The sequence below is a fragment of the Chiloscyllium punctatum genome, chromosome 11 (genome assembly GCF_047496795.1).
Source record: "Chiloscyllium punctatum isolate Juve2018m chromosome 11, sChiPun1.3, whole genome shotgun sequence".
Lineage (NCBI taxonomy): Eukaryota > Metazoa > Chordata > Chondrichthyes > Orectolobiformes > Hemiscylliidae > Chiloscyllium > Chiloscyllium punctatum.
In genome coordinates, this window is record NC_092749.1 from 43,683,216 (window position 1) to 43,755,304 (window position 72,089).

Here is a 72,089-nt window from a genome sequence, read left to right on the forward strand (position 1 = left end):
GGTGGGGGTGGGGAGAAAGTAGCATAGAGTACAATGGGTGAGTGGGGGAGGGGATGAAGGTGATAGGTCAGGGAGGAGAGGGTGGAGTGGATAGGTGGAAAAGGAGATAGGCAGGTAGGACAGGTCCGGACAAGTCATGGGGACAGTTACTGAGTTGGAAGTTTAGAACTAGGGTGAGGTGGGGGAAGGGGAAATGAGGAAACTGTTGAAGTCCACATTGATGCCCTGGGGTTGAAGTGTTCCGAGGTGGAAGATGAGGCGTTCTTCCTCCAGGCGTCTGGTGGTGAGGGAGCGGCGGTGGAGGAGGCCCAGGACCTCCATGTCCTCGGCAGAGTGGGAGGGGGAGGTGAAATGTTGGGCCACGGGGCGGTGTGGTTGATTGGTGCGGGTGTCCCGGAGATGTTCCCTAAAGCGCTCTGCTAGGAGGCGCCCAGTCTCCCCAATGTATAGGAGACCGCATCGGGAGCAACGGATACAAGAAATAATATTAGTGGATGTGCAAGTAAAACTTTGATGGATGTGGAAGGCTCCTTTAGGGCCTTGGATAGAGGTGAGGGAGGAGGTGTGGGCGCAGGTTTTACAGTTCCTGCGGTGGCAGGGGAAGGTGCCAGGATGGGAGGGTGGGTTGTAGGGGGGCGTGGACCTGATGAGGTAGTCACGGAGGGAATGGTCTTTGCGGAAGGCGGAAAGGGGTGGGGAGGGAAATATATCCCTGGTGGTGGGGTCTGTTTGGAGGTGTCAGAAATGTCGGCAGATGATTTGGTTTATGTGAAGGTTGGTAGGGTGGAAGGTGAGCACCAGGGGCATATGTCCTTGTTATGGTTGGAGGGGTGGGGTCTGAGGGTGGAGGTGCGGGATGTAGACGAGATGCGTTGGAGGGCATCTTTAACCACGTGGGAAGGGAAATTGCGGTCTCTAAAGAAGGACACCATCTGGTGTGTTCTGTGGTGGAACTGGTCCTTCTGGGAGCAGATCCGGCGGAGGCGGAGGAATTGGGAATACGGGATGGCATTTTTGTAAGAGGTAGGGTGGGAAGAGGTGTAATCCAGGGAGCTGTGGGAGTCAGTGGGTTTGTAAAAAATGTCAGTGTCAAGTCGGTCGCCATTAAGGGAGATGGAGAGGTCCAGGAAGGGGAGGGAGGTGTCAGAGATGGTCCAGGTAAATTTAAGGTCAGGGTGGAATGTGTTGGTGAAGTTAATGAATTGCTCAAACTCCTCGCGGGAGCACGAGGTGGCGCCAATGCAGTCATCAATGTAGCGGAGGAAGAGGTGGGGAGTGGTGCCGGTGTAATTACGGAAGATCAACTGCTCTACGTAGCCCATAAAAAGGCAGGCATAGCTGGGGCCCATACATGTGCCCATGGCTACCCCTTTGGTCTGGAGGAAGTGGGAGGATTCAAAGGAGAAATTGTTAAGGGTGAGGACCAGTTCGGCCAAACGAACAAGAGTGTCGGTGGAAGGATACTGTTGGGGACGTCTGGAGAGGGAAAAACAGAGGGCCTGGAGGCCCTGGTCATGGCGGATGGAGGTGTAGAGGGATTGGATATCCATGGTGAAGATGAGGCGTTGGGGGCCAGGGAAATTGAAGTCTTGGAGGAGGTGGAGGGCGTAGGTGGTGTCTCGAATGTATGTGGGGAGTTCCTGGACTAGGGGGGAAGGACAGTGTCGAGGTAGATAGAGATGAGTTCAGTGGGGCAGGAGCATGCTGAGACAATGAGTCGGCCAGGGTGGTCAGGCTTGTGGATCTTGGGAAGGAGGTAGAACCGGGCAGTGCGGGGTTCCCAGACTATGAGATTGGAAGCTGTGGGTGGGAGATCTCCTGAGGTGATGAGGTTCTGTATGGTCTGGGAGATGATGGTTTGGTGATGGGGGGTGGGGTCATGGCCGAGGGGGCAGTAGGAAGATATGTCCTCGAGTTGACGTTTGGCTTCAGTGGTGTAGAGGTCAGTGCGCCAGACTACCACTGTGCCCCCTTTATCCGCTGGCTTGATGGTGAGGTTGGGATTGGAGCAGAGGGATTGGAGGGCTGTGCATTGCGAGGGTGAGAGGTTGGAGTGGGGGAGGGAGGTAGACAGGTTGAGGCCGTTAATGTCCCAGCGGCAATTGGAAATGAAGAGGTCGAGGGTAGGTAATAGGCCAGCGCCGGGTGTCCAGGTGGATGCAGTGTGTTGGAGGTGGGCAAAGGGGTCCTCGGAAGGTGGGCGGGTGTCCTGATTGTGAAAGTTAGCTCGGAGGCGGAGGCAATGGAAGAATTGTTCAACGTCACGGCGTGTATTAAATTCATTGATGCGTGGACGGAGGGGATGAAGGTGAGTCCTTTGCTGAGGACTAATCGTTTGGGGGGATGGTGAAAACTCGGCAGGGCTGGGAGCTGGGATCTGGTGTGGGTGTAGAGCTGGGAGTGGGGGCAGAACCTGAAACTGGAGTGGGTGGAGTGGGGGTGGAGTCATGAGCAGGGGTAGTGTTCCCCTCGGGGCTCTGGGGGGTGGGGATAGTGACAGTGGAGTCTGTGGGGGGCATGTCAGCAGAATGCAGGTGAGTGGCGCTGGTGAGGGTGGAAGTGGTGGTGACCAGGGCAGTAGGAGTGGCGGAAGTCACTGAGCATGTGGCATCAGCGATGATGTGAAGGGCGGAAGTGATGTCATGTGTGATGCACAAGGAATTGTGAGGGGTGGAAGTGGTTGTGGGAATGGCCATGATGGAGGGCGGAAGTGACATCATCAATCAGTATGGAGGTGGCAGCTGCATCAGCCGCTTGGCTAATGGCGGAATAGATTCCGAGGCCAGGGGAATCTTCTGGAATGTTTGAGGAGTGCTGGTTATGGAGGTGGGTGGATAGAAGTTTGTTGTACTTACAGTTTTTGATGTTTGAGATGGAATTGAAACACTGTTTGTTGAGAGTATGAATTCTCCTGAGGATGTAGTACAGAGTGGGTCGTTTGCAATTCTGAGAGAGTGTGGCCCTCAGCTGAGGCAGGGCTGACTGGAGAGAGGTTAGGTGCCGGCGCATTGCTGCAAGCGTGGAGTGGAGGATCTTGAAGGAGAACTGTTGCTGGTGTTTTTGAATCTGTAATCTGTACTATTTGTCCTGTTCAGGTCCGAACTCTGCTGGTTTAAAGATGGTCTGGAGTCCATGTGGGATGAGTTGGTTACGGAGGCAGGCACTGAGGAAGCAAATGTGGCTGTGGTAGCGAGTTTGTTTCACGACATGGTTGAAGAGCTTCAGGGCAGAGGAAATGACCTGGGAGTTGCAGTGGGAGAGGGACTCCCTAAGATTCTTGTAGAGAGAGGAGGAAAACTTCTTCAAGGCAGGCATCCTTGCAAGAGGATTCGCAGTAGGGTTAAAATCAACAAAGTAAAAACAATGACTGCAGATGCTGGAAACCAGATTCTGGATTAGTGGTGCTGGAAGAGCACAGCAGTTCAGGCAGCATCCAAGGAGCTTCGAAATCGATGTTTCGGGCAAAAGCCCTCCTCTCCATCTCCATTAATAACAATCCAACTTGACACTGACATTTTTTACAAACCCACTGACTCCCACAGCTACCTGGATTACACCTCTTCCCACCCTACCTCTCGTAAAAATGCCATCCCGTTTTCCCAATTCCTCCGCCTCTGTCGGATCTGCTCCCAGGAGGACCAGTTCCACCACAGAACATACCAGATGGCCTCCTTCTTTAGAGACCAGAATTTCCCTTCCCACATGGTTAAAGATGCCCTCCAACGCATCTCGTCTACATTCCGCACCTCCACCCTCAGACCCCACCCCTCCAACCGTAACAAGGACAGAATGCCCCTGGTGCTCACCTTTCACCCTACCAACCTTCACATAAACCAAATCATTCGCCGACATTTCCGACACCTCCAAACAGACCCCACCACCAGGGATATATTTCCCTCCCCACCCCTTTCCGCCTTCCGCAAAGACCATTCCCTCCGTGACTACCTCGTCAGGTCCACGCCCCCATACAACCCACCCTCCCATCCTGGCACCTTCCCCTGCCACCGCAGGAACTGTAAAACCTGCGCCCACCTCCTCCCTCACCTCTATTCAAGGCCCTAACGGAGCCTTCCACATCCATCAAAGTTTTACTTGCACATCCACTAATATCATTTAGTGTATCTGTTGCTCCCGATGCGGTCTCCTCTACATTGGGGAGACTGGGCGCCTCCTAGCAGAGCGCTTTAGGGAACATCTCCGGGACACCAGCACCGATCAACCACACCGCCCCGTGGCCCAACATTTCAACTTCCCCTCCCACTCTGGAAGTCCTGGGCCTCCTTCACCGCCGCTCCCTCACCACCAGACGCCTGGAGGAAGAACGCCTCATCTTCCACCTCGGAACACTTCAACCCCAGAGCATCAATGTAGACTTCAACAGTTTCCTCATTTCCCCTTCCTCCACCTCACCCTAGTTCTAAACTTCCAACTCAGCACTGTCCCCATGACTTGTCCAGACTTGTCCTACCTGCCTATCTCCTTTTCCATCTATCCACTCCACCCTCTCCTCCCTGACCTATCACCTTCATCCCCTCCCCCACTCACCCATTGTACTCTTTGCTACTTTCTCCCCAACCCCACCCTCCTCTAGCTTATCTCTCCATGCTTCAGGCTCTCTGCCTTTATTCCTGATGAAGGGCTTTTGCCTGAAACGTCGATTTCGAAGCTCCTTGGATGCTGCCTGAACTGCTGTGCTCTTACAGCACCACTAATCCAGAATCTGGTTTCCAGCATCTGCAGTCATTGTTTTTATCTTCACCAGTCTAGCATTCCTTCAGCAGTACAGAAAGTGTCCATATGAATTTTGTGTTCAAACTCTAAAGTGAGATTTGAAAGTGGTAGTTAGTGATTCAGAGACAGTGGTGGATCACTGAGCTATGTTTGACATCTTTGACATGTAGGCCAACTGGGCATTTGAGCGAGAGTCTATTTTCCTCCAAATGGCAATTAGTTAACCAGCATGATTCATTGATATTTCTTTCTTCATCAATAATCATTAGATTTACTGAATTCAATTTCATCACTTGCCATAGTAGGATACGTAGCTATGGATCAGGACTCGTGGTGGCTGGGGGAGGCTAGCAGCAGCAATCAGTTTGAAATTGTTGGTAAGTAACAAATGCATGCTCAATGCTAGCTTGAAATTGGAGTTATTTCCATATTGCCAGTAGGCTACTAATGCCTCTATGCAATATTCAGCCATTCACAGCTTTCAAATATGTCCTGGTCAAAGGAAGAGGGCACCTGGTTGATAATGACGAAGAAGACTATAGACTATAGGAAGACATCAATGAATTAGTTGGGTTTGGTGGAACAGAATTCAGTTCAGAGAAGTGTGAGGTAACACATTCGATGAAGGCTAAAAATACAAGGGAATACATGGAGCGGCACAATGGCCTCACAGAGCAAGTGGTCTAGGTTCAATTCGGGCAACTGTCTGTATGGAGTTTGCAAGTTCTACCTGTGCCTGTGTGAGTTTCTTCCGGATACTCCGGTTTCCTCCCACAGTCCAAATATGTGTAGACTAGGTGGATTAGCCACAGGAAATGTGGGTTACGGGGATAGGGTGGGATGCCTTCGATGGGTCGGTCTGGGCTCAGTGGGGCAAATAGCGCCTTTCTGCACTGTAGAGGTTTTATGATAAATGGTAGGATGCTGGAAAGATTAGAGGAACAGAAGGTATATGTCTACAGATCCTTGAAAGATGCTGAACAGTTAGAAAAGGTCGTCAAGAGTCATACGGCATGCTTGGTTTTTTTTAAAATCTGAGGTACATAATTGATATTCCCTCATCAGCCTGATCACAGATGTATAAGAATGGGTAGGTTACACTGCAACTGTGCAAAGCAGCTGAATGATAGTTCTTACACCATAGCTGTCATTGCACTAGAGAGGAGATTTATGAGGACGTTGCCTGGACTGGAGAATTTTGAGCAAAGCTTTAATATCCTCTGCCTGTTTTCTTTGTCACAGAAAAGGCTAAGCAGAGAGTGAATTGGACTATGTAACCTTATGAGGGGTCTGAAAAAATTGATAGGAAGGTCCTATTACCCCTAATTGAGAGGTTCATCATCAGACCCATAGATTTTTGTGAGAATTCAGAGGTTTAGACATGATTTGACTAGGGATTTTTCCACCGGGAAGGTGAAGAAGTCTGGAACTCTCAAATGTAAGAGATGATAAAAGAAGAAATTCATCTACAAGACATAAGTCAGGAATGTGATAGATTCCTTTCCAATTGGCTGGATGACTGAAGCTCCAACACATTCAAGAAGCTTATATGAGGATAAGATGGCTCACTCAATTGGCACCCATCTACCATAAAAAATGTGCACTTCTTTCACCACTGACATAAAGTAGTAGTGTCCAGAGTGGAAGGAGGAGCATTTGGGAAGGTATCAAGCACTTCGAGACTTGCTGCTGGGAAAAAGCAGAAGCCAAGCAAAAGCAATGTAAGAAGCAGACCAGCAAACCGATGCCCCACCCATCCATTCCCACAATCACCTTTTGCCCTAAGTGTGGCAGAGTCTGTGGAAGCCGCATCAGACTGTACAGCTCCCTACCACTCTGAGAGTGGAAGAGAATCATCCTCGTCTGCAAAGGACCGCCAATGATATGATGAGAGCAACGGTCATGTGTGCTATTTAAAAGAGTCACTGCAGCACCCTTGCCAAGGCTCTTTCAGTAGCATCTTTCAAACCCACAACCTCCACCACCGAGACGGACATGGGTAGGAGATGCACAGGAGCACACCATCTGCAAGTGCCCCAGCGACCCAGACACACTCAGACTTGGAACTATATCATTGCAACATTAATGTTGCAAGGTCAAAATCCCAGAACTCCCTCCCTAACAATGCTGTTAGTGTTCCTACACCCCAAGGACTACAGCTGTTCAAGAAGGCAGCTCACCACTGCCTACTTCAGAGCAATTAGAACTGGGCAATAAATGCTGGCCCACCAATTGACACCCACATCCTTTGTGAAATTAAAAAAAACATTTTGAGTTAAAGGTAATCTGGTATCTGAATAAAAAAAACTCAGGCCTCTAATGGTAAATTAAACTTATTTTTGACATTGCTTTTAAAGGTCATACAATGCACAGTCACATTTGTGACATTTGCTCAACATTAACACTACAGCTCTGAAATATAGCCAGTCTCAAACATACATGTTGCAGTTTACAATATGACAAAAACCACAATATAGGTTGCAGAATTTATTTATTTTTGGATGGAATCTCCAGGGTTTAGGAAATTAATCTAAAGAAAGTGGCTGATTAGATATGATTAAATAATCAAATTAAATATGATTATTTAATTTGGTAATTAGATAAGAAATTATTTTTCTGGGATTCTGCAGACAGAGTATGTTTAAACTCTTGGATTCCTATTAAAGATGATTCTAAAGATTAAGTTCAGAATGTCAGATAGTAATTAAAACCTTGAAGTTATCCAGGCTGTCTCCACAGGACTCCTCGGGGCCATAAGGACAGAACCAGCTGTAAGTAGATGTCTGGATCAACGTGAAGCCAGAAATCTCAACTGCTGTGGAGAAATGATGTGTTTGTTTGTCACACTAGGAGGTTGTCATCAGCCCAGTATGAGGCTATCCCTCCCAAGAACAAGAGATGAATCAAATGTTAATGATCACAAAATCAAGCAGCCTTCCAATAAGAGAGTCCATGCAGTTCAAGTTGCTAACTGAGTAAAGCTTTTAACACACATTTTTAGCAACACAATTAACCAACAAAAGGTTGATGTGTTATAAGTGATCAAAGGACCCAATTCTATCAAAGATTGCTGTTACACTGAGCTGTTCTAACAGCTGGTGCCCTGATTTTCAATGTTGTGCTGGTGTCATCATGGTAGATGTTAGAATGGCTCAAACATAGGAGTAATTTTCATTACTTTCATGAAAAAAAAGAACATTGTTCTTATTAAATAATGTTTGTTAAATTCTATAAATTTGGTGTTAAACAAATTGCCAGCACCAGTTTCTGCAAAAAGAATTTTACCTGCACTTTGTGCAAGAACAATTCCTTTTGAAGACATTCCTGGTCACATTCCTATTAGTTAATCTCCTGCTGCAGAGAAAGCAACAAACCATGGGGGGTGGGGGGCGGGGGGGGTGGTGTGGTGGAGGGGGGGCATAGGGAGAGGCTGAAGAAACTGCAACTGACTGAAAGAGTAGATCAGAAATTCCGACAGTTGGATTATCAGTCATGCAGGGTAAGTGAGCATCAGGACCATGCAGAGACCCTAACACCGTTGTCTCTGCAAGAATTGTCCAGAACATATAAAATTCCATTCAAGAAATTATCAGATGTCTGGGACCCTTACAGTAAGTGATATTGGATGGCTCTGACTCACTTCAGCTCACTGGAAAAAGTTACAGGATTAAAAATCCAATCTCACTATTGAGTAATTGATAAACCAAAGACCCATTTTATCACTGACCCACCCAACACCTTTGGGCCCTGCAAAAGTAGCTTCCCCCCAATGTCTGACACCATTTTGCCCCACATGTTTCCCACCCCAACCCTCCCTGACCTTGCTGGGCTCCTGACACCACCTTTTCTCAACCTCCCTTAAACACCCAACCATCTACCCAACATCCTAACCCCCTCACTTAACTGTCAGTCTATTCCCGAACTACTGGATATACCACAGCCCTCACCAACCTCACCAAACAACCCGCACTCATCTTAGATGCTTACCTTTTCTCAATAATTGTCAAAGTGCTTGCAGGACATTTAAACTGAAGAGTACAGCACCTTTACTGCAGTGAAAGTTGAGGGGTTTTCATGAAGCTTCTCTCTGCTGCTGACTGCGACGTTTCCAGGATTGGTCACTGCAGTTTCATAATGGAAGGTTACTGTCCAGGAAATGCAAGGGCGAGACTGAACAAAATGGAAATCAGTGTGGACTTTTTGTGTCTGATTAGGGCGAGAGACAGTGTCTGATTGGAAAATCTCAGCCATATATTCCCTCACCCCGACCTTGGCAATGACGAGATGACAGGCTGAGTGAAGAGGCCAGTCAGTTCCAGAAATCATTCATAAAATTTAAAAATAAGCATATTTTTAAGGCGGCAATGATTCTCTCTCCTCTCCATTAGGAGTGGTGACATTGACAGACAGCATGGCATCTAAGATGGAGTATTGAGTCAGAATGGGAAGTAATGCAGAAAACAGACCCTGCTGGAATCTCCACAGCACACACACACACACACACACACACATACACACTGCACTTGAAACAATAAAAAAACCTTGGGATAAGAATCAGACTTCAGTGTGTAAATGTTTCCAGTGCAAAACAGAGATTATTACATGCTCCTGTGCTCCAGTACATAATCCTACACCAGAGATCACTTCTAAGGGTAGGTTTTCCAAATGTGAACTCCCAGTGGAAGCAGAAGAGTGCAAAATTGATCCCTCACCACGGGGCCCCAGATCAAAAGTACGTGAAAACAGTAAGGGGTGGGCAATAGAGACAGCTGAAGGCAGGGGCAGGGCGGAGGCTGTCAGTGTTGCCCCTCCTACCTTCTCAATACTGGGTTCCCTGATTGGGCATAGAGTGCACCAGTAAATTGTGTTCGGGCTCAAGAGACAATAAGCTCATGATTGACATCCGGCTGAGAATCCAGTATCAGCCCTTTCTGATTTAATTGGTGGAGGTTTTTCTGTCACTAGGGGATGGACACAGGACCCCTCCTATAATTAAGTGGGTCCAGCCGCTATAGTTGCCACTGCCTTGAACTGCATTAAACCCAGCCCTCTATCTCCACTCTCGTGCTTGACAGCCAGCCATCGTGAGGAGATTATGATTCTGCTAGCTGATATGGTTCTCAATCTTATTTGATCATCACTGCTGGAAAGTGTTTGACCTCCTCCCGGAAAAGACTTTGAAAGAAGTTATTTTGATTTCCCCTCAATATGAATGTGGCACCTGGCATGAAAAAAATACGGAACACATGAAAAAATTTGGAATGAGGAATGAAAATATGGAAAATTATACAAAACCACTAAAAGGGGCTATGTTTCCTTAGCCCATTGCTGCCTGTGTAGCATTAAGACATGTACATTGTTCATGACAGGCAGGACTTTAAACACAGTAAACTTAGAATGAAGCATGAAAGATTGAATGGCTTTGACACGTTGCAGTTCCTGATCAAAACATTTGCTGTGCAGATGAAAGCCAGGCTCTTATTCAATACTGACCACAAAAAGGATTTATTCCATTTCTACACCAACAAAACCCTCCAAAATACACCAGTTAAAAAAAAAACACACTCAAATCAAATGAAATAAACTTACAATATGAAGAGAAAGTTCAAATATCTGATGGACACTCAATCCACTCTTGAGATATACTGAGTCGTGATGGAAATTGTTTCAAACGTCCGGTCTTGTATAGCCCTCTGGCTATTAACTCTTGGGTTACTAGGTTTTGCTTTAAGTAGCTAATTTTATTTTAATTTCTGGTCTTTCAAGTCCTTCAGTATTGCAGACACAGCTATATTCCCATGCTGATATTCATTTTAGTTCTTGATTTTTGACAATGCCAGTCCACAACTGGCTGGTAAAATAGGGGAAAGATGACTGACTGTGTGATTTCCCAAATATTTTGTTAATATATGCACATCATAAAGTTATTTTAGGCTTTTCAGCCTTTGCAGTATGAACATACACTATTTTAATCTGAACAGTGCAGCAAGACAACCTGACCACCATTAAAGGGAGAACGTGACCACTTTGAAATTCTCTGACATGGAGTCTACACTGAACGAGGTCTTTCGCAAATTCATAGCTACCATGATGAATGTTTACACCGTGGTTGTAAAGCTCCAGCCTTGTATGGGGAAAACATAAATCAGGCCCATTCAAACCTGAGTTTGTCTCCAAACCTTATTCCCACAATATTTCTTTCTAAGGCACACAGACAATGACGGATCAGGCTTTGTGAGCTGTGATGCAATGCGAGACCACTATGAGCAGAGTGTGAGTTCAGAAGTGAGCTCGTTGTAATATCCAGTCATTTCTTAGAGATAACAGCCCCACTCCCAAAACTGATCTTATGTTCTTTAAACCTCATATTTCTATACCCCCCCACTCTATTTCCCTTCCATACTCCAATGCACCCCTTCCCCATTCATCCTTATATCTCCTTTGCCCTCACCATGTCCCCATTTTCTCCCCATATCCCCCATATATCCTCAAATGCTAACCCCTCCCTCCCACCATTATAGCAATATGTCAGGGTGTATATAAAATAGAGATTGAATAAATAAACTAACCTAATAGGTCTGTCTTTACAACTCACTTCATGTTGAAAAACACTGTCATTATCTAAAACTACTAAAAAAAAATGAAATTCCCTCAGTTTGTCAATCTGTTGTAAAACCGGTTATTCATTTACGATGTCAAAAACAGATAGCCTTTTAATAACCATCAATCATAACGCAAACGCGTTAAGGTTATGTGGTTCAAAACCTTTAGAAATTCACCCAAACTTTCATAATGGGCTCAGCTGTAATGTGCTCACTCCTCAGAAGTACTGACATTAAAAAGGTTAATGGCTTTTTCCTAAGCCAAACACATCCTATCAATCAAAGTTGTCCAGGAGTAAATGGCTGCTTTTTTTCTCTAAAAGGTTTTCTTTTAACTTTAAACTTTCTAGGCATTTAAAACACTTTGGATCATAATATTAGAATACTCAAGCCCTGTTTTCTTCAGTCTTGAATTCATATGAGCATTTTACCCAACAGCAAAAGTGGCCTTTTACATTTCAACACTTAATCAATGCTGTTCAGTGTAATGGTCAGGCAGAGCCCTATAAAGAACTGTTGCAGTTGGAATACATCTACATGATAATACAATACACAATAGTAATATTTGAAGTTGTCAGACCATTTAACGTGAACATATCAAAGTGTTCCTCAGCAACCTTTCCCAGTGAACACACATTCTCCAATGAGATGTGTTTTTAGGGCTTCCAAACTTACACCAGGACCCAAACATAGTTAAAAGGTAAGAAGTTTAAATTACTTACAGGACTTGTGATAAAAGTGTGCAGGACCATGATCCAAAGTCTTTCAGTCAGGTAAAAAGGGCACCCAAATGGGATCGGAAAAACCCTGCAATGTAAATGGATCATTCATGTGCCCATTCCCACATCTATCATCAGAGGAAAATTTGGCTGTGTGAATTCCAGTTCTCAGCAACATGACTGTGTGGATTCACAAACTTGAGAACACCTTCACATAGAACTTCAGTAGTTTCATTACTGTGCGGCTTTCAGCTAATAAAGATCTCTTAACAATTTGCTGCATGATGAAGGAATTACTTTAGCTGCTAGGAAAAGAGCATTCCCATGAATGATCCTTCACCGGTGGTCACCAATGAGTAGCACTGTCATTGAACAGTAATTCTTTCTGCTCAGGAATGCAGCTGTGGTCGAGGCAATGACAATAAAGTGACAAGGGTACAAGGAATGGATGCTGCCTGAACTGCTGTGCTCTTCCAGCACCACTAATCCAGTATTTGATTTTCAGCATCTGCAGTCATTGTTTTTACAAGGAATGGAACCTACACTGATCAGAATCTTACCGTGTCTTGAAAAGGAAGATGTTTTCACAAAATAGATTTACTCATTAATCTTGCTAAATAAAAATGTATATCTGACTTCATGAGGTAATTGTGAATGGAATGTTGGGAGCTGTGACACAGTTCTCTTCCAGCTGTAACCTTGACAGTTCTGGGCTGCAGGACCCTGCATCATTTGAGAGTCTTGACCTGTGCAGGAAGATTCAGCTCTGAGAGACTGGGCCTGGATCTAACTGGCAACATAAGGATAGCATCTCTGCAATGACTCATCTGATCCTTCACCACTTCCTCATTTTTAACCTATACCCTGAACCATTTGACACACAAGAGATTTCACTAAAAGTTTCAGCTGTACAAACAGTTCTGAATAAAAGACGGTTATCAACTTTGAACTGTTGTCAAGCAGGCTCCAAAACATTTCTCTAAGTTCTTATGTGCCGAAGGCCAAAATAGCACAGAAACACTTGGAAGGTTCTTTTTGTATCAGGAGCAACACACTGCGAGAGGGTGGCTAGCAAAGTGTTGGAACTCGTTCGGATGGGTGGCACGATGGATCAGTAGTTAGCACTGCTGCTTCACAGCACCAGGGACCCAGAGCTCAATCCCAGCCTTGGGCCAATGTCTGTGTGGTGTTTGTCCATTCTCCCCGTGTCTGCATGGGTTTCCTCCCACAGTCCAAACATGTGCAGGTTAGGTGAATTGGCCATGCTAAATTGCCCATAGTGTTCAGGGATGTATAAGCTAGGGGCATTAGTTAGGAGAATATGTAGAGCAATAGGGCAGAGGAATGGGTCTGGGTGGGATACTCTTCAGAGGGTTGGTGTGGGCTTGTTGGGCCAAATGGCCTTTTTCCAGTCTATAGGGATTCTATACTGACATTGTTGCAGTTTCTCATTGTCAGTGGGTTACAGACTGTGTTTATTAGCTGGCTTGCTATTGTCATGCCGAAACAAAAGCACACAAGTTATCTTTAGTACAATGGAATGTCGAAGTATGGTTTGATATTATTTACAGCAGGTACATCTACACGACCTACTAAATGACAGGTTGAACCTATGCCCATGGCATCTCCAATGAGCTGCTCCATCTGTGGGTAAGCAAGGGGCATGGGTACACTGCTGACTCATGCTTGCCTTGGTCTGAGATACCTGTGGCACTCCCCTTCGGTGTGCACTTGCTGGCAGCTGTCTTGGCATCTCTGTGGGGGCAGCCTCAGTCACAGTGTGCGATGCCGCAGATGTTTCTGACATCAGAGGAATCATGGAAGCAGATGATGATGGTGTCAAAGCCACATCAGCTCCAGCATGATGCCTTTTCTGACTGGAAGACACCATAAGCTGGGACATAGGTTGGCTATATGGCTGGTTTTCTGATATAGTCCGACACCAGGAGTTCAATTCCTGCACTGGCTGAGAGTACTACGAAGGACTCTCCTTCTCAATCTTTCTGCTTGCCTGAGACATGGTGACCATCAGGTTAAACCACAGTCTCTTGAATGAGAGAGTCACTCTATGGTCTGGCAAGTCCATGGTGTTCCATTATTCTTTGTACCATTTGCACAACTGCCTGATTAATCCTACAGACTGCAGCATGCATTCACTCCATGTTAGTGTACAGTTCCAGGATTTACTCTCGCTTCTGGCTATCCATGCGATTGGCCATTATCTCAATGCAGAAGGTCACACATTCAAAATGCTGAGATGCTGTGGAGATTAACGGACTCCTGTATTCTCATTGCAATGACTCTGCAGTGCCTCCAGTAACTCTGGCAAGAGGGCAACTATCAGATTCTGACTCCCCAGCTAGAGTGACTGCCAATGTTTTACACCTCCACCCTACTGTGCAGGGCTGCACCTGCCCACCGTGATGGGAAAGGGACTGACTACACAACCCCATAGCCTCCTGCTTTGCACATCTCACCCTCCTTCAAGACAGACAGAGGAAATGGAAGAGGAGAGAGGAGGGATCAAAGGATGCAGAGGATTGGATTACTGTCAAAAGCAGGAAGAAGAAACCTCCCAAAGCCACCCAGCGAAGGGGGAAGTGACAGCAACACCTACACGATGAGGATACAGGCAGTTCTACCGACGGTGAGGACGGGCGCAAGGAGGGTCGTCACCAGAGGAAGAGACAGAGCGCCATGGGGAAAAAGGAGGGCAGCACCGCCCAAGCAGGGAAAAATGATCCCTCTGAGGGGATGGGTAAAAGCCTCCCCCCACCCAGTGAGAACCAAGAGGTACCCACCGGCCCACAGCTCCAGGTCACTGGGAGAAGCGATCATGTGACAGCCCCGCTGTCAGATGGAGAACTGGACTATACAGACCCTGGGCCCGACCCGAAGACACCAGAGCGGGCAAATGGCTCCAGTGTGGAGCCGGGCAGCTACCGCAGCCCTGGGAGGGTCCAGCAGTTTGCTGTCACCACGGGGATGCCCACAGCTACCCCAGAGGGGCAAGACCAGCAGCAAATGGACAGTGTCAACCTCGTAAACTGTTAAAATGGGGTTAAACATTGCCAACATCAATGTGCGTAGCATCAAATCGGCTACGCGATGTGTTTCTACGATGGCCTTCCTGGTCAACAATAAAGCTGACGTCCTGTTTCTGCAGGAGTGTGGGATACCACACCTCAGCAGCTTCAGGAGATGGTCGAGCTTGTGGGCCCATGGGCCGTCAGTTTGGTCAGGATAGCCGCGCCTCCAGCCTGGGTATCCTGTTGCGAGGAGGCAACTTCACCATCTCCGAGGTTAAGGAGGTGGTGGGCAGGCGCCTCCTCGTCGCCGATGTCATGTACAGGAATGCTCCCCTGGGACTGATTAATGTGTACTCCCCAGTGGGTAAGTGAACGGTTGGCCGTCCTGCAGCAGCTTCTACTGTCGCTGGCTACGTCCAGGCCGGTCATCTGGCTGGAGGCTTCAACTGTATCATTGATGCAGATGGACGATCCGGCGGTGGGTCCAGAGCCCTGATGGACACGGTAAAAGATGCCAAGCTGCACGACGTCTTCAGCACCCTTGCAGACGGAGCACAGGGTAGGTACACCTGGTCACGGGCAGACGGGTCTATCTGCTCAAGGATAGATTACCTGTTTGTGTCCCGAACGCTCTCGGTCAGATCCACCGACGTCAAGCCGGTGTTCTTCTCTGACCACTGCCTCCTGCTGGCCGACTGTCACCTACAGGACGAGCAGCAGGCTGGTAAGGGAACGTGGAAGCTGACCACAAAGCTGTTGACCCCGGGAAACATTGAGGAGCTCAAGAGGGACTACGCAGGTTGGAGAACCATGAAGCCCCTCTTTGAGTCCCCAGCAGACTGGTGGGAAACAGTAAAAGGGAACATCAAGAGGTTCGTCATCCTCAAAGGTGTCCAGGAGGTGAGAGAGAGGCGAGGAAAACTGTCCCAGCTCCAGGAAAGTATGCAGAACCTGCTCCTGCTGCAGACGATCGGGGTCGATGTCACGGAGGACCTCAAGGAGGTGAAGGGCCAGCAAGCCTCGCTCTTTGCCTCGGAGGCCTCCAAGATAATCTTCCGGTCCAGGGTCCGCTCGGTGGAGCAGGACGAGACGTGCTCACGTTTCTTCTTCCAGAAGGTGCACAAAGAGAGCTCTGTGCTCAGCAGCCTGAAGGAAGAAGATGGCTCGCTAACGTCATCTCAGGCTGACATCATGAGGATCAGTAAATCCTTCTATGCCAGTCTGTAAGACGCAAAGCCGACCAACAGCACGACCTCCCAGTCGTTCCTGTCCTCTATCACGGAGGTCTTAGACAACAGAACACAGGAGAGGTTGGACCAGCCGCTATCTCTGGATGAGCTGACCAAGGCCCTCGAGTCTTTCGAAAAGAATAAAACTCCCGGAAGCGACGGCTTACCGGTCGAGCTCTATTCTGCTCTGTGGGACTTGATTGGCCAGGACCTGCTGGAGGTGTATATCAGTATGCTTCAGGCAAGTACCATGAGTGAATCCATGAGGAAAGGCATCATCACCCTCATCTACAAGCAGAAGGGGGAGAGGGAGGAACTCAAAAATTGGAGACCAATCTCACTGTTGAATGTGGATTACAAAATTCTGTCAAAGGTAATCGCCAACCGGGTCAGGTCTGCTCTGGGGTCGGTGATTCATCCTGACCAAACCTGTGCTGTACCGGGCAGGAAGATCGCTGAGAGTCTCACACTCCTCAGGGATACGATCGCCTACGTGCATGACAGAGGGTTGGACACCTGCCTCATCAGCCTGGACCAGGAGGAAGCCTTTGACAGGATATCACACACGTATATGAGAGATGTTCTCTCCAAAATGGGCTTTGGGGATGGAATCTGCAATTGGATCAGACTGCTCTACACCAACATTGTCAGTGCAGTCTCAATCAATGGGTGGGAATCAGATAGCTTCCCAATCAGATCTGGAGTCAGGCAGGGCTGTCCTCTCTCTCCTGCCTTGTTTGTGTGCTGCTTAGAGCCATTTGCCGAGTGCATCAGGAAGGATGCGAGCCTGAGAGGGGTGACTATTCCTGGCAGCGGGGGCCTGCAGGTTAAGGCCTCCCTGTACATGAATGATGCCGCCGTTTTCTGCTCAGATCTGTTGTCTGTGCACAGACTCATGTGCATATGTGACCAGTTCGAACAGGCCTCGGGGGCCAAGGTAAACCGAGGCAAGAGCGAGGCTACGCTCTTCGGGAACTGGGCCGACCAATCCTCGATCCCCTTCACCATCAGGACTGACCACCTGAAGGTGCTGGGTCTTTGGTTCGGGGGGGCTGGGGCGTGCGCCAAGTCTTGGAAGGAGTGTATCAGCAAAGTGAGGCAGAAACTGGGCAGATGGAAGCTTCGGTCGCTCTCCATCGCGGGAAAAAACTTGGTCATCAGGTGTGAGGCACTGTCATTGCTATTATATGTGGCACAGGTCTGGCCTATTCCCAGAACCTGTGCCGCTGCAGTCACCCGGGCCATCTTCCAATTTATATGGAGGTCAAAGATGGACCAGGTCCGGAGGGACTCACTGTACAAAGATCTGGGCAACGGGGGAAAAAATACACCCAATGCCACCTCACCCTAATGGCCACCTTTGTGTGTGGCTGCATCAAGCTGTGCGTGGATCCCCAGTACGCAAACACCAAGTGTCACTACGTACTGAGGTTCTACCTGTCCCCGGTGTCGCGAAGGATGGGCCAGGCCTTGCTGCCACGGAACGCTCCGAGTAGTTGGACCTTTCCGTATCACCTGTCCTTCGTGGAGAAGTTTATGAAGAAAAACACCTTTGACCACAAGTCCATCAGGAAGTGGTCAGCATGTAGTGTCCTTGAGACCCTTCAGGAAAAGGAGAGGGCGGATCCTTTCGAGTGGTTCCCTGAGCAGACTGTCAAAGCCATTTGGCAGAATGCCTCATCGCCAGAACTTTCTAACAAGCACCAAGACATGGCTTGGCTTGTGGTGAGAAGGGCTCTGCCTGTGAGATCCTTTATGCACGCCCGGACTCTCAGCCGCACCGCACGCTGCCCTCGAAGCGACTGCGGGGGGGAGGAGACTGTCACACACCTCCTTCTGGAATGTGCCTATGCAGAAGAAGTCTGGAGAGGAATGCAGTGGTGTTTGTCGAGGTTCGTCCCGAGCAGCACCGTGACATGGGACTCCGTGCTCTATGGTCTGTTCCCCGGAACGCACACCGAGACGAACATCAGCTGTGCCTGGAGCATCATCAACTCGGTGAAGGACGCTCTCTGGGCAGTCCAAAACCTGTTGATCTTCCAGCTGAAGGAGTTGACCCCGACTGAGTGTTGCAGACTGGCACATTCCAAGGTCCAGGACTATGTGTTGAGGGACGCACTGAAGCTTGGGGCAGCTGCCGCCAAGGCGCGGTGGGGAAAGACCACAGTGTAACATCTGCCTGCCTAAAGAAGAACAGGGACAGTCATTTAGGCTCTGCTGATGCCTCAGCTAAAAATGTAATCGTACAGACCTGTAAATAGGAATGATTACTCTGTTTTTGGTATGCAAACAAATGGAATGTTTACATATGTATGGTATGTCCAACTGTACAGACCATTAAAGTATTTTATGAATAAAGTATATTTTTGAAATAAAAAAAACTCACTCTTTCTAATAATGTGAGGGAACCCATCAAGGTGCATGTGCTCATGAAGGATGCACAGGAATGATGTGACAGTCCAATCTCTGAGGTATTTCTCCTCCTCTGATTCTCCAGCATTTGTTGTCACTGTGTAGGGATAGGAGTCCTTCCTCCACTCTATTCCTTTTTCCTCCACTTGGGCAAATAACAGCTTCACCAAGGGCTGCCATCCTGGTTTACTGCTTACCTACATCTTACCTCCTTTCTGTGACAACCATCTCTAAATATGTGGCCCTGGGTCAATTGGTTTCTTTCCATATTGAAATTCCAACGTCTAAGTGTTGCTGAGTCAGTCCAAACTCTGGAGCCAGCAGTGACTGCAATGTCAGGGTCTCATTCCCCTGCATGGAAATCTGGCTAATGCAGTGTGCATTGGGTGGCACTGGAGTTCCATTCCAGTGATCCAAGCATCCAGTGTCTGGGATACTTTCAGGCACATTATCACCTCCATGGTTTGTGGGCCTTCAGATACATTGTGTTAGTGAATGAATAGGAAGAGCAGGACATCTGCTCATGGGTCTTTGGAGCACAGATATGCCAAGGATACTGAAAATAAAACTCACTAATTAGAACGGCATAGACTCATATGTCAATAGTGTGGTCCACAATTGGTTTACCAATCATTGCTCTTTACTGGAGAACGTAGCATGAAAAAAAAGGAGCTGCGACATAACAAAGTGAAGAGGAATTAAATATATAAGGCAAGATTTCTTTTTAAACATTACAAGGCTGATCTTCTGAGTTCACACCTTTTGTCAGGAGCCTCACTTCCTCGATTAGGTATCAACATTCAATCATGAGCCATGCAGAGGCTTAAGGTCAGAAATGATGGCGAGAAGAACCAAGATTTTTTCTTCCTTTTTCTGCTGTTATTGAAGAGTGCTATTATCATCCTAATGCAGTGCAGATGAAATCTCAGGCTTTTTAAATCCAATTTATTTTTCTAGAATTGTGGGAGTCCCTAAACAGAAATGCAGCACATGTGGTGACATCCAATGCAAGTACTGAGAGCCCAGGGGATAGTGAACAAGCAACTGCTTTCAGCCCTCAAACCTGACATATGAGGGGTGGGCTTGCTCAAACATTCCTTTAATTTTCATCATCCCTTTCAACCTCTATTGTAGGATTAATCATGAATCATTGGAAGTGATAAAGCAGAATGAAACGCAGCCTCCTGCTGAGTGGAGAGTATGAGGTACTGGTGGAGTAGAAGAAAATCTACAGTCAAAAATAATAAAGGTAGTTCTAATAGCATTTCCATGAGGCTGTAATTAAAAACAGTAGAAACAGCTCCACTTATGATTTCATAATACATATATTTATACTTGACCACGTCTTCTTAACCTTTTGAGCACTGAAAATCTTTTCTTTTTCATTGTATTCATAGAATGAAAAGTTTTAAGTTGGGCAGATTTTGCTAAATTGATGGAGTTTGAGCAGTCACATCACTGGACCCCAACACTCTCAATGAATACCACACTCCCCACTCTCTCCAATTCAACTGACTTGTGTTAGATTATGGGTCTGAGGGAGGAAGTGAATGAAAACTGGAGAAGGAAGGTTTGGTAGCGAGGAACTGTATTGATGATCACACAGATGTTCCTGTACTGGATCCTGTTTATTTATTCATAGGGTGCGGGCACCATTGGTGAGTCCAGCATTTGTTTCCCATTCTAATTGCCTTTGAAACAGTGTTGGCAAAACACCTCAGAAGGAAGCAAGGGCCTTGTCTTTCATCAGGTCTCCTCCTTCCTGATGTCCAGATTGCCTTTGATTGAGGAAACCTCCTTCCAGCACCCTGAGGTGACAACTGGCTCACATGGTGACGGGCCCATTGACAGCTGGGTGGATCCCGACAGTGGCTGTTGAGATCCATACTCACTCACACAATGGAGAATCATGAGCCTCTATTGGCAGTGGGGTGGGAAGGTCAACCATGTGCCTTTCTTCGTAGAAGTTAATTCCAGTCAAGCAACTTCAAGGAAGCCACCAGCCCACCTAAGAAATACCCTTTGTGCCATCAGTGAGAACAAATGATTAATTTGAAATGCCAGTTTAGCCCTTGCTTAGTGTGAAAAGCCACAGTTTGAAACATAGAATCAAAGAACTTGCAGGACAAAAGAAGGCCATTCAACCCATTGTTTCTGTACTTGGTACCAAAAGAACTACCCATTCTCCAGCTTTATTTCCATTTTTCTTTAAATTAATCACTTTCAAATACATATCCAGTTCTTTTTTGAAATCTAGCATGATTTCCTCCAAGTCCCTCATCACTGCCCACCAGCTTGGCCCCAGAGCCCCAAAACTCTAGATTGAGGGCTCACACTTTCCCCTTAACTTCACTGCAGTACAGGTAGTGACCACTACTCCCAGTGGTGCTGCAGGTGATGGAGAGCTGCTGGCCTCTGACTGACTGCTGCCCAGGATAAAAGCAAACCACATCAGGATTTTCAGGAATATTTGTTGAAGCACCATAACTTTAACAAAAAATAACAGGATTCTAATTGATACAATTTAAACTTTATCCCTTGTAAAATTCACACATATACCGATGTACAAAGGAATACACCACAAACATTATGAGTGGAGAGGAAATCTGGATGGGTATATGAATAGGAAGGGTTTGGAGGGATATGGGCCAAATGCTGACAAATGAGACTAGATTAGCTTGGGATATCTGGTCAGCATGGACGAGTTGGACCGAAGGATCTGTTTCCGTGCTATACATCTCTATGACTCTATGCAGCCTCTCCTCAAACCCTCCGTTCCCGGTAACAATCTTGGTAAATCCTTTGTGAACCCTCTCCAATTTAATAAGTTCCTTCCTATAGCAGGGAGACCAGAACTGTGGACAGTACTCCAGATGACATCTTGCTTCACAGTTCAGTTTAACATTTCTTGCATCATTGATAATAGTTTGAGTAGTATGGTCAGAAGGCTTTCATACACTCAATAAGAAATCTGATCATTTGGATTAGGTGCCTGTGCCCCGATCAGATGTACAATTTCTAGTTCATAAATGTTCAATCATGAGGTGATTTGGAACACTGGTCCCATTTGGTATGAGCTATTTAACATACCTTTGATTGAACTTTGCTGTAGTTGCCATTTTCTAACCATCTAGATTTGGATTTTGCTGCCTGGTTAATCCAAGTAGGCGTTTTTCCTCATGAAATTCAGTCAGTAAGATACGAATGGTACTTATTTTCTGATCTCTTGAACTGGAACTAATGTAAGGAGTTATGGGGAGGTGGTAATGTAATGCTAATATTATCGGACTAGTAATTCAAACTTGAGGTGAATTTTATGGGGATATGAGTTCAAATCCCACAATAGCAGGTGGTGCAATTTGAATTTGATAACAATTTGGATCAAAAAGCTAGCCTAGAAACCATGTAATCATTTTCCATTGTTGTGAAAATCCATCTGGTTCAAAAATGCCATTCAGAGAGGGTGAGGTGCCATCTTTGGTTTAACCGACAGAACTCCAGATCCACCATGTAGATAATTCCTAACTTCCCTCTGTGCAACCACTACTGGCCTTTCAGTGACGTCCACATTCTACAAACAAGTAAAAAAAAATGCCTCAGAAGAATTTGGTTTGCATTTCTCTAGATATTTAAAATAGAATTGGATTTTGTCTATTTGGTTTCTGCATTATGATTTTCCACTCCTTTTTTGACAGCTACTAGCTTTCTCACCATTCTGCTGTATCCCTTAATGCTTGATGCTTGAATTTTCTTTCCATAATTGCTGTACGGTTTCCACTTATGTACAGTTTTACATTAAGTCACAGAGTTATTGAGTTGCAGAGCCTGGAAAAGGATCCTTTGGACCAATTCATCCATGCTGACAAGATATCCTAAATAAATCTAGTCCCATTTGCCAGCACTTGGCCCTTTTCACTCCAAACCCTTCCTATTTATGCATCCATCCAGATGCCTTTTAAATGTTGTAATTGTACCACCACTTTTCTGGCAGCTCATGCCATACACGCACCTTTGGTCTAATCTTGATCTAATCTAAATCTTTCCCCTCTCACCTTAAATGCATGCCCTCTAGTTTTGGACTCCCCCACCCTGGAGAAAAGACCTTGTCTATTTATACAATCCATGCCCCTCATGATTTTATAAACTTCTATATAGTCACCCTTCAGCCCCAAACACTCCATAGAAAATAGCCGCAGCCTATTCAGTCCCTCCCTATAGTTCAAACCCTCCAACCCTGGCAACATGTGTGTAAATATTTGCTGAACCTTGACAGGTTTCACAATATCCTTCCTATAGCAGGGAGACCACGATTAGATGCAATCGTCCAAAAGTGGCCTAACCAATGTCCTGTAGTGCCGCAACATGACCTCCCAATTGCTATTCTCAATGCAGTGACCAATGAAGGCAAGCATACAAATGCTTTCTTCATTATACCATCTACCTCCACTTTCAAGGAACTATGAACCTGCACTCCAAGGTCTCTTTGTTCATCGACACTCCCAGGACCTTACCATTAAATCTATAAGTCCTACGCTGATTTGCCTTTCCAAAATGCAGCACCCCATATTTATCTAAATTAAAGTCCAGCTGCCGCTCCTCAGCCCACTGGCCCATCTGATCAAGATCCCATTGTACTCTGAAGTAACCCTCTTTGCTGTCCACTGTACCTACAATTTTGGTGTCATCTGCAAACTTACTAACATACCTCCTGTGTTCACATCTAAATCATTTATATAAACGATGAAAAGCAGTGGGTGCAGCACCGATCCTATGGCATACCATTGGTCACAGGCCTCTAGTCAATTAACTCGTAAGCCATTTGTGTTCATTTTTTGAAATTAGATTACTTACTTACAGTGTGGAAACAGGCCCTTCGGCTCAACAAGTCCACACCGACCTGCCGAAGCGCAATCCACCCAGACCCATTCCCCTACACCTAACACTACGGGCAATTTAGCATGGCCAATTCACCTGACCTGCATATTTTTGGATTGTTGGAGGAAACCGGAGCACCTGGAGAAAACCCACGTAGACACGGGGAGAATGTGCAAACTCCACACAGACAGTCGCCTGAGGTGGGAATTGAACCCGTGTCTCTGGCGCTGTGAGGCAACAGTGCTAACCACTGTGCCACCGTGGTGCCCACTAAATATTAGACCGGATCTTGGTTGCAAGTCAATTCATACTTAATAAACGATTTTTGTTTTCTTTGTAATGTTTTGGCTCCTTGGTATTGCATATTTGTAGTGCAAGTTATTTAATTATGACTAGGTAGTGCTTAATGGTAGGCTGAGACATAATATCCAATCATGGATAATTATGCATGTAGCAATAGGCTCATGGCATCTTCAAATGATGCAGGAACTGTAGCCCAGTCATTTCCATATACAAAGCCAACTTCCTCAGCTCTCTGTAAAACTGATACAAGCCTTTTGATGCTGCTGCTTATAGCAATCATTCGGTATAATTCTCATTGTGAGAGGAAGTTAGATTGACACTACAACAAGACTGGCCATCAAGATGGCAAAAACCCCATATTTGTATCCTTTTCGTAACAACATGGTGTTCATATTACAACATTGATGCCAAATCTCAAAATCATTTTAATTCAAATAGCATCACTAAAATATTGTAAAAGGTGTATCTCATGACACAATAGCAGTATGTCTTGCCCAATATTGAGCAGAACTATTAAACCTGAAACAAATGTACAAAATTTAGAATAAATGCCCAGCTTTGTTCAGTTCTGTAGTCTTGATTTAGAGTCATACAGTCAAAGAGATGTACAGCATGGAAACAGACCCTTCGGTCCAAACCCATCCATGCCGGCCAGATATCCCAACCCAATCTAGTCCCACCTGCCAGCACCCGGCCCATATCCCTCCAAACCCTTCCTGTTCATATACCCACCCAAATGCCTCTTAAATGTTGCAGTGTACCAACCTCCACCACTTTCTTTGGCAGCTCATTCCATACACGTACCACCCTCTGCGTGAAAAATCTGCCCCTTAGGTCTCTTTTACATCTTTCCCCTCTCACCCTAAACCTATGCCCTCTAGTTCTGGACTCCACCACCCCAGGGAAAAGACTTTGCCTATTTACCCTATCCATGCCCCTCATAATTTTGTAAACCTCTGTAAGGTCACCCCTCAGCCTCCGACGCTCCAGGGAAAACAGCCCCAGCCTGTTCAGCCTCTCCTTATAGCTCAAATCCTCCAACCCTGGCAACATCCTTGAAAATCTTTTCTGAACTCTTTCAAGTTTCACAACATCCTTCTGATAGTAGGGAGGCCAGAATTGCACACAATATTCCAACAGTGGCCTAACCAATGTCCTGTACAGCCACAACATGACCTCCCAACTCCTGTATTCAATACTCTGGCCAATAAAGAAAAACATAGCAAACGCCTTCTTCACGATCCTATCTACCTGTGACTCCACTTTCAAGAAGCTATGAACCTGCAACACTCCCTAGGACCTTACCATTAAGTGTATAAGTCCTGCTAAGATTTGCTTTCCCAAAATGCAGCACCTCATATTTATCTGAATTAACCTCCATCTGCCATTTCTCAGCCCATTGGCCCATCTGGTCAAGATCCTGTTGTAATCTGAGGTAACCCTCTTTCTTGTCCACTACACCTCCAATTTTGGTGTCATCTGCAAACTTACTAACTATATCTCTTATGCTCACATCCAAATCATTTATGTAAATGACAAAAAGTAGATAACCCAGCACCGATCCTTGTGGCACTTCACTGGTCACAACCCTCCGCCACCACCTTCTACCTTTGAGCCAGTTCTGTATCCAAATGGTAGTTCTCCCTGTATTCCATGAGGTCTAACCTTGCTAATCAGTTTCCCATGGGGAACCTTGTCGAACGCCTTACTGAAGTCCATATAGAACACATCTACCACTTTGCCCTCATCAATCCCCTTTGTTACTTCCTCAAAAAAACTCATTCAAGTTTGTGAGACATGATTTCCTATGCACAAAGCCATGTTGACTATCCCAAATCAGTCCTTGCCTTTCCAAATACATGTATACCCTGTCCCTCAGGATTTCCTCCAACAAGTTGCCACTACCGAGTCAGGCTCACTGGTCGATAGTTCCCTGGCTTGTCCTTACCACCCTTCTTAAACAGTGGCACCATGTTTGCCAACCTCCAGTCTTCCGGCACCTCACCTGTGACTATCGATGATACAAATATCTCTGCAAGAGGCACTCACTTCTCTAGCTTCCCACAGAGTTCTCAAGTATACCTGGGGATTTATCCACCTTTACCCATTTCAAGACATCCAGCACTTCCTCCTCTGTAATCTGCACATTTTGCAAGATGTCACCATCTATTTCCCTACTGTCTATATCTTCCATATCCTTTTCCACAGTAAATACTGATGCAAAATACACATGTAGTATCTCCCCCATTTTCTGTGGCTCCACACAAAAGCCGTCTTGCTGATCTTTGAGGGGCCCTATTCTCTCCCTAATTACCCTTTTGTCCTTAATGTATTTGTAAAAACCCTTTGCATTCTCCTTAAATCTATTTGCCAAAGCTATCTCATGTCCCCTTTTTGCCCTCCTGATTTCCCTCTTAGGTATACTCCTACTTCCTTTATAGTCTTCTAAGGATTCACTCAATCTATCCTGTCTATACCTGACATATGCTTCCTTCTTTTTCTTAACCAAACCCTCAATTTCTTTAGTCATCCAGCATTCCCTACACCTACCAGCCTTTCCTTTCACCCTAACAGGTATATAATTTCTCTGGATTCTCGTTATCTCATTTCTGAAGGCTTCCCATTTTTCAACCATCCCTTTACCTGCGAACATCTGCTCCCAACTAGCTTTCAATAGTTCTTGCCTAATACCATCAAAATTAGCCTTTCTCCAATTTAGAACTTCAACTTTTAGATCTGGTCTATCCTTTTCCATCACTATTTTAAATCTGATACAATTATGGTCACTGGTCGCAAAGTGCTCCCCACTGACACCTCAGTCACCTGCCCTGCCTTATTTCCCAAGAGTAGGTCAAGTTTTGCACCTTCTTTAATTGGTACATCCACATACTGAATCAGAAAATTGCCTCGTACGCACTTAACAAATTCCTCTCCATTTAAACCTTTAACACTATGGCAGTCCCAGTCTATGTTTGCAAAGTTAAAATCCCCTACCATAACCACCCTATTATTCTTACAGATAGCTGAGATCTCCTAACAAATTTGTTTCTCAATTTCCCTCTGACTATTAGGTGGTCTATAATACAATCCCAATAAGGTGATCATCCCTTTCTTATTTCTCAGTTCCACCCAAATAACTTCTCTGGATGTATTTTCGGGAATACCTCCCTCAGCACAGCTGTAATGCTAACCCTTACCAAAAATGTCACTCCCTCTCCTCTCTTGCCTCCCTTTCTATCCTTCCTGTAGCATTTGTATCCTGGAACATTAAGCTGCCAGTCCTGAGCCATGTTTCTGTAATTGCTATGATAGTGCAGTCCCATGTTCCTAACCATGCCCTGAGTTCATCTGCCTTCCCTGTTGGGCCCCTTGCAATTTAATTTATTAGTCCTACCTTGTCCCTGCCTGCTTTGACTGTTTGACTCGCTTCTGTTCTCAGCTGTACCAGTCTCAGATCGATCTCTTTCCTCACTATCTCTCTGGGTCCCACCCCCTCACCCCCCCCCCCCCCCCCCCGCCCCCCCACCTTACTAATTTAAATCCGCCCGAGCAGCTCTAGCAAATCTCCCTGCCAGTCCCCTTCCAATTTAGGTGCAATCGATCTTCCTTGTACCCCAAAAGAGAAATCCATGATCGAAAAATGTGAATCCTCCTCCCATACACCAGCTCCTCAGCCATGCATTCATCTGCTTTATCCTCCTATTCTTCCCTTACTAGCTCATAGCACTGGGAGTAACCCAGATATTACTACTCTAGAGGACCTCCTTTTTAAATTTCTGTCTAAATCTCTGTAATCTCCCTTCAGAGTCTCAACCTTTTCCCTTTATACATCGTTGGTTCCAATGTGGACAATGACCTCTTGCTGGCCCCTCTCCTGCTTGAGAACACTCTGCATCTTCTCTGAGACATCCTTGACCCTGGCACCAGGGAAGCAACACACCATTCTGCTTTTTCGCTACTGACCACAGAAAAGTCTGTCTGTACCTCAAACTACAGAAATCCCTAACACAATTGATCTCTTGGAAGCTAACGTACCCCTTGTTGCATTAGAGCTAGTCTCAATACCGGAAACTTGGCTGTATGTGCTACGTTCCCCTGAGAAACCATCACCTCCTACATTTTCCAAAACAGCAACCTGTTTGAAATGGATATATCCACAAAAGACTCCTGCACTAGGTGCCTACCTTTCCTGGAGTTAACCCATCTATGTGACTGTATCTGAGACATTCCCCCCCCCCCCCCCCCACCTTCCTTTAACTGCCATCCATCACATATTGTTGCTGTTGCAAATTCCTCATTGCTTCAAATTGTGTCTCCAACCGATCCATTTGATCTGAAAAGATTCACATCCAACAGCATTTATGGCAGATTTAATCTGCAGTAACCCTTAAACTCTCTTTAAATTCCCACATCTGACAAGAAGTACATATCACTGTACTAAAGGCCATTTTTGCTCCTTCACAATCTACAGACCCACAAAATAACACCATCTTATTCCTCTACAAAACACTGCCCCAGGTTAAATTAATAGTTACGGCTTATATTTTAAGTTTAATCAAGAGACATATCTCTAAAACATATAATTAAGAAAGAACCCACTCTACTTACTACTGCAGCCTTTCTATTGGACACATTTAAAACAACAATTAACTTATCTGATTCTGTGCTGTGAACTTCGCCCAAATAGATTCCTCCAAGATTAGTTGTGAATTTCACTGCTTGTTAATTTTCCCAGACGCACTCTGATGTCCAGTGATACATGAATTCAAAACAGCAAAGGCAGTAACTGAGCAGGTTCTCTCTCTCGCTCTCTCTCTTTCTCTCCTGCACTGTCCTCACCATGTGCTTCCTTTGTCTGCTCTTCTCCCTTTTAAAACTGCTGTTGTTTTGACTTATTTTTCCAAAGTTCAAAACAATGCAACAGCATATAAATCAGTAACTGCTGCTCCTGGAATTCGAGGAAATCACCTCCAGCACCTCAAAAAAGGAGCAGCTGTTACAGCTAGAAATTTTTCTCATCCTCCATCTTGGATTACCCAGAATCCATTTGATGGAAATATTTATTTATGAATAAATGTCAATAACTAGGTTGGGTACGTTCCAACACAGCACGTTCGCTTTATTGGAAATGGAGGTAATAGGGATTTAGAAAAATAATTATTTTCCTTCAGCTCTTTTCCCTCTTTGTTTCTCTCTGTCTCTAATCCTGACTCATGCTGCTGTGCCAGTGATGGTCTTTGTCAGAAATTTACATTCAAATTGCTAGTCTTCATGCTCAGCCAGACAGTGATTGCCAGTGGGCTGCTGTTTGCTTTCATGGCCTTTCTTGGTTTACTTACTCCTCAAGTTATTTACCTTTTCGCTGAAATTAGTTCTGCCCGATGATCCATCCCTACCCCGAGCTAATTTTAACTTGTGATCAATGGAATTTAAATCTTTTACAATGGTGAACTTGTCAGAGCTGCTGATGTGATGTCAAGAGAATCATAGACAGAACATCAGAAAAAAGAAAAGCAAACTGTATCTACTCAGCCTCAGCTCATGTCAAGACAATCCCCAGCCTATGAAAAGCCAAGGGAAACACATGGCTCCTCATTGCTTAATGCCTAGTAACAATCTCTCTGTCTCGCCAGAAAGCAGTGATAATGAGAATCAGATTGACATCACAAAGCACAGATAGGGGGCCCTCTCTTTAATCTTGTATTTGGGATCTATCTGCTTGATAGGTACTGGCAGGTAGTTTCATACAGATCAAATTCACTCCTGCCCCTTACAGAAAAATCAGTCCCCTACCTGAACTTCTAGGTCAACCTCTACACAGGATGCATTAATATTCTGAAAAATAAGGGCCACTGCTTATGGGAAAGTTTGACACTTAGAAACAAATGGCAGTGATCATCGTTTCAGGGATGACCTTGTAAAGCAAACTGCCTGCTCAATATTATCATTTCAACATTGGGTGAGTCCTGAGCATGGCAGCTGTTCATAGCTCGCTACATATAACTGCTGCAGCTTAAAATTCAGGAGATCTGCTTTCAAGGTATTATTTTTAATTCAATCATGGGGTGTGGGCATAAGCCAACAATTATCGTCCATCCTTATTGCATTGGAAAAGATACACACTCGTCTGTTTTATACCATCCTTGCAGGTCCACTGTAACTCTGTACAGACACACCGGTCATCCAACTACTCCCAGCTTGACCTCTCTTTCTGCTACTCTCCATTTTACCTCCTGGAGGAGATCAGTGCACATTCTCAGCTCTGGTCAAATGGCCAAAATACTGATTTCTTTTTCTCTGCATTCTTCTGTTGCATTCCTTCTAACTACTATGCTTACTTTTTTATTGGTGTTCTCAGTCAGTCCATATTCTAAACTTAGATTTTATACGATCTACATTATTTTGTAGGACTTCTTCAGATTCTGCAAGAAGCAGTCTGACATCAGCATACCACAAGTTTGTTATGTCCTTGACTCCATTTATTTAGCTAGAAGTGCATTGATTTCTCTGAATATCAGTTCAATGTACAGATTGAATAATTTTGATGTCAGTAGACAACTTTGACACACACCTCACATCACTTGATGAGGGCAGAGCAGCAGACATGATCTATATGGACTTGAGTAAGGCGTTCGAAAAGGTTCCCCATGGGAGACTGGATGGCAAGATTAGATTGCATGGAATGCAGGGAGAACTAGCCATTTGGATAGAGAACTGACTCAAAGGTAGAAGACAGAGGTTGGTGGTAGAGGATTTTTTTTCAGACTGGAGGCTTGTGACCAGTGGTGTGTCACAAGGATCGGTGCTGGGTCCACTGCTTTTCATCATTTATATAAATGATTTTGATGTGAGCATAAGAGGTATAGTTAGTAAGTTTGCAGATGACACCAAAATTGGAGGTGTAGTGGACAGTGAAGAAGGTTACCTCAGATTACAACAGGATCTTGATCAGATGGGCAAATGGGCTGAGAAGTGGCAGATGGACTTTAATCTAGATAAATGTGAGGTGCTGCATTTTGGGAAAGCAAATCTTAGCAGGACTTATACACATAATGGTAAAGTCCTAGGGAGTTGTTGCTGAGCAAAGAGACGTTGGAGTGCAGGTTCATAGCTCCTTGAAAGTAGAGTCGCAGCTAGATAGGATAGTGAAGAAGGCGTTTGGTATGCTTTTCCTTATTGGTCGGAGCATTGAGTACAGGAGTTGGGAGGTCATGTTGCGGCTATACAGAACATTGGTTAGGCCACTGTTGGTATATTATGTGCACTCCTGGTCTCCTTCTTATTGGAAGAATGTTGTGAAACTTGAAAGGGTTCGGAAAAGATTTACAAGGATGTTGCCAGGGTTGGAGGATTTGAGCTAAAGGGAGAGGTTGAATAGGCTGAGGCTGTTTTCCCTGGAGTGTCGAAGGCTGAGGGATGACCTCATAGAGGTTTATAAAATCATGAGGGGCATGCATAGGGTAAATAGACAGAGCCTTTTCCCTGGGGTGGTGGAGTCCAGAACTAAAGGGCATAGGTTTAGGGTGAAAGGGGAAAGATACAAAGAGACCTAAGGGGCAACCTTTTCACGCAGAGGATGGTATGTGTATGGAATGAGCTGCCAGAGAAAGTGGTGGAGGCTAGTACAATTGCAACATTTAAAAGGCACCTGGATGGGTATATGAATAGAAAGGTTTTGGAGGGATATGCGCCATTTGCTAGCAAATGGGACTAGATTGTGTTGGGATATCTGATTGGCATGGACGAGTTGGACCGAAGGGTCTGTTTCCATGCTGAATATCTTGATGATTTTCTGACTTCAAACATATGAGCGAAATTTTCATATGACTAGAATTGAAATTTACTTTGCATTTTAAACAGCTTTATAAACAAGAAGAACTGAAACAACATTTGATTTCACTTCAGCACAAACTAGTAACTGCTCGGGCAAAAACAATAAGGGTTCTCATCGTGGTCACATGACTATTCTCAGAAAGTGGTAACGCTTTCTATTATACATCTGTTTCAGTGAAAACTGCTTGACAGCTAATGAATTACTTCTAAAGTACAGTCACTGTAAAGCAATATAAACGTGTCAGCCAATTTTCACATAGCTAGATCTTACAAACATAAATGACGCTAACCTACTTTGATGGTGTTGATTATGGTTTAAAAGTTAGCCCAAACACCAGGGAGAGGTCCTTGCTCTTTGAGTAGTGTCGTGCAGTCCACCTGAACAGACAAACAATGTTTCCATTGAGCAATGCCTTCAAAAGGCAATGTAGAGCGCTAATGCACTGTACTGAGGTACCATCCTACATTATGTGCACATCTCCTGGACAGTAACTTTGAACTCCCTATCTTTGAGTCATAGGCAAGAATGCATTAGCAGAAGCAAGTTGTTGATTTTGTGTGGTTAGCAACAAGGTTTGTGCACTGAAAATACAGTGGAAGTTGGGCGAGACTTAAAGATATGAGAAAGAATCACAGGATCGTTGCAGCAAAACGTCTAATCTGAGGAATCAAGGTGGAACATTATCAAGGCCACCTTAGTGCAGTTATGTCAAATAATGTTTGATGTGTTCTGGGTGCTTTAAATTCACTAAAGTCATAGAATCATCTAGTCATAGAGATGTACAGCATGGAAACAGACCCCTTAGTCCAATTAATCCATGCCAACCAGTTATCCTAAATTAATCTAGTCCCATTCGCCAGCACTTGGCCCATATCCCTCTAAACCATTCCTATTCATATAACCATCCAGATGTCTCTAAATGTTGTAATTGTACCAGCCTCCACCATTTCCTCTGGCATTTATTTCCGTAGAGGCATCACCCTTTGCATGAAAAAGTTGTTCCTTAGGTCCCTTTTAAATCTTTCTCCTCACCCTAAGCCAATGCACTCCAGTTCTGGACTCCCCCAACCCAGGGAAAAGACCCGGCCTATTTACCTCCAGTTGTCTCATTCATTTTTCAAACCAGTCTCTCAAATGGGAAGCTTCAAGTTAAAATCACCATGTAGAATTTACCAATGGATTGAACATTTCTGTTTGTGGACTGTGATCAATTTCTACACAGTAACACATAGGAGGTCTCCCTCATCCCTCTCACAAACTGAGGACAAGTTATGTCATCAGCAGCAGCCTCTAGATCTTAAACGTATTACAAGCAGAAACAGTTCTGATTGTTGCCATTAGTTATATTGAAATAAAATTTATTAAGAAAAATGTTTGAAATAGAATTACTAAAATCAAACAAAAACTTGAGACAACCTTCTGTTCTTGCCCACGATGTCTAGAGACAGACATGTTTTACAAACATGCAAGCTATCACAGACAGGAAAAGGAGCTCTTGGTTTATAACCTGCCACACACAATTGCGATACCTTATGCATCACAATGCACCCACTCTTCACCAATCTTGATCTCCTTGGAGATTCATTTTCTACCACCAACCTGAAACTAAATGACTGGATAAGTGCCCAAACCATCAGAAATGGAAATATTTCAATAACACTTGCTAGCAGGTGTCTCATTTGAGACGCCGGCTGACGTTAAGTGGCCAATTATTAGAAATCCTGTTTCTGACAGACAGCCTTGATCATCAAAGCTCCTTCCAGCAAAACATCGTGGGGATAGTGTGATGTTCCAATTAATAAAAAAGTCATGCTTTTGCTGCGGCTTTCAGTGGTTTCCTTTTGGGCTTCAATTGAAGTGGAAACGCTAGTTTGAACCATGCACTGTACAGGGTCTGGTTTAGTGTAATTAAGTTGTGCGAATGCTGTTTTTAGGTGGGTACCACAGCCACCTAATAACACAAGTACCAATAATTGAATTGAACTGAATGGTTTAATTGTCACGTGTATTTTACAGTGAGAAATACAATAAAATATTATAAAAAGCTTTCATTCATCGCCATAATATGGCACCGTGTTGATAGCTGAAGAATAAGAGGAAAATGAAAAGTTATAGATTAAAGAGAAGTCCATCCAAGCTTGAGTTCTGAGCCAGGCACTGAGCTCACTTTCTCCACCCTGAGCTCGACCTCCCCCACGCTGGACTTGCTCACCCCACATCGGGCTCGCTCTCCTTTGCCTGATTCTGTGCCAGGATAACTTGCCACAGTAAGTAAAATAAAAGGTAAGTAAAAGAGGAAAAATGAAAAGAAAAGGAAGAGAAAAAAAGAAATTAAAAGAAAAGGGGACAGCGCAGATGAGCCTGAGCTCAGGAACCCGACTCTACTGCCATCCTGGAACACAAGGAATCACGATGTTTTTTACAGACTGGGTGTATATTTTATATCTGGAACTGCTTGCATGTCTTACCCTGAGCCCTTTTTAGCCAGATTTGAATGTTGCATCAAAATTGTCCTAATGGTTGTTGCTGAGATCACAGCTAGCATTACTGCTTAATGAAGTATGCAGGCTTGATTAGTATTTTTACAAAACAAAATCAGGATATTTGTCCAATAGAAACCACTGCAGGTACCCAGCAGAGACCAGAAAAGTCAAAACGCCAGAAATGAATGGGTTCATTCTCTTTGTGCACTCACGCAGTTCAACAGGAAAGCATCATCAAGATGTTATGTGTTACCTTAATAAAACCCGCTACAAGGCCACAGCCTAATCCTTCCAAGACTGATTCAAAACTACTTGACTGGTATTTAAACTACAATGTTTCTTTTCACTAGTCTGTTGACAAAGTCCTGTTTTTTTTCTATCACTTCTTATGTGTAATGCATGAATTCGTAGCTTATGCAATGAAATAATTAGTTCATTCAGTGCACAGAGCAGCTCTATCAATCTTTACAGTCGATTGATATGGCAAAGAGTGAATTATGGCTTTTTTTTCTTATTGTGCCTGAATCCAGACACTGCTGAGTAAATGGAATATGTACCACTAGTGGGTAAACTCCTACAAAGGAAAATTAGTCTAATTTGTGATTAATGGGCAATCCCCATTTATAAATACTTTAAAGGCCAGAATAACAGAAATATTAACTTATGGCAAAAATGAAATAATATTTATTAAAATTAAACTATAAGTTTATTTATAACTCTATGACCTTTTCCTTACTTCAACCTTTGTACAAAGTTCAACAAAGTTTTGCATAATGACTTTCACTGTACAAGGTTTTTTTTTACAGTGATGGCAGCACTTTATAGAAATCATTAAGGTTTCTTTCATCTTCAAATTACTGTAAATACAAGAGCTGTGTGAGAAAGCAATGGGATAAAGGAATAAAAGAACCTTGAAGAAAATGGACTTGCTGCTGCAAAGGGCAATAAAGGGCAAAGTACAGTTAAAGCCAAATTTTATTGATGGAGAAACAAGCAAGGCCATATGCACGTGGGGTGTCCAGGCATGTATCTATGTCATTGAACAAATCAGCCTTACGTTGCATTGTATTTTCAAAGTATCACTTGGACAATGCTCCCATTCCTGAATTCACTTTTCAAAGTTACATTTCTTTCTTTGTAGGAGCAAATGACAGCAGATGCTGGAATTGTACTGAAAACAACAAAAGTTGGAAATCACAGCAGGTCACACAGCATCTATGGAGAGAGAGCAAGCTAATGTTTTGTATCTATATTAGACGCAAAATGTTAGCTTGCTCTCTCTCCATGGATGCTGTCTGACTCACTGTCATCTCCAACATTTGTTGTTTTGAGTACATTTCTTTACTGTTCGTTTACTCCATATCCCCAATCATTTCAGGGAATAAGCAAGTCAAGAAGAGTTCTAACTTTACATGGTATTTACAGGACAGCTCAGTACTGAGTCATTTAGTCCAACATGGATTAACATTTTCTATTATTAATCCAAATTAATGTTTTAGATTTTTCAGTAAATCAAATTTACTTCCCACCAACTGCTATTGTGAGATTTGAACCCGTATCCCCAAAACATTAATCTGGAGGTTTGAGGTTTTTGGCGACACTGACATTATAATCCATGCTAGGGTCAAGGCTCCAAATGAGGCTCTTTCTGTTAATTGCAAAAGAAAAGTTTAATTGAATGAGGAAGTGGATATTCGCTGGTGATTCACTTGAGCACCCGGAAATAGACTAAGAAACAGACTGAGAAGAAGGGTCACTGGACCCAAAATGTTAACTCTGATTTCTCTCCATAGATGCTGCCAGACCTGCTGGACTTTTCCAGCAATTTCTGTTTTTGCTTCTGACTATTATTGGGTTAAGAGGTACATGTTTATAATATGAAACTCTGTAAGAAACTTGTAAAGATTGGTTCCAATTCTAACCTTCCCCATTTGGCTTTTTTGAATGAAAAACTTCCCATTGTAACCACTCTCTGGCTAAGGAAGCTTCTCTTGAATACCCTATTTGATTTCTTATTGACTATTTTATAGCCTGTTGGTCTGGTCTGTTAACAAATGGACTCTCTCAAATTCTTTCATAACCTTACGACTTTTATCAGGTCACCTCTGAATAATTTACTTTTTACAGAAATTTGTCCCAACCTTTATCTTTAGTATCATCTGAACAAATCATGTTTGCCCCTTCTCGATTGCCTTGGCATCCACTTTATGATTTGGAGACCAGAATCAAGGTTCTGTACAAGTTGAACACAATTTCCCTTCTTTCCAATTCTAATTCTTTCAGAATTAACCTTAGTTCTGCTTTTCAATAATTGCCTAATTAACCTATGTTTTTCCCTCATCTGATCTGTCTATCATATTTTTAGGTTCCTCTATCCCACTTCGACATTGGGGTAATTTACCAGTGACGGGGAGACATGTTGGAGGCAGGCATTCTGGAAAATAGCACTTTTGGTTGTTGTGCCAGTATTAACATGTTCACACCTCCTCCCATTTTCCTAAGGGCGGCGGGAAGCCAATTATGTTTGGTAAGTGGGCAATTAGCAACAAATTTCCAAGTGCATGCAATTATAACAGCATCGCATAGGCCCTATACTGTGTCAGAACCGTCTGCTCAGAAAAGTACCCTGAATAAGATCTTGCATAAGTCCTTTCTATTATTTGGGATCATGGTAATTATTAGCACCAACAGTTCCAGTCTCTTGCATGAAGAGGTCACTATCAGAATCAGTGTCATTGCAAGTGCAGTGAAAAGGAAAAGCATTGTATCTCATGTACTTCAATCATAAAGGTAAGGAAGATTGAAGTTTGATAGGTACAGAATTCTTATTGCTTATTTGCCTCACAAGTGGACGCCAGATGATTGAAATGGTATCTATAATGTGCAAGTATTTACAGGGCTTTGTGATGTAGTGGTAGTATCCCTACCTCTGAACCTGGAGGCCCAGATCAAGTCCCACCTACTCCCGAGGTGTATCTGAACAGATTGATTTGAAAATACCTAGAAAGGTCCCAAACATTGATTATTCCTGAAAAGACACAAATAATTGTGATGAATGCATGAACAGTAGTGAGCGAGTGAATTTTCCCATGTGCAATTAAAGTATGAGCACGAGTGAGCTTCAGAGCATCTGATCTGCTATTGTCCAATGCGTGTTTCCTCGGACAATCTTCATTAATTCTATGACCTGAGCTGGTGGGTGCAGTTCTCAGGGCATCATGTGGTGAGTGAGGTGGAAGTGCTCACCCCTGGCAGCACCTTCTGGCTTTGACCTCTCCAGTGCCACACTTAAAGTTCAGCTGCACTCCACTTCTGATGCTACAAGCCAGGAATTAGCCCTCAACACTACAGTGCCTGACACTGAAAATGTCACAGAGGAATGGCAAGCTGGCTTCACACTTCCACAACAGGAAGCTGTAAGTGTTGGTGAAGGGGAGTGCAGTCCTTTGAACTGAAGACTTGTTAGCAAGGTTAGATCTCATGGAATACAGGGAGAACTAGCCATTTGGATACAGAACTGGCATGAAAGAAGAAGAGAGACGGTGTTGGCAGAGGGTTGCTTTTCAGACTGGAGGCCTGTGACCAGTGGTGTGTCACAAGGATTGGTGCTGGGTCCACTTTTTTTCTTCTTTTACATAACTGATTTGGATGTGAGCATAAGATGTATAGTTGGTAAGTTTGCAGATGACACCAAAATTGGAGGTATAGTGGACAACGAAGAAGGTTAGCTCAGATTAAAACGGGATCTTGATCAGATGGGCCAGTGGGCTGAGAAGTGGCAGATGGAGTTTAATTCAGATAAATGTGAGGTGCTGCATTTTGGGAAAGCAAATCTTAACAGGACTTATACACTTAATGGTAAGGTCCTGGGGAGTGTTGCTGAACAAAGAGACCTTGCGAGTGCAGGTGCATAACTCCTTGCAAGTGGAGTCGCAGGTAGATAGGATAGTGAAGAAGGCATTTGGTATGCTTTCCTTTATTGGTCAGAGTATTGAGTACAGGAGTTGGGAGATCATGTTGGTAGGCCACTGTTGAAATATTGCATGTAATTCTGGTCTCCTTCCTATCAGAAGGATGTTGTGAAACCTGAAGGTGTTCAGAAAAGATTTACAAGGATGTTGCCAGGGTTGGAGGATTTGAGCTATAGGGAGAGGCTGAACAGGCTGGGGCTGTTTTCTCTGGAGCGTCGGAGGCTGAGGGGTGACCTCATAGAGGTTTACTAAATTATGAGTGGCACAGATAGGGTAAATGGGCAAAGTCTTTTCCCTGGGGTCGGGGAGTCCAGAACCAGAGGGCATAGGTTTAGGGTGAGAGGGGAAAAATATAAAAGAGACCTAAGAACAACATTTTCATGCAGAGGGTGGTACATATACGGAATGAGCTGGCCAGAGGAAGTGGTGGAGGCTGGTACAATTGCAACATCTGGATGGGGATATGAATAGGAAGGGTTTGGAGGGATATGGGCCTGATGCTGGCAAATGGGACTAGATTGCGTTGGGATATCTGGTCGGCATGGATGAGTTGGACCGAAGAGTCTGTTTCCGTGTTGTACATCTCTATGACTGTATGACTCTATGACTCCAGTGAAAGCCAAGAGAAAGTGAGGACTGCAGATGCTGGAGATCAGAGTCGAAGAGTGTGGTGCTGGTAAAGCACAGCCGGTCAGGCAGCATCCAAGGAGCAGGAGAGTCGACGTTTCGGACATCAGCCCTTCATCAGGAATGAGGCCTCATTTCTGATTAAGGGCTTATGCCCAAAACATCGACTCTCCTGCCCCTCGGATGCTGACTGACCGGCTGTGCTTTTCCAGCACTACCCTCTTTGACACCAATGAAAGCCACACAGACACAGTCAGCCTGGTCTCAAATTGTAGCATGGATTGGTGCTGTTTCCCACGAATGCCCAGCAGAGTAGCAAGATGGGCACTAATTTCCTGGGCTCTGCAAGGGAACTTGCTGGCATCTTTTATCTGCTCCCTCACTCTCACACGCCCATTTCTTATTCTAACTCTAACAGTGCACACGCATCTCCCGAACTCTCATGGGCTACTTTCACTATTCCAGGCACCATGTCTACCCACCTCATCCTCTCAAACGATCCATCCTTTCTGACTCTGAGCTTCCTATTCAGTCAGTCGGGACACTTTACCTCCTCTCCTGTTCATGCATGACGACAAGCTGCTCTTGCATCCATGTCTGTCAAACCCTATTCGTCTCTCGGACACGTTATGGCATAATCTAGCCCAGAGCAGGGCTGAGAGGTCACACCATCAGCAGCATGGCAGTTTTCAGGCTCTTTATCCCCGGCAAGGAGAAAATACTGGTTTTGTCCAGAGAGTGCCGAACAGCTCATACTAGAATGGAGAGATACCACTGGGTTAAAAAAAAATTAGTAACTTTCATTGTGTTGTGATGCTTTCATTTTATCAGCAGTCCTATCTCAGTCCCAATATTTACAAGCTTTTATCCAGCTTCTCCAACTAATTCTCTCTCTTCTCTTATACATGCACTTGTTGGGCCCAGGAACATTCACGAAGGTGAGGGTTGTATCACCTCAGGAGATCTCCCACCCACAGCTTCCAACCTCATAGTCCGGGAACCCCGCACTGCCCGGTTCTACCTCCTTCCCAAGATCCACAAGCCTGCCCCACTGAACTCATCTCTACCTACCTCGACACTGTCCTATCCCCCTAGTCCAGGAACTCCCCACATACGTTCGAGACACCACCCACGCCCTCCACCTCCTCCAAGACTTCCGTTTCCCCGGCCCCCAACGCCTTATCTTCACCATGGATATCCAATCCCTCTACACCTCCATTCGCCATGACCAGGGCCTCCAAGCCCTCCGTTTTTTCCTCTCCAGACGTCCCCAACAGTACCCTTCCACTGACACTCTCATTCGTTTGGCCGAACTGGTCCTCACCCTTAACAATTTCTCCTTTGAATCCTCCCACTTCCTCCAGACCAAAGGCGTAGCCATGGGCACACGTATGGGCCCCAGCTATGCCTGTCTCTTTGTTGGCTACGTTGAGCAGTTGATCTTCCGTAATTACACCGGCACCACTCCCCACTTCTTCCTCCGCTACATTGATGACTGCATTGGCGCCACCTCGTGCTCCCGCGAGGAGGTTGAGCAATTCATCAACTTCACCAATACATTCCACCCTGACCTTAAATTTACCTGGACCATCTCTGACACCTCGCTCCCCTTCCTGGACCTCTCCATCTCCATTAGTGATGACCGACGTGACACTGACATTTTTTACAAACCCACTGACTCCCATAGCTACCTAGATTACACCTCTTCCCACCCTATCTCTTGCAAAAATGCCATCCCGTATTCCCAATTTCTCCGCCTCCGCCGTATCTGCTCCCAGGAGGACCAGTTCCACCATAGAACACACCAGATGGCCTCCTTCTTTAGAGACCGCAATTTCCCTTCCCACGTGGTTAAAGATGCCCTCCAACGCATCTCGTCCACATCCTGCACCTCCGCCCTCAGACCCCACCCCTCCAACCGTAACAAGGACAGAACGCCCCTGGTGCTCACCTTCCACCCTACAAACCTTCGCATCAACCAAGTCATCCGCCGACATTTCCGCCATCTCCAAAAAGACCCCACCACCAGGGATATATTTCCCTCCCCACCCCTTTCCGCCTTCCGCAAAGACCGTTCCCTCCGTGACTACCTGGTCAGGTCCACATCCTCCTACGACCCACCCTCCCATTCTGGCACTTTCCCCTGCCACCGCAGGAACTGTAAAACCTGTGCCCACACCTCCTCCCTCACCTCTATCCAAGGCCCTAAAGGAGCCTTCCACATCCATCAAAGTTTCACCTGCACATCCACTAATATCATTTATTGTATCCGTTGTTCCCGATGTGGTCTCCTCTACATTGGGGAGACTGGGCGCCTCCTAGCAGAGCGCTTTAGGGAACATCTCCGAGACACCCGCACCACTCAACCAAACCGCCCCATGGCCCAACATTTCAACTCCCCCTCCCACTCTGCTGAGGACATGGAAGTCCTGGGCCTCCTTCACCGCCGCTCCCTCACCACCAGACGCCTGGAGGAAGAACGCCTCATCTTCCGCCTCGGAACACTTCAACCCCAGGGCATCAATGTGGACTTCAACAGCTTCCTCATTTCCCCTTCCCCCACCTCATCCTAGTTTCAAACTTCAAACTCAGTAACTGTCTCCTTGACTTGTCCGGACTTGTCCGACCTGCCTATCTCCTTTTCCACCTATCCACTCCACCCTCTCCTCCTTGACCTATCACCTTCATCTCCTCCCCCACTCACTCATTGTACTCTATGCTACTCTCTCCCCACCCCCACCCTCCTCTAGCTTATCTCTCCATGCTTCAGGCTCACTGCCTTTATTCCTGATGAAGGGCTTTTGCCCGAAACGTCGATTTCGCTGCTCGTTGGATGCTGCCTGAACTGCTGTGCTCTTCCAGCACCACTAATCCACTATAGACATTCAGCTCCATCTCCGAGAAGTAAGTCACTGACCCTCCGAAAGATTTCATAGAATCCCTACAGTGTGTAAACAGGCCATTTGGCCCAATAAGTTCACACCGACCCTCCAAAGAGTAACTTACCCAGACCCATTTCCCCTAACCTATTGCTCTATGTTTACCCCTGACTAATGCACCTAACCTACACATCCTGAACACTATGGGCAATTTAGCATAGCCAATTCACCTAACGTGCACATCTTTGGACTGGGGGAAGGAAAGCAAAGTACCTGGAGGAAACCCACAGAGACCCGGGGAGAATGTGTAAACTTCACACAGTCACCCGATGCTAGAATCGAACGCGGTTCCCTAGTGCTGTGAGGCAACGCTGCTAACCACTCAGCCACCATGCTGCCTGCAAGGCTTTCACTTGCACCCTCATCCAGCTCCAGCAGCTCAGAGGCTTGTCTTTCAGGATTATGCTTAGGAGGAAAATCTGGTGAGCTCACAACTGACCCATTGCAAACACTGTGAAACATTGATAGGTTATCACTACTGGAATGGTCAAAAGGAGATCCCTCAGGATTCATGTCAACCTGATGGGAGTTCACGACACAGCACAGACATTTTAACCTTCGCGCGATGTGATATTGTTGCACTGTGTCACTGACTGCTCTTTTTCTCTAATGGTAATGTAGGATATGTTATGTGTCGATACTTTAAAGGGGGATGAGTCGAAGATAACATCTATATAGTCACATGGCATTTACTCTACAATTCAAAATCCAAAGATTGCAAAAACTAAACTTTCTCCAGATAGCTAGAATGACATGTCCTTTGCAGTAAGCAGGGCCTGCTTTCTGGATTAGCAACAGAATCTCAAACAATAAAAAACCCCAATCCAGCTCATTCAACATGGAAATGGGTTGTCGCTGCCCTCTCAGATTCTGTGATACATTTCTCTGTCATGATGTCTGGGACAGTCCTCCTGGTCAATATCCAAATCCTCAACATTTAGTTCCTACTCAGCCAATCCCTTCCTTTCCCCTAATCATGAAAAACATGGCATATACAATGATGTGGGACACACTCTCTGTGCTTTCCTTTTATTCATTTGGGGGCATCACTGGCTGGGCCAGCATTTATTGCCCGTCCCTAGTTGCCCTTGAGAAGGTGGTGGTGAGCTGCCTTCTTGAACCACCACATCCACCTGCTGTGGGTTGACCCATAATGCCACTGGGGATGAAATTCCAAGATTTTGACCCAGCAACAGTGAAGGAACGGCGATATATTTCCAACTCAGGATGGTAAGTGGCTTGGAGAGGAATTTGAAGGTGGTGGTGTTCCCATGTATCTGCTGTACCTCTAGATAGAAGTGGTTATTAGTTTGGAAGGCGCTGTTTGAGGACCTTTGGTGAATTTCTGCAATGCTTCCTGTAGATAGTACACACTGCTACTACTGAGCATCAGTGGTGGAGGGAGTCGATGCTTGTGGATGTGGTGCCAATCAAGAGTGCTGTGTTATCCTGGATGGTGTCAAGCTTCTTCAGTGTTGTTGGAGCTGCAGTTATCCAGGCAAGTAGAGGGTATTCTACATTCTTGACTTGTGCCTTGTAGATTGTGGACAGGCTTTGGGGAGTCAGAAAGTGAGTTACTCACTGCAATATTCCTAGCCTCTGACCTGCATTTGTAGCCACTGTGTTTATGTGGTGAATCCAGTTGAGTTTCTGATCAATGATAACCCCAGGTAGGTTGATGTGACCCCAGTGGAGGTGGTCCAGACATTAAAACTTTGTCGTAAGGAAGGCTATGTTCAGTTTCACAATGGCCCTGGTGGAAACATGAGCAGAGTTACACGTTTTTTTCTGTATCAGTCTCATGGTTTCTTAAATGTGTTTCTCCAATGCATAGGAGTCATGGCAAATCCAAATGTATTTGGTGTAGACGTCCAGAATTTAGCATTGGTGGTCAGGTATAATTTGAATATTCATGGAATGGACAGCTTTTCTACTCACAATCTCTGCAGGTTGGGGTTGGATGCTCTCAAAGCAACAGGGGTGTAGTCAATAGTGCCCTGCACCTATGGAGGCCAGCAATGATGGAGGATCTTAGTGCCTGAGCTGCTTGATTCTCGTCACCACAGGGGAAGGATCTGAAATTTCCCTGGGATTGGCTGACCATCTAGTCCCTCAGAATAGTTCTCCTGTTCCAGATTGTAACATTCAGCAATTGTGGGATGGGATGTCCTTAACTGGCACCTGTAGAAAATAAAAATGAGGTGTGTAAGTCCAGGGTATGATCCTCTTTCTCCTCCCCCTTGTGGATCTTCACATGCTGCCTCTCCCTTTGGGGGTTATGCAGTAGCCATTGGAGGTGCTGTTCTTGCTGGAGATATAATTGCTGTCTCCATCTGCACTGTCTTCATTGAATCAGCAAAGACCACAATGAGAGAGCAATGGCGTGCTCCATGTCAACTCCATGAGGAGATAATCCATGGACAATTTCAGAAAGATAACACGTGTCATTGAAGGAACATCTGAGGCTTCCTCGCACCCGTCACAATGTAGCCTTATGTTATGCTCTCCCACAGTTCATCATGGAGGCTTCCGAAGGAAGTCATTGTCATTCCTCTGTAAGGGCTTCTCAGGTATGTGATTTTATCCAATTGCACTACCCAAACCTTTCACACTTCACTGGCAATAGAATTCTTCCAGTAAACTATTAGGAAAGCACTACCAAAGAAGAGGCTCCCTTCCACCTCATGTGTATATTCACATTAGTGTGAGAATCTGGCAGCTGCAAACTGTTGTCTTGCAATACTTATTTTGAAATGCAGTTGCCAAATGGCAACTTTAGGTCTCATTTTAAGTTTCTTATGCTCAAGAAACTTGTTTAGCTGACATGACAAGGACACAATTGATGTGCATCATTTAATGCTCAATATTACTTGAGGTGACCATTTTTAATCTTGGACAATGAATGATCGACCAATAGAATACAAATTGAAAGCAAATCATTGAAGGCAAGATTACTGCAATCTTCCAAATCGTGACTCAAAAATCAAAACTTTTTTACTCTATCCTCAAAGAGCAATTTACTCTAGCCACTTAGCATATTATGGCAGCCATTTTGTGAGGACTTGGATGTTAGATCTTATTCAAGGTCCTAAGCATTTCTGCACACAAGAATTTACAAGAGTTTAAGGCGGCCCTCAGTGTTAACCGTTTAAGACCTTCCTATCCTTATGCAAAACTATTAGCCTCTGATCCCTGAGGCTTTCAAACTCTGACCTCTTGCCCACTCCTATAATCAGATTGCCCACCTCCCAGTGAATAACTCCCCACACTGGGTTGAGACCTGCTTGGTCATGACCCCACATTTGTAAGGTCCAGGTTCAACTCCCACCTTGTCACAAGTGTGTCACACCATATCCAAGCAGCTTGATAAAAATAACAACCTATCAAGATGACTTCCCAATAAGGAATCTGCCAGTGACATCATATATACCCAATGGAGTTTATGTGCAGGTCAATCCCTAGCTCCTGATTTCCCACACATTAACAGCTCTACTCACATACCCTACTTGACCTGGTTAAAAAAGAAAACTCTCCTATCGTTTTAAACTGACCTTTCAGTGACAAACTCCTGGGTTCAATTTAAAATCTCCAGATCCGTCTGCTGCTGGTGCATGCTGCACAGTTCATGATCAAAATAATCCAGAAACAGGCTTAAGGTACCAGGTTTGATACATGCAATGGGCCTTATAACCATTTCAATGCCCTTTGAATGCCAACTGAGCCGCCCAAACCTCTATAGTGTGGAATACTATTGGCAGCCATATTGGACACTTCAGAATCTGCTTTGTATCTGTAAAATAGTTGGCTTGTAGTTAAATATCTGAAAATCCTCTTATTGATCAAAGGTCCCATTGAGTTCTTCAAAGAAGAGCAAGGGAGTCCTCCCAGGAACCAATCCAATATTTATCTCTTAACTGATGCAACGAAAACAATTTACCAAATCTTCCATCTCATTGCCATTCACTTGACCCTGCTGTATGCAAATTAACTTGTTACATTTAGTGTACTTCTCTTTCTCTGGAGTACTTTAGATAATTTGAAGTCATAAGAAACACTGGATGAGTGCAAATCTGTTCTTCCTCACAGGCTCACAAAATGCCATCTGCAACACATCAACTGAATAAAGCCAATAAAATGCTATTGAAATGAAGGCAGGATGTACAGAATAATTAATCCAGATGTAATAGTAAATCAATATAAAATCTCAGTTGGACAACAAACTGAGCACAATCGCTGTAGTCTTTGGGCTCCATACTGCAGGAAGAGTGTTGAGGTATTAGAGAATACAGCCCGAATTACTACAGTGTCGCCTGGCATCATGAAATATAAATAAAGAATGTTTGGATATACTTACTCATATATTACATATTTTCCCTCATTCTAGACTCTTCAACTATTGGAGTCAATCAGTGCCTCTCTAGTCTGACAATGCTTCAGATTTTTAAATACTTGCATCAACTCACCTTTTAATCTCTTCCACTACATTTTCTTTTGCTTCCAGTTTTTCTGGTGATAAGAAGAATGAGGAAAATAATAAATTGCAGCTGATCACTTTTTTCTCTGGTTAGATTCGTGCACATGTCCTCAGAGTGTGATCTGCAGAAGAAGAGAAACCATTCGAGATCCATGATCATTAGCATTTAATCAGCACAAACCATCAATGGATGCAGATCATCCTGACTCTTCACTCCCCATTGCACTGGTGGCGTGAGTTTGCAGATTTTGCATTGCCTCTGCCTTCCGGAACTTGTCTTTCTCAGCAACGTGCACATTACTTTCTTGACTCATGATAAATACTCATTAGTCTCTGTTACAGATCGCACTGTTTGACAAATATTTGAGAAGTTTTATCATTCATCTTCACCAAAGTAGTGAGGCTACTTTGTAGTAGTAGTAAAGCAGGATTCCACATTCATTTAATTAAAGTCTTTACAGTTCGTTCTATTATAATGCACGTTTCATCAACACGAATTGGCCATAACTGATTGATGAATTGTGGACGTTGTTTGGATAACGTGAAGTTTCTACTGAATGGGTATAATAATTTTCCATTAGCAATTTTTTAGAGCACAATTTTCTATAGAACGAGGTTGCATAGAAACACAACTGCCGTATTATAGCGGAACGACTTGTACTAAAGGACACTGCCAGAGCTGGTCTGATGAGTCGGGTGATACCAAGCTATGTGAAGTTTTAGGCTAGTGTCCAATGTAGGTTGACTATCTGAACTTTATGTTAACAGCAGATTATGGTCATCACAGTCACCTTTACTGACCCTGTGCGATCATCCAATCTCAAACCAGCACCATTCCCTTGTACATAGCTATTGATTTTCTGACAATCGCTTTCACTGTTGCAGGCTCAATGTCTACTTTGTTTCGAATCATAAGTACGTCACCCCCCGCAATGTTTGTGGTCTCTTATTCCTAGCTCTATTTTGATTCATCCCGGTTTGAAATTAGGTTTGTCAGCTCAGAGGGAAGCTATTCCAGTTATACAAGAATACTCTAACAACATTATTTTAATTAAGTGACACTGTACTTAAACAGTGCACCTTTCCTCACCTCCATCGGTGCACTGGATCAATTCATCCAGCAATTAGGACAATAGAAAAGGCAAATCGCAGCTAGCCAGGGGGATTAATGTTTTAACATTTTCCATAGAGAGGATTCTAGTAATTTCCAAATTCCATTCCCCTTTCTCCCACACCCTTGCCACCCCATCAAGCACGTTTTCAGAGATGTAGTTTATTGTAGCAAGATAAATGAGCTGTATAACATGCAGCACCATTGAATGTCATTCAATTCTCCGTTTCTGAGAGTTTGCAATTCTCCTTTTGCCTGTAATCTGATACACAATCACAGTGCATATCCCACATACTGCATGGCACCAGGACTGTGAACAATTCTGACACTGACCATGCAAACCTGAATAATGATAGCGATATCCATCACATATGGCTGAACCCAAGTGAGACAGTCATGTAAGCTTCAAAATAAATGCGACATTCCTTCCCAATTCTATTAAGTATCCATGACTGTCCCTCATCAATCCAGTACCCTCTCCCATCTCACTTATCTAGAGCTTTCACCAAAGTAAACCCCAAAAGATCATTTGTCACTCCATTATTCAATTTGTGATTTTACTCAGTCCCAGTATAAAAAAAGTTCAAATTTTTTAAAAAGACAATAATCCACCTAATTTTCTTACATTTTCTCCTCCCTATTTCCTATTTTTATCTATGAACCAAACAACTCACACGATTGTAAGCAACATTATGCTGCTTCTAATTTAATGTCCAGTATTCATTTTTCATTTGTTTACCTGAAAGCCAGTTTCTCCTTTACAACAAATGCAGTTGACCAAGCGATCACAGAAAGCATTCCTCCTCTTTTAGTGTTTGCATTACAGCCTAACTTTTGGCTCTTCCATACATTGCCAACAGTCAACATAGGTGGTGGGAAAATATCTTGAATCACTTATTTAAGATAGGATTAATAGTCACCTGGATCAGCTGGCATGGATTTATTAAGGGGAAAATCATATCTAACTACATGTGCTGGAGTTTCTTGAAGCAGTAACAAAAGGATTTGATGAGGGAAATGCTATTGATGTGGTGTACAAGGACTTGCAAAAGATAGCAATGCAACGCCACACAAAAGATCTTTGAGAAAAATTATAGCTCGTGGAATGAAAATGGCAGTAGCAACATGCAAAATTGACCGAGGGATAGGAAACAGAGTTTTCATGGGTTCATTGGAATATTTGGACTGGAGGGTATATGTAGTAGAGTTCTGCAGGGGTCAATATTGGGATTCTAGCCTTTTCTGATGCATATTAATGGTCTCAATTTTCGAATGAAGGGGACAATTTCGAAGTTTGCAGGTGACACAAAACTTGAAAATATTGTGAGGAGATCAGTCTGTAATTTGTGTAAGCCTGTGATCACACAGACGCAAAGACACATTTACACACCCAAAAGCTTTGTAAGCCAGTGCGTTATTTATCCTTATATTATATTTACCATTTACTGGATTATGTAACCATGCCTCTATTTATTTTCTTTAATGTATATAAGCTGGTTGTGGTGAAATCCTGTGTGCTGCATTAACTTCATGGTGATGGAAAGGGCATCAGAGAGGAATTTGGTACCTAATTGAAGAACTGCATTTTCGGGAGGCAAGATGGGAAGATTTTGGTTGAGCCACGGATTTTTGCGAAACATTCGAAAGTGTCCTTGAGCTGTGAAAGACGTTTTTTTGTGATTGATGGGTTCTTCAGGCATGGCCTCGAGCAAGGAAGCCAATGGGAAAAAAAAGCCTGGTGATGACTTTGAAAAAGACAATGATGTAATTGAAAACAAATTAAATGGGCCAGAACTGAGGATTACCTGATATGGCACAGTAATAGCAAGGAAAGGGGGATAATACTTCATAAACAAGCCAGTGCAAAGCAGATGGGTCACGCAATCCCAGAAAGCATGCCTACATCTGTGAGAATTCTCATGTTCCTTCCTCATTTCAAGGGCTGGATGTTTTACAAGGATGTCAACAGCTACCCACCAGAAGCATGGCTGATGACTCCATGCTTTGATACAATGCTGCTCTCATTCTTTGAAAAGGGTCATCATGCAGTAGATGATATTCTCTAAAAGATGGGGTTCCAATGCTTGCATCAGTCTGTGGGAATGGAGTGGGGTGGGGCATTGTAGTTCACTCCAGACAGAGTGTGTCACATGATCCCAGCATGAGGTACTTTGCCTAACTGGAGCAGGATAAAGGGGGACATGATAGATGCTGAAGGGTTGGGAGAGCAGCAGCATTCTCTGCAGGAAGCAGGTGAAGATATTGAACAGGGGGAACATTGCCTTCACGATGATCAACCACTGCAGTGGCCAGTATAACAAGGCAGACAGGAGTTACATGATACTCAACTTGAGCTATGTGCAGTGATCACTCATTGATTGTCAATTTGTTCCTGCTTGAAAGGCAAGAAGTCCTGTGTCTTTCCCAGCAACACTGCAGTATTTCTGTTTATTTTGTTTCTTTGCTTATCCTGTTACTCACTTCCAATTGTTTTAAGATTTTCCAACATTTGATGTACCCGTATTAAACAATGGGAAGCTATTATTCTGGCTATTGAGGGAGTGCAGCGTAAGTTCACGAGGTCAATTCCTGGAATGGCAGGATTGCCTTACATGGAAAGACTGAAGCGACTGGGCTTGTATACCCTTGAGCTTAGAAGACTGAGAGGGGATCTGATTGAAACGTATAGGATTATGAAAGGATTGGACACTCCGGCAGGAGGAAACATATTTCCGCTGATGGGGGAGTGCCGAACCAGAGGACACAACTTAAAAATACGGGGTAGACCATTTAGGACAGAGATGAGGAGAAACTACTTCACCCAGAGAGTGGTGGCTGTGTGGAATGCTCTGCCCCAGAGGGCAGTGGAGGCCCAGTCTCTGGATTCATTTAAGAAAGAATTGGATAGAGCTCTCCAGGATAGTGGAATCAAGGGTTATGGAGATAAGGCTGGAACAGGATACTGATTGGGAATGATCAGCCATGATCATATTGAATGGCGGTGCAGGCTCGAAGGGCTGAATGGCCTACTCCTGCATCTATTGTCTATTGTCTATTGTCTATTGTCAATTATACAGCACTGGGCAATAGAAAAAGCCAAGCACTCACTTAGACAGGCTTCTCAAATGAGGTGGCCCTCAAAGTGAGCAGCCTGTGTAACTTGATTCTTATAGCCAGCAGTTCAAATAACAGTCAATCATACAGAGAATGAGGAGTAATAGCAATACATTTATGAGTGTGAGCTTGTATTTATGATCAAGAATCATTCTTGCCACCTACGCTCCCTCAGGAGCTTTCTTTTTCTGTTCCCCTCCCAGTGTGTACAGTGATGGGAAACACCACACTGGCAATGCAGACCTGGTACATGCTGGACTTTAAATATGGTGGCAGTACCAGAAGTCCTGGCAGTGATTGAGTACTTCCATAGTTGGTGAAGACATGATAGTGCAAATTGAGCCCCACTCAGTGTGGTGCAACCACAATGAGGACAGCAGCAGAGAAATGTGTGAGATAATTCACAAGTACTAATAGAGGAAACCCCCCCTCCCCAACCCCCACCCCCACCACCACCACCCCCACCACCATGAAATATACAGCTAGCTGATTTTTGTCAATTTCGGTCCTATGTTCTTTGGACCAGTACACTGCCTCTTGGCAGCCCCCAAGCAGCCTCACCATGCTGATTACTTCTTGCTCATGCACAGTCCTCATTTGTATCAGTCTTGGTGCAGTAAACTTTGCTGCTGCTACTACTGGGGCTGCTGGGCTTTTTAAACAATTTCAACCTTTGTTGTGAAGCAGTGGATAAAAATATCCAACTGGCTTTGCGATGAGCTACCTAGAAATGTGTTAGCTGCAAAGTGAAAGCAGGCTTCTTAAAGTACAAGTCTACATTTTCTGTTACATGACATGGAAAAATTTCACAAACAAGCTCTGATGAAAGAATTAAACGTACTGCAGCCAAATTTTTGGGTGACACAAAAATAGATGGGAGGGCAAGTGGTGAGGATGACACAGTGGGATATAGACAGAGGCAGTAAGTGAGTGGGCAGATGGAATATAATGCGGGAAAATGTGAGTTTGTGCACTTTGGCAGGAAGAATTTGGAGGATGGTTAATAAGTACAGAAAGTTGGAGCCCAGAAAATCTGGAGGGGCGGTGTCTTGTGTATGAATTACTGAAAAACTAGCAGACACATTCAGCAAGTAACTGAGAAGGCTATTGGAATGATAGTCTTTATTTCATGGGAATAGAGGATAAAAATAGGGAAGTCTTGCTAAAACTATACAAGGCAGTAGTCAGAATGTCGTTGGGGAATGCTGTCAACAGTTTTGGTCCACTTATCTAAGGAAAGATATATTGACATTGGACGCAAACAGTGGGTAGAGGTTGAGTTAGTTGCGTTAGTACTCAGTGGAGTTGAGCAGAATAAGAGGTGACTTCATTGAAACATGCACGGTCCTTAGGGGGCTTGAAATGGTGGATGAGAGAGTTTGGAACAAAAGGACATCATCTCACAATAAGAGCTCCCATTTCTAAGACTGAGATGAGGAGGAATTTTTTTCTGAATCTATTGCTATGGGCCAGGCCAGACCCCCTCAAGACATTTCAAGAAGGTAGCTGAGACCCTAGCTTTGCTAGTTGTTTTAAGCAGGTGTAATATGAATACTCCAGGAGGGATGCAGCTGGCCCAACCCACTTAGTTTTAAGCAAAACAGAATATATTTACAGGATTACTGAATGAAAGACAACAAAAGATAATGCAGAATAACTTAACTATCCGAAAACCCAATAGATCATCCCAATTTAATGATGCTGTTCCAAATATTTGCAACAATCCCCATGAACACCCCTTGGCATAAAAGGTAAAATCAAACATAGGCTCTTAGGAGAGATGTCAGAGAGTGGGGGTTTCAGCATGGACCTGCTTCTTTGAGTCCAGCAGCTTCACAACTGCCTGACTGCTTTCTGAGGAAAGCTAGACCACCCAAAAACCAAATCTAACCAGAGAAAAGCTGAGCTGGGAGAACTGACCACTCCCCTTTCATTGTACAAGTTTTTTTTAACTTAAAAGCCTTTTGCCTGAGGCAGCATCTCTTAGCTAGAATCAAACTGGCCCTAAAACCCTTCAAACCTAGACTTTTCGAAATCTATGTCTTTTACGGCCTCTCTGAAAAAAAACCCAAGGACGGCATAACCTTGTTAAAGGAGCAGCATTTTCACACTATGGCACCCTTTACCTTTAGAGAAAAAGCAAGAGAGTGGAGTTGAGGATTTTCAGATCAGCCATGATCTCAGTGAATGGTGGAGCAGACTCAATGGGCTGAATAGCCTATATCTGCTCCTCTATGTTATGGTATTTTAAAGAATTTTCTGTAGCTGCAAAGGGAGCATCAGTATTGCCCATTTCCAAAGGAATAAATTATCATAGTTCTGATGTGCAAATATTGCTGAGCCAGTGTCAGGACTGAAGACAAACAGCCTGAGGCTAAATCGCAGTATCCCAAACATGGGCTAGGGAGTGAAATGTAACAATTAGATTATGCCCAATCAAAGTATTCATGCTGCACACTGACTTCATACTGTCAACTCATTTCCATCATCACTGCATCCACTTAGTGATAACTACCCCGTTGAATGACTGAACCCTTGAACAAGAGTCTAATATCAAGAGTGCCTTGCAATAGGTGTGTAAGCTAACCTGCACTGCTTAAAGGAGAGATGCACTGTAGCTGGAGTAGGTGCTGACAGGCATAAGGAAGTGAATCTGTCCTGTGAAATATTGAATAATAGCACAACCTTTTCAGACTGGAGACCTGTGACCAGCAGTGTGCCACAAGGATTGGTGCTGTGTCCACTGGTTTTCATCATTAACATAAATGATTTGGATGTGAAGATAGAAGGTATGGTTAGTAAGTTGGCAGATGACACCAAAATTGGAGGTGTAGTGGAGAGCGAAAGCTACCTCTGAGTACAACAGGATCCTGATCAGATGGACCGATAAGTGGTAGATGGAGTTTAATTTAAATAGAAACATAGAAACATAGAAGATAGGAGCAGGATGAAACCATTCGGCCCTTCGAGCTTGCTCCACTATTCATCCCAATCATGGCTGATCATCCAACTGAATAGCCTAAACCTGCTTTCTCCCCAAAGCCTTTGATTCCATTCACCCCAAGTGCTATATCTAGCGACCTCTAGAATACATTCAATGTTTTGGCATCAACTATTTTCTATTACCACTCTTTGGGTAAAGAAATGTCTCTTCATCTCCATCCTAAATGTTTTACCCTGAATCTTCAGACTGTGACCCCTGGTTCCGGACACACCCGCCATCAGGAACATCCTCCCTGCATCTACCCTGTCCAGCCTGGTTAGAATTTTATAAATCTCTATGAGATTCCTCTCTCATTCGTCTGAACTCCAGTGAAAACAATCCTAACCTAGTCAATCTCTCCTCATATGTCAGTCCTGCCATCCCCTGCATCAGCCTGGCAAACCTTTGTTGCACTCCCTCGAGAGAGAGAGAGCATCCTTCCTCAGAAAAGGAGACCAAAACTGCACACAATATTTAGGTGTGGCCTCGCCAATGCCCTGTATAACTGCAACAATGCATCCCTGCTCCTGTATTTGAATCCTCTCACAATGAAGGCAATGACAAATGTGAGGTGCTGCATTTTGGAAAGGCAAATCAGGGCAGGACTGATACACTTAAAGGTAAAGTCCTGGGGAGTGTTGCTGAACAAAGACACCTTGGAATGCAGGTTCATAGTTCCTTGAAAGTAGAGTCACAGGTAGACAGGATAGTGAAAATGGCATTTGGTATGCTTGCCTTTATTGGTCAGTGCATTGAGTATAAGTGTTGGGAGGTCATGTTGCACACATTGATTAGGCCAATTTTGGAATAATGTGTGCAATTTTAGTCTCCCTGCTTTAGGAAGGATGTTGTGGAACTTGAAAGGGTTCAGCAAAGATTTACAAGGATGTTGCCAGGGTTGGAGGGTTTGGGCTATAGGCACAGGCTGACTAGGCTGGAGCTGTTTTCCCTTGAGTTTTGGAGGCTGAGGAGTGACTTTATAGAGGTTTATTAAATCATGAGGGGCATGGGTAGAGTGAACAGACAAGATCTTTTCCCCAGGGTTGGGGAGTCCAAAAATAGAGGGCATAGATTTAAGGTGAGGGGGAAAAATTTAAAAGGGACCAAAGAAGCAACCTTTTCATGCAGTGGATGGTGTGTGTATGTGATGAGTTGCCAGTGGAAGTGGTGGAGGCTGGTACAATTACAGCATTTAAAAGGCACCTGGATGGGTATATGAATAGGAAGGGTTTAGAGGGATATGGGCCAAGTGCTGGCAAGTGGGATTAGATTAATTTAGGATATCTAGTTGGCACGGACGAGTTGGACTGAATGGTCTGTTTCCATGCTGTCCAGCTCTATGACTCTGTGACTCTATAATTTGGGAGGGAGCAGGCTCCATTGTCTCCCTGCACTACAGGCTTAGAAGGTGGAGAAAACTGGAGAAAATGTCTTCTATCCAGAGGGTGAAAGAGGTCTTCCTGACACAAAGGCTGATTCTCAAAGTAGGGTTGGGAACTCAACATTTGGATGAATGAATCCTAGATCCCAGCTCTGTGCCTGAACAGCATTGTTCAAATGATGCAAGTTTTAAATTTTAAATAACTGATAGGTCAGACAGCAAGCTTGTACCTAATTAGAGGTGCCAAGAGCTTCTAGAAGATGTGATTTGCCTGCCTGGAGCCATCAGCAAATGCAAAGAGCAGCCATGTTTCAAGCTGCTACCACTTTGCTGGGGAAAGCAGGCAGCTCATGAAAGGGCTAGGAGGACAAATATGGTACAAAATACTCATGGATTCTTAAAGGGCATTTAATTGGCAGCAAGTATATGTTCCATTTCCTCACCAGTTCAGGCCCTCTGAAAATTGCAACCTATCCAGCAGGTGATAGGATCAGAACCCACCCCTCGGGAACACCATTTTCATTCTATACCTGTCCTAGGATACATGTTGATATAGTTATGCTTGTTTTGCTTCTGTTCTTTTATGCACAGATAATTTTGGTAATGGTTGCTGTAATGTGGATTGCCATTGTTCTCTGCTCATTTTTGGATCTTATAAATGCCCTTAGAGCTCCAAGGTGGCACCTCCACCACATGCACACTCTTGCAATTCCTTTAAGTGACCAATTTTCTTAAAACCATTTTCCAGTAAAGTTTATTTGTGGAATTAATAACTCTGCATTTCAAAAGAAGACAAACTCTGACCTCTTGGATCACTGCCATCTTGTGTCATCATCCTGCAACTTGAATTCCACTTAAGTGAGGTGAATCCATGTCGATGGGGTTTATAGCCCCATTGGAACAATATAGTGGTTCTCTTTTTTTTGATGTCCTGACACATGATTTCCTGTAGACATTTACAACTTGAAACAACTATAGAAAGGACCATACACTTGCATCATTGTGGCAGAAGTCAGGATGAATTAACCAACAGCTAACCAGTAAGTAATGATGGTGCCTGTAAATGGAATGCTTCTTGCTGTCGAATGGTTGTTCAGCTGTGCAAAGTTGAAGAGGGCATTCACTGGGTCTTTGCGGCACTACATTACACTGCTGCATCAAATCAGCATTGCACACTAGTTAACATCGTGATCTACCTGTTTTGCATACTTCCAGCAGATAGAGTCACAGACTCACTACATGCCTTTTAACACCCTCAATAATAGGGCGACCAGCGTGATTCACCCCACATGTGTGCCCATGTGCTGCAGATGTCACTGAGAAACTCTAAAGGCATTTGTAACCCTTCAATCTAGGCGCAGTACAATGATGAACTCTTAAAATTCCCAGACATCATTAAAGCAACCATGACTGACAGTGACAGTCCTTCACATCAAAACTGCAATCAATGGGTATCGGGGAAAACTCTCCTCTGGTTGGAGTCATACCAGGCACAAAGGAAGATGGTTGTGGTTGTTGGAGATTAGTCATCTAAGCTCCATGATATCTCTGCAGGAGTTCCTCAGGGTAGCGTTCTAGATCCAACCGTCTTCAGCTACTCATCAAGACATTTCCTCCAGCATAAGGACAGAAGCGGGGATGTTCGCTGATGATAGCATGATGCTCAGCACCATTTGTTATTCCTCAGATGCAGAAACAGTCCATGTCCAAATGTGAAAAGACCTGGATAGTATCCAGGTTTGAGCTGGAAAGTGGCAAGTTACAATTTGCACCACACAAATGCCAGGTAATGATCATCTCCAATAAGAGACAATCTAATCACTCCCCCTTGACATTCAACAGCATTACCATCACTGAATGCCTCATTATTAACATCCTGGGGATTACCACTGACAAAAATTGAACTAGACTTATGCATAAATACAATAGTTATTTGGAAAAGCATAGGTTGATTAGAGATAGTCATCATAGCTTCGAAAGGGCAGGTCATGCCTCACACGCCTTACTGAATTCTTTGAGGATGTGACAAAACACATTGATGAAGGTAGAGCAGTGCATGTGGCGTGTATGGATTTTAGCAAGGCATTTGATAAAGTTCACCGTGATAGGCTCATTCAGATAGTAAGGAGACACGAGATACAGGGATATTTAGCTGGATACCGAATGGGCTAGCCCATAAAAGACAGAGGATGGTAGTGGATGGAAAGTATTCAGCCTGGAGCTTGGTGACCAGTGGTGTTTCGCAGGAATCAGTTCTGGGACCTCTGCTGTTTGTGATTTTTATAAACGACTTGGATGTGGAAGTGGAAGGATGGGTTAGTAAGTTTACCGATGACACAAAGGTTGAAAACATTGTGGATAGTGTGGAGGGCTGTTGTCGATTGCAATGGGACATTAACAGGATGCAGAGCTGGGCTGAGAAGTAGCAGATGGAGTTCAACTTGGAAAAGTATGAAGTGATTCATTTTGGAAGGTCAAATTTGAATGCAGATTACAGGGTTAAAGGTAGGATCCTTGGCAGTGTGAAGGAACAGAAGGATCTTAGGGTTCACATCCATAGATCCCTCAAAGTTGCCACCCAAGTTGATAGGGTTGTTACGAAGGCAAAGCGTGTTGGCTCTCATGAATGGGGGATTGAGTTTAAGAGCTGTGAAGTTATGCTGCAGCTCTACAATGTCCTGGTTAGAACACACTTGGAATATTGTATTCAGATTCGGTCGCCTCATTATAATGAGGATGTGGAAGCTTTAGAGAGGGTGCAGAGGAGGTTTATCAGGATGCTGACTGGACTGGAGGGCATGTCTTATGGAGAAAGGTTGAGGGAGCTAGGGCTTTTCTCATTGGAGCGAAGAAGGATGAGAGGTGACTTGATAGAGGTGTACAAGATGATGAGAGGAATAGATATATATCCAGAGACCTTTTCTCAGGGCGGAAATGTCTATCATGAGGGACATAATGTTCAGGTGATTAGAGGAAGGTTTAGGGGAGATGTCAGAGGTAGGTTCTTTACACAGAGAGTGGTGGGTGCATAGAATGCACTGCCAGCAGTGGTAGTAGAGTCAGATACATTAGGGACATTTAAGTGACTCTTGGATAGGCACATGGATGATAGTTAAATGTAGGGTAAGTAGGTTGGTTTGATCTTAAAGGTGGGCACAACACTGAGGGCTGAAGAGCTTGTATTGTGCTGTACTGTTCTATATTCTTAAGAGCTGGTCAGAGGCTAGGAATACCGCAGCGAGTAACTCACCTCCTGACTTCCCAAAGTCTGTTCACCACCTTCAAGACACCAGTCTTGACGATGCTGGACAAGCACATGGACGGTAGTAAATTGTGGGGTCTGTAGTTTAGGTTGATCTTAGATTAAGATAAATGCTCAGCACAACATTATGGGCTGAAGGGCCTGAACTGCGCTGTACTGTTCTATGTTCTATGTTCAGGAGTGTGATGGAATACTCCCCAGCTGCCTGGATGGGTGCAGCTACAGTAACACTCAAGAAGGCTGACATCATCCCCTACAAAGTAGCCCGCTTGATTAACACCACATTCACACGCATCCATTCCCTCCACCACCAGTAACAACAGTGTGTGCTATTTATAACGTGTGCTGCAGAAACATGCCAAAGATCCTTTGACAGAATCTTTCAACAATTTGCTTCTAGAAGGCCAAGGGCAGCAGATACATGGGAACACCAACACCTGCAAGTTTCCCTCCAAGTCACTCACCATCCTGACTTGGAAATATATTACCATTCCTTCGGGGTCTTTGGGCAAAATCCTGGAATTCCTGGAATGGTATTGTGGGTCTACCTACAGCAAATGGATTGTATCTGATGATTGATCATGTTTACTGAATGGTATGTAATTGCAGCAGAGTATTAATGACAGGAGCCCCTGTTATTGTTAAATATTAGGATAAAGTTAACATTAGAAAGAGCAATGGATCAGTTACTGATTCTTCCATCCATATATAAACCTCTCAGCTCACAAAGATTCTTTGTTAACAAGAGGCCAGCTCTGGAGATCATCAGTTCTACTTTCACCAGCTCAGCAAGGCTTTCACCTGCATCTTCAACCAGCTCTGAACGTAGAGAATGCCTATCAATGGCTCAGTTACCAGGATGCTATCAAGCACTCCATGCAAGCTCAGCTGCCCATCCATTTCTCTAACTGTCCCCTCCACCTCTTTCCCATTTCTCCCTCCAACTTAGTGTCCATTCTTCATCCACCTCTTCTGTGGGATGCCTTACAACTGAGGGAGACTCTGAAAATGAACACTAATATTGCCTGCAATCAAGTATTATCATTTGTAAGATTTCTCAGAGAGTGGACCTCTCTACCACAGAAGGTTGTGGAGGCCAGGTCACAGAGTATATTAAAGAAAGCATTCGGTCAATTTTCAGATATTAAAGCCATCAAGAGGTACGAAGTGAAATTGGCGTTGGGATAGAGATTGGCCATGATTATATTGGGAGATGAAGCATGCTTGACAGGCTGAATAGTCTACTCCTGCTGTTAGCATTAAGCCTAGCAGTGGACGATCCTTTCCAAAGTGCAAAGCCTATCAGTTCAGACTGGGACAGACCTTTCTGCTGCAGTTGCAAAACAGGAATGTTCCTGCATACCATGTATCATTTCACATATGAGTTTTATTAATAGCGCAGTAACTTGACTCAACCCAGCCTATAAAACCTGAGACAACACTTAGCCCTCAGTCCTGACTCCAGATGTAGCTTAAAACAAATTGCTACAAGTTCATTAAAATTTGTTGTGCAGTTATATTGTGCCCATACAAGTTCTAGAGTATTATTTGTTCTCCATGTTCCTTCAATATTTTAAATTTCACATTGTATGTTTGCTGTTTAAGATAGAGTGAAGGTAAACTTTTATTTTAAGTGCATGGAAAGTAATCTGGCAGAGTTGATCAGAGGTGGCTTATTGATTCTGTCTGATTTTCAATCAATTAAACTGAACAGAAATAAGTTGAGTGTCGTAAAAGGTATGTGGACTGCCCCACCAGACCTACAACCAGATGATAAGTACAAATCTCTACTCTCTGTTGTTTTGAATAACCTTTGCCCAAACCTAGCCTATTAGGCTGTTCAAATAGTTTGCACTGAGACTGCACACAGAGGGATAAAGTTGACATGATGACCTCACACATCATGTGATAAACATGTCAGCAACTTGTTATGCTGTGGCCAAGTGGCTGGGGTTGAAGGTCAAATATTTCACAAATACATCTCCACCTCAGCTAGGATGGCATTCATTTTTGGGCCTCACTAATCCTGCCAAGCATTTAATAAATCATTTTAAAGCTTCTCAATACGGATATTTAGCAGTGACAGTTCAGTGGATGTAAGTTAGAACTTCATTATAATTACGCAGATTGCTAGCACAGGGTGGAGAATTGTATAGATGAGTTTCCCACATTTTATCCTGAAGCTTATCCTGAATAACTCATATCCTCCCACACACTATGATCTCCCACCCTTCGACATTTACTTGCCTCCTTTCCAAGTTGACTTCCCAGCTTCCTTACCGCAGCAGTGGCCCCTGATAAATCCTTTTTATTTTCATTGAGCTGACCTCCAAGTCTAATCATGGCCCACACCCCTGACTGACTTGAATGAACAGCCCTGATTGATGAGTGACCAGACCCCTGCCTAATCTCTATTTAGTTCCCTGACCAACTTACTGCTAATCTCCTGACTGGTTACACTGGACCTTTCGGGCTGACTGGAGCCCACATTGCAGGCAATACAGATACAGAATCCCTGACCCTTATCACCCCAAATGGTGAACTGACTGTGTCCTAGCCTTCAGATGTTGTCCTTTGCTGACTGTGGGGGGGCATCTTATTGATGATAGACCTCTCTGACTTTACTAGGGACCATGTTCCTTACAGTTGGAAATGTGGCATTTGCCTGAAGCACATGCAGTGAATTTGCTGTCAACTGCTGGCATATGATGTAGGTGTGACATGACATAGCCATACTGCAATAAAGCAACCTGTCCAACCGCTGAACTAGTGACTGCTGACAGTCATGACTGGTTTTGTGTCTGTGCTAAACAACAAGGCAAGACAAAATCACTGTTCAACAAAAATCCATTCAATGGGTATTTACCCTGTGTGCAACGTGTCCTGGCAATTACAATGCAATGGAAGATACCAGTGCAGCATTGAAGTGGAGGGATGTGTTGTAAGTGGGTCAAAGATGTTCCATATTGATGCGGTGAAATTTGTACAGTCAAATGCCAACCTCTATTGACAGCTGGATACAGGCAGTCACTGCCCATGGAGTGTGCCTGGAAATGTTGGTGATTGCTGTCCAAGGTGGAGACTAATTCTTCAATGTCTATCACATCCTTTCGTTGCATGCGCCAGTTGTGCAAGGCATAGGGTGTAAACTCTTGCAACACATTCTGTCTTGACTGTACCACTCGGCTGCAGCAGGTGTCAGAATTCTGTGACAGTGTCCTAGGCTGTAGGTCGTGAAATACCTTGCTCGTCTATCGGAAATGACATTGAAGATGATAGTTTCTATACCGCCATTGCATCCTAAGTTGACTTTCAGATGCAATGTCTTCATGTGAAGAATGTCCAGCAGCTACTCTCCTGGGCTTGCTGCACATTTGCTCATCTGCAATTTCTCTGTATCTTTGTTTCAATGTAGCCACAGTGAGATTAACCCCTTTTCTGGCTGGATCTGTTGGTCACAATATCAGAAACAGAACAGCTTGCTAATCATGCGAGCACTCAGCATCCACATCACTCACAAATGATGGTTTCGAATACTCCCCCAAACAATGGGAAATGGAGGACTCTGACAAGGGGATGCATGGGATGTCTCTACATGGAACTTTGCAGCATAAGCGATATCACACAAATACAGTAGGGTTGCTGGTTCCTTACTCTTTTACCTCCAGCAAAAAAAACTTCACATCTCCCAAGAAAGGCAGCCTTATATATACAAGCAATATGGTGAATAAATACAGTTCAGAGTGAGAGGAAATCAGTTCCACTCCCTTATATAGCTTATCAAATCTGGGACTTTCTTTGTGATTGTGGCCTGCAGCTGTCCTATGATCCGTGCTGCCTCATAGAGATGACTATGATCAATTTGTAATGACCAAAGTCGAGACTGCTTGTCGTGAGAATTTGTATTCCACGTGCGGCATTCTAAATTCCTTCAACATAATGTGTAAATGCCTGAACAAAGTAATTGCCCCTTGAAAGTCCTCACATCACTCACTCAGATTGAGCCTGAATGCTCAGAAAAAAATACCCTCTGGGTGTAGTAGCAGTCGTTTTCTCATTTCCATTACACACTTGCATTATAGATGAGGAGGGAAAGCAACAGAGATCACACTTCACAGAATGTGTCGCAGACTTAGTCTGTTGATCTAGGTTACCCCATAAACATTCATGTTCTTTTCTTCCTTGCACTTCCTGTCAACCCCATCAGTTCTTTGCTTCCCCATCTTCCCACATTACCTTTGCATTTAAGTCTTCATTTCCCTACATTATCCCCTGAGCCCCATCATGGTGGAATGTCCTCTCCATCAAACTCATGTTTGTGGTAACTGTCAATGATCCCCTCAGAACTTCATGTCTTCTAATGCACCATTATCACTGACCCTTATGTGTTGATTTGAACTTGACACAATTGTTGTCCCATCTGCACTCAGGAATGCTGCTTTGAATCTCCACAATTGATTTCCCCAACTTGCCTACCACAGCGGTGGCCCCTTATAACGCTCCTAGACTTACAGTGAACAGATCCCCAGGACTGAGTGTGTACCAATCTCCTGACCAACTTCAATGGACAGTCCCCGCTAAGAGTGACCTGACACCCGACTGATATCTGTGTAACTCTCACAGATTTATCACTAATCCCTAGACTGTTAGCACGCACTGGTCCTGCGGGACTGACCATGGTCAATCATGAATTGTAATAATATGGAACTGCTAACCCTGACTGTCCCAGATGGTGAACTGACTATACCCAAGACCCTGGATTGAGATTGGATGATTCTCTTGACTGACTGCAGCAATGTCCCCTGACTGACATCAATCCTTTTGATTTGACTAATGACATGTCCTCTTAGACTTTGAGATATAGCCACCCGATTAAAAAAACATTCAGTATGCTTGTTGTGTAAGCTGTTGGCACTTGGTGCAGGTGTGGCATTGACATAACACGGTGCCATATACCAACATGACCGGCCCCCTGACTGATCGCTGCTAGAAAACATGACAAGCTTCCTGGCTTAATGCCTGCATTAATGGGCAAAAGAAGACAGAACTATCACGAGACTATACATTCTGAATAAGGTGTCAATACACAAAAAGGCAAGGTAGAGATGCAGTGCTCAAAGTGAGTGAATGCAAAGAACCCCGAGGTGAATTCCATTCTGGTGCATGAGATGGGTTCTCATCCCCATGTGTGAAATGGCCTGGAAGTAGCATTGTAATTAAAGGTGTCGGTACACTCCATTGTACAGTATTGAAAGGATGAACTGTATTATAAATGAGTGGGAGATGTGCCATCAAGATGTGGTGGAGCTGGTGCATATCCAATGCCAACCTCTTCTGATGTAGGATGTGGCAGTTGCTGCCAATGGGGCATGCCTTAGGGCATTGTAGATTGCTGGCCAAGGTGGAGACCTGGATGAGTTTGACCGTGAGCTGGAATCCGCTCAGACTTCCATATTGGGGAATTGTCACCATCTAGGTTTTCTCTACTACCTGGTTAGAGTGTAGGTAATAACGAGGACTTAGTGAATACAACTAGGCCTCTCACTGCTCTCTAGTTTCTCATATCACTGTTGAAACCTTGGGTGGAAAATCGGACTGTTTTCTCTTGATGTTGAGAATCTCATTTTTCTAACCTCACTGCAGTTTTCCATTGCCCACACACTTCAGGGGCTGGGAAGATTCTGCCTACTATTTCATTGACACCAGCATTTTACAAATAATGGTACAGGCACTTTACTCACCACTAACATCAAGAAAATTGCCACAGCAGGTTCTAGAGCAAAAATCTCCTCCCTTCTGATGTGACTCTGAATTTTGGTAAAATTTAACCTGAACATTTTTTACAAACTGTAAAGGAAGACAGAAAAAGCACAGATTATAATTCATGTTGAAATCATTTTCAAGAAAGCAAAGTAAAAATTGGGGCATATCCTTCATTTTATGTTGAAACTGCAAATTCATAATCGCGTTAAAAACAAAAAGAAAAATATACTTAATATTTTAGAAATCATTAAATTTCTGACTGTTCTTTGGAAGCACATGACTCCACATTTGAAAAAAATATTTTATCAGAGACAGACAGTTGTTCAGAAGTAATTATAACATGGTATGCCTTGAAAAACTCATGCACCCAAATGTTTTATATTTCTTATCAAGTTATAGCAAGAACAATGCATAAAAAATTAAAGGTCACTTCACTGATTCTATACTGGTTACTGGTTACAGCTGCAAAGACCAAAAATGTAAACTCTTTGGAGGAGCAGGGTATCAATGACAGAACTCTGCGGTTCCTGCATGAGTAGATGACACTACTAGGTTTACACAAGATTCACAAAAGACCTTAACAATCATAGTTACTAATTCATTATTTTGATGAGAACTGTTGCAATTGAGAAGTGGCACAATGAATATTTTATTAAAAGTAAATTGGAATTCGTGAGATACTAATACTTGAAGCTTAGTTTCTGGTATAGTGCTCTTACTTTAGTTGCACAGTGTTGGAACTAGATATTTCATATAATTAAGTGAACTAGGTAATTAACTGACCAGAGGGTCAAACTCAGCTCTCTGTGTTGTAGTATAAATATTCACTTTCCTGTATTCAGTCAGCTGTGGCTAAAGAACACAAGGAAAATAGCACAAAGTACTGAAATAACAAAGCATTTTGGTTTTCAATTGATATAATTATAGCATTCTGACATTGAACTTTATGAGAAGACACATTCTGCTTAGCGCTTTCTTTTAGACAGGTTTAAAATTTCATTGGGATCTGAGGATGGAAACTGATCTGAGAGCCAATGCTTTCTGCAAATATACAACTTATGCATATCAGCATGTTCAAATAAGCAAATCATAAGAAATAATAGGACCAAATCAGAACCTTAGAGGCCAAGACAATTAAGTGTTATGTGACTAATGCTGCATTTATGATGGAGAACCATTTCCTGGAGATTTGGAATTTATAGACCATTAAGAGCTGTTGAGAGGAAATTAAGTGTTTGGTCTAAAGGAGAAAAAAAGCATTTTGGAAGCTGTTTTATTATTTTAGTAGTGCATATTTATGACACGCCGATTCCTTTACACAGAGTGTGGTAAGAATGTGCCACTTGCTGTCAAGTTGAGTGGTTGAAGCAGATAGCAATGACATATTTAAGGGGTGGCTTGATGCCTCCATGAAGGTAAGAGACGGTGAGGTATGGATGGAAAGAAGTCATTAAAGGGAATAAGGTCTATTTGGAGTATAAACACCAGCTTCGACCAGTAAGGTCAACTGGCCTGTTTCTGTTCTGTGTAAATTGTCTGTAATTCTATATTGCTTTTGCCATTAAATTAGCTGAATAGCTTTAAGGCCAATGAAATAGTCAGGTTTTCTTTACCCAGTAATTCCCACTTTCAAAATGGATGGAGGAAACTGAGAAGCAGGAGAAAAATGTAAGTTAATATTGTTAAACTTCTTCAAAAGCAAGATGAAATAGACAGTAAAGAATACATTAATTTTAAAATGAGTACAAGTAAAACTAAATTTATTATTGCATTTTATCATTAAAAGGGATGTGATAATCAATACCATTTCTTTTTGAAAATAAAACAGCGTTTTTGATTTACATTTTGTTTTGTCATAATTAAGACTTCAGCAACAAAGTTGGTTGTAATAGTCCCATTATTGTATTATTGTCATTATTTCAGTGCCACAATGTGTAGGCTGTAAATTTGCAAAATTGGTCATACATGGATGGCTGAGAACCTATTGAAAGCTAAGGATTAATTACTGTAAATAAACATTGACCTTGAAAACACATCAACTAATTCATTTCACGTAAATTCACTTTTGTGCTGCACATACACAAATATTAGCCATCCTTCCAAGACACAAACACATACTCAAATTTCCGAGGTTAAACTCCAAAGAAAGCAAGCAAGCCTTTACCTAAAGTCTCTGATGCCTGTAAGAGTCTAATCATTACCCTATGAGAACAAAATGTCAGGAATGAAGTGTTTATGTTTCCAAACTAATTACTGAAACAGAATTTATTGCAGCTCATTAAAAAAATTGTTCAAAGACTTGCTGCTGATTTGTCTTTCTTTTTCCTCATGTTTGTTCTTCTCAGTTTTCCAGCGTGTAACAAGAAGATTGAAATGTTAGGTTCACTGCCTGATGTAACTTCATAGTTTTATGTAATTTTACAGATGTCTGAAAAAAATTAAAAAACAATATTGCAGTGACCACTTTCCTCTATTTTAGAATTAATTGGGGTAAGGTTTCTGTGAAACCTCTTTAAAATTATGGAGGCACACTTTCCCTAAGCAAACATGATTACATCTTCCTATAATAGTCAGTGCAGATTTTATCTATTATAACAATGGCCTTTTCCACTAAAAAAACTGACTACTCAACATGTTGCCATCTTAACTCCATTGGGTCACGTCACTGCATTTTAAGAATCTGTATTGATTGACTGGCTAATGAATTGATGAATGCTTCAGCACCACAGGGCTGCATTAGGTCAGGCATATACATAATCACCTCTGATTAATGGCCTAGAATCAGTATGTTGCACAATTTACAATACAGATGCTTATCACTTGCGTGTGTGCATTCATATTTATGTTTCAATAGTCTTATTCTAATTAGAAATTTTGAAAATGAATTGTTAAATGGGAGACTGTCTTCATTACCACAGAGAGGGAGATGAGTCATGATGATTATTAAATGAGCCAAGGAAATGTTTTACAATATTGCTTCGTGTGCATGGTGAGCAGAGATTTCATGGGCTTATTTCTCAGATCAAATGTCCTTTGAATACTGGTATACTTAGGAGTGGACCATTGTTGCATCGCTGACAAAAAGGTGGGCAGTGCCTCCCTAAAATGTGGGAGAAAGGGAAAAGCTCACCATCTTTACCTTTCCTAATCCATCTGGTTTTGGTTTTGAATGAGCATGCCACTGGATAATGAGATTGTTCACCTGACTAGGGAAATGGAGCCAAAGTAATATTCTCTCTACCTTTCTTCTGAAACATGCCGGTGATTTTAAGTCTGCTGTACCATTAACTTCTTTTTTGCACAGCAATCTCAGGAGGCAACTTGGCACAGCCAAACAACTTAGGAGTAGCATTATCTTTAAGGATGTAAATTGTGCATCTATGTTCATAGGCCCCCACTTAACATTTGGGATATTATTGGGTACAGCGCGCATTATGCGTGCCCTAAACATGGTATCAATTGATGGGCTGGCTGATCTGAAATGTGATAAGTAGGTTTAATTTATTTTTTTACTTATTTATGTGAGAGTAGCTCCACAACAACCTGACAACATACCACAACATGTTCATCATTTTCCTGTGAATGGTTCCCCTACCCATTCCTTCTCCCAGTCAATACAACCCAATGCATTCAGCAGACATATCTCCTTCTAGTATAAAATCCAGCTGGACAAGAATCAGCATGTTGGTAATGCGGGATGTCTGATCTCTGCCCATTTTGCACACCAAATGCATTTACCATTGGCTTTTGAATTGACACCTGCAGCTTTCGCTAGAAATCAGTGAGAATCAGTTATTAGAATGTTCAAATGTAAAATAAAGTCATAGAGTTATAGAGTCATAGAGATGTACAGCTCGGAAACAGACCCTTTGCTCCAACTCGTCCATGCTGACCAGATATCCTAAATTAATCTAGTCCCATTTGTCGGCTCTTGGTCCATATCCCTCTAAACCCTTCCATCCAGATGCCTTTTAAACATTGTAATTGTACCAGCGTCCACCACTTCCTCTGGCAGCTCATTCCATACACGTACCACCGTCTGCATGACAATGTTGTTCCTTAGGCCCCTTTTAAATCTTTTCCCCCTCACCTTAATCCTATGCCCCTTCGTTCTTGACTTCCCCCACCCAAGGGAAAAGACCTTGCCAATTTACCCTATTTATGCATCTCATGATTTTATAAATGTCCATAAAGTCACCCCTCAGTCTCCGACGCTTCAGGGACATTATCTCCAACCTATTCAGCTTCTCCCAATAGCTCAACTCCTCCAGCTCCAGCAACATGCCTGTAACTCTTTTCTGAACAAAATATTTTACAGTCAGCCGCTCATGTTCATTAGTTCCTGATTGCACACATGAGATAGCTTTGGCAAATAGAGTTAAGGAGAATCCAAAGGGTTTTTGCAAATATGTTAAGGACAAAAGGGTAACTAGGAAGAGAATAGGCTCCCTCAAAGATCAGCAAGGCAGCCTTTGTGTGGAACCACAGGAGATGGGGGAGATATTAAACCAGTATTTTGCACCAGGGTTTACTGTGGAAAAGGACATGGAAGATATAGAGTGTAGAGAAATAGTTGGTGACATCTTGAAAATGTCCATATTACAGAGGAGGAAATGCTGGATGTCTTGAAACACATAAAAGTGGATAAATCCCCAGGACCTGATCAGGTGTACCCTAGAACTCTTTGGGAAGCATGGGAAGTGATCGCTGGGCCCCTTGCTGAGATATTTGTATCATCGGTAGTCCCAGGTGAGGTGCCGAAAGACTGGAGGTTGGCTAACATGGTGCCACTATTTATGGAAGGTGGTAAGGACAAGCCAGGGAACTATAAACCAGTGAGCCTGATGTTGGTAGTGGGCAGGTTGTTGGAGGGAATCCTGAGGGACGGGATTTACATGTCTTTGGTAAGGCAAGGACTGATTCGGGATTGTCAACATGGTTTTGGGCGTGGGAAAGCATGTCTCACAAACTTGATTGAGTTTTATTGAAGACGCAACACAGAGAATTGATGGGGCCAGAGCAGTAGACGTGATCTATATTGACTTCAGTAAGACGTTCCGACAAGGTTCTCCATGGGAGACTGGTTAGTAAGGTTAGATCTCATGGAATACAAGGACAACTAGCCATTTGGATACAGAACTGGTTTAAGGGTAGAAGACAAGAGGGTGGTGGTGGAGGGTTGTTTTTCAGATTGAGGTGGAGGCCTGTAACCAGTGGAGTGCCACAAGGATCAGTGCTGGGTCCACTACTTTTTGTCATTTATATAAATGATTTGGATGTGAGCTTAAGACGTATAGTAAGTTTGCAAATGACACCAAAATTGGAGGTGTAGTGCACAGTGAAGAAAGTTACCTCAGATTACAACTGAGATTACATTGATCAGATGGGCAAATGGGCTGGGAGTGGAGATAAATAAATGTGAGGTGATCCATTTTGGGAAAGCAAATCTTAGCAGGACTTATACACTTAATGGTAAGGTCCTAGGGAGTGTTGCTGAACAAAGAAACCTTGGAGTGCAGGTTCATAGCTCCTTGAAAGTAGATTTGCAGCTAGATAGGATAGTGAAGAAGGCGTTTGGTATGCTTTCCTTTATTGGACAGAGTATTGAGTACAGGAGTTGGGAGGTCATGTTGCGGCTGTACAGAACATTGGTTAGGCCACTGTTGGAATATTGCGTGCAATTCTGGTCTCCTTCCTATTGGAAAGATGTTGTGAAACTTGAAATGTTCAGAAAAGATTTACAAGTATATTGCCAGATTTGGAAGATTTGAACTGTCGGGAGAGGTTGAATATGCTAGGGCTTTTTTCTCTGGGTCGTCGGAGGCTGAAGAGTGATGTTATAGAGATTTACAAAACCATAAGGGGCATGGATAGGATAAATAGTCAAGGTTTTTCCCCTGGGGTGGGGGAGTCCAGAACTAGAGGGCATAGGTTTAGGGTGAGAGGGGAAAGATATAAAAAAGACCTAAGGGGCAACGTTTCCATGCAGAGGGTAGTACGTGTATGGAATGGGCTGCCAGAGGAAGTGGTGGAGGCTGGTACAATTGCAATATTTAAATGCATTTGGATGGGTATATGAATAGGAAGGGTTTGCAGGGATATGGGCCAGGTCCTGGCAGGTGGGACTAGATTGGGTTAGGATATCTGGTTGGCATGGACGAGCTGGACTGAAGGGTCTATTTCCATACTGTACATCTCTATGACTCTATGTCTCTATAAGTTGAGTTCCAGCCTTAGCACTTCTAAAGAGAAAGTTACTTCAAGGGGCAGTCAGAAAAATACAGAAGGGATTTAATGTTGATTATTGACAATATTTTTAAAATTATTTTGCTATGTTGTAGATACCTAAATGAACAGACTTTATAATGCAGTTTTGGTGTGGTTTAAGTTTGCTAACTCTGTGCTCACTTGGAGGGCTTAATGTCTATGGGAATCCTTCAATATTTCTGTTAATTATGCAGCTTTCTGTGGGCACCGAATGCCTTTGTTTTGGTGCGATTGACTCAGTCCCTATTATTTGATCCTGAAGTTAAACCATAAATGTGGATGAGCAAGTTAACCGGGTTAGGGGCATTCAATGGCTGCCATTGTTCATGAATTTTTTGACACAGCTTCCCACATTCTTGAATGAACCCCAACCACATTCTTATGTTTTTCATTTACTGGATATCTTTCCTGGTTCTGCATGGACATCTCCTCAAATGCCGAACAAGGATTTAGGAAAACATCTTAAAAATCATGTAAGGCAGCCATTCAGCCCAATGAACCTGTGCTAGCTCTTTGAAAGAGTTGAACAATTCAACCTATTTTCCCCTTACCCTTCCCTATAGCTTAGCAAATATTTATCTTTTATATGTTTGGAAAGTTATTATTGTTTCAACTGACCTCTCAGAGAGTGCGTTCCAGATCAGAACAACCTGCTATGCAAAAAGATAATATTTCTTCACATCTCTGGTTCTCTTGCGAAATACCTTCAGTTTACATCCTTCAATCACAGATCTTTCTACCACTGGACCTTTCTCCCGAAATACTTTATCAAAGCGTGGTCTGATTTCAAACACTGCCACTAAATATCTTCTTACCCTCTGCTTTGGGGAAAAAATCCCCTATTCCCCAGCTTCTCCATTTAACTGAGGTCTTATGTTACTGACATTGATTATTGGGCTGGACTTTATGCTCCACAAAGACTGGTTTGAAGCTGGTGACCTTTGCCCAGCAGCTGGTCCTCAACTCAATTCCTTCTGAGGGGGTGGCAGGGTAAATGTCAGATGACCTTCCACCTGTAGGTCTGTTCAGACATTTAAGTGGTCGATCTTGCTAGTTCTTTTAGCCATGGCATGTGAGAAGTCAGCAATTATAGTGCATGGGAAAAAGGGAACCCCAAATGAGAGTCTTTATTGCCCATTAAGGAAATTTCCCTCCCACGTGCCTCTTGAATCAATTCCCAAAAATCCCTCACCCCAGGTCCCCCACCCACCCCCCCCACCCCCCTCCCCCAACCATTTGCTTAGGCCTAAGACTCCAGACTTACCTGGGCATCTCAGCATAGTAAGACTGCCTATAGACTCAGACTTAACAATCAGGCTGGGCTGCTGCTGCTGGGGTAAAAGTTCCAGTCTCTCTTGCTGTGGGAAACACATTCTCAATATCTAATCTGCCAAGCCATCTCAGAATCTCACATGTTCCAGTCACCTCTCATTCTTCTAACCTCCAGAACATACAAGTCAATTTATTCAATCTATCCTTAAAGGACAACATCTTAGAAACTAGTATAGTGAACCTTTGTAATACTCCCTCTAACACAAGTTTATCCTTCCATAGGTATGGAATCCAAAACCATACTCAACTCAATACTCTAGTTGGGTCTCACCAAAACCTTGTATAATTTCAGCAAAACATCCTTATTCTTGAACTCCAACTCTTTGTATCAAAGACCAAACTGTCACTTAATGCCTATTTACTTCATCTAACTGCATGCAATGTAATGCATAACATGTAAAATGATCTCTAGTTATTTTTTATTGATCATACCAAAACATTTGATAAAGTCAAACATAACAATCTCATGAAAATATTGGAAAACATCAACATTGATGGGAAATGTCTTTGGTTTATCAGGAAAACGTAACAGAGCCAGATTAAGGAGAATCCCAATGCTTTTTATACATATATAAAAAGCAAGAGGGTAGCTGGGAAAGGGTTGGCACACTCAAGAACAACGGAGGGAATCTATGTGTAGAGTCAAAA